This window comes from Podarcis pityusensis (assembly GCF_964106645.2).
Source record: "Podarcis pityusensis genome assembly, chromosome: 5".
NCBI classification, from domain to species: Eukaryota; Metazoa; Chordata; class Lepidosauria; order Squamata; family Lacertidae; genus Podarcis; species Podarcis pityusensis.
In genome coordinates this window covers 9,235,986-9,308,074 of record NC_138032.1, presented here as the reverse complement: position 1 = coordinate 9,308,074, position 72,089 = coordinate 9,235,986, and the positions used below count along the sequence as shown (strand labels likewise).

General features: G+C 44.7%; 1 long non-coding RNA gene across 1 annotated transcript; it reads right to left on the bottom strand.

The window, feature by feature from the left end:
• Positions 1-48,895: 48,895 nt before the first annotated feature.
• Positions 48,896-54,600, bottom strand: LOC308478552. The gene is made up of 3 exons (XR_013987145.1): positions 53,461-54,600; positions 52,242-52,431; positions 48,896-49,772 (listed from the first exon to the last, which is right to left on the bottom strand). It is a non-coding gene; the product is annotated as an uncharacterized lncRNA (long non-coding RNA).
• Positions 54,601-72,089: the final 17,489 nt, after the last annotated feature.

The window sequence follows — 72,089 nt, the reverse complement described above, 5'->3', positions numbered from 1 at the left end:
GGGGGCAGGGAAGCAGGCTTCTGAGATGTTACACAAGAGGGATGACCCACTTCTGCCATTCTGAGACCCTCTCTATTTTCTGGACCAGTGTGGTGGCCTCTGGACATTGTTCGACTCCATTAGCCATTAGCTCCATTAGCCCCAGCCCCATTGCCCTCAGCCAACATGGGCAATGTCAGGGACTGGCTGGACAATGTGGAATGGTTGGAGGTTCCAGCTGTAGAACCCCCTAAGGAAACTTCAGAAGAGGAAGACTCCGAGCCGGGGTGGATGGGACACGAATGACGGGTCAGAGGATGAAGGAGGAACAAAATGGTTGGATGATGAACAAGCAGCAGGCTTGGGTGAGAGAGAGGAAGAAGAGGCAGAATAGGCGGCAGACGCAGGACAGGCAGCTGAGGAAGAGGTGGGAGCTGGGGCTGGAACAGATTCACTAGAGCCTGCTGGTTCTATGGGGAAACAGCTGGATGGAGAGATTTAACGGGAAGTAAGGAGGCCCAATGTGTCAGTTCTGGCAACTGCTTTACCAGCGGCCAGTCTCTCCATGGGTTTCCCTGTTTGTATTCTGTTTCCTTGAATAAGGAATCGACTTTACTGCTGATCCAGCCCTGACAGACAATGGTCAGGGGTAATGGGAGCTGTCCTTCAGCAAACATCTGGAGGACTCTATATTGGCTATCCCTGCTCTCGACACTAGTCTCAGGAGCTGGAAGGACCCCAAAAGTTCACAAAAGCCATGGCTGTGCACAAGGCCAGGTTTTCTGTAAAGCTGGCCTCCCGGCACCCTGGGACTCCCCAAGAAATTAAAACAGTGGTGGCTGCCATGCAGGGCTTTTCGAAAGGAAAATTGACAATTGCCCGTCCCTGACTAGAATGTGTCCTTCAACACTGGTGATGCCCCTGGATGAAGGCTGGAGGGGTGTGTGTGTAGAAACTAGTCTACGGTGCAAAGGTAAAATTCACCTTTCTTGCTGCAGCAACTTTTGCCTCTGGACCCGCACATCACCAGCATTTGGCCCTCAGAAGCTTACTCAGAAGGGAATGTGGCGCTTGGGCTGTGGAATGGTCCATTTAGTGGTGGTGGAGAGCTAAAAATAATGCCAATATATTTCACATCTGGCAACCAATGTGCCCCTTTGGTTTCAGAAAGAACATGGGTAGACGAGTTTTAAAAGTCTGGGACACAAATTTTCATGGCCCTCTAGTGACTAAGGTTCTATTTACATTTACCAGAAGTAATGTATTTAGTGTTAACTCTGGAAGAGTGTACTCGATTCTGACCAAACTAGAGCACAATATACATCAGGAGGTTTAGTTTGGTCAGAATCTAATATGCACTCTCAGAATTAACAATAAATACATTACTTATGGTAAATGACCCACCATAGCCGCTAGAGGGCTGTGAAAATTTGTGTCCCAGGCTTTTTAGACTTGTCTACCCATGTATTATCTGAAACCCAAGAGGCACATTGGTTGCCAGATGTGAAATTACTTTCAGCTCTCCAACCCCACTACTTGCTCCTGCTATAGATCCTTCTCGGGGTTTTGGCCACTATCACAAACTCCCAAACTTCAAAACGGACTTTCCCAGCCCAGTAGCACCAAATCCTTCTTAATGGGCTGTCCTTTGTTGAACCCAAGACCTCCTATGGGCACGTGTTGCATCCAGTTCAGCTCTGGCCCCTCCAGCTTGGCCCTTTTCTCCAGGTATCCTTGCCCTGGCTCCGTGTTTTCTCAGGCTCCTTGCAGCTCCGTCCAGCGAGACAAAGAGGCAATTCAAGCCGCTGCGATGCTCATGTATATTGAGAACCAAAGCCACAAAGCAGAAGATAGCATCAAAACACAGTTCACTTGTGACCTTTGAGAGCCAATGAATTGGAAGGATTTTTCCCTTTATCGCGGATTGAATTTAAAACTACTTCCCAGGAGTGAAAGGTCATCGTGTGGAGTCATGATATCCAGTTTAAATACAGCTAAATAGAACTCTTTAGCATCACAATGAACCTGGTTATATATTACCTGCTCTGGAAAGCTATTGAGCTGGTTTAGAAGATGCCGAGGGTGCGGGGGGAGGGGGGAGGAAAGATCCTTCATCACCCACAGAAAAGGCACTGTAATAGCTCCAAGAAAGAACAAAGGGGAAATATTTTTGTTAAGTCTTCCCTGAAATCTGTTCCTCTTTGCCAGCAACTGTTAAGTGGACAGAGCTGGGCGTACATTACTGTGTTGCCGAAAGGATACGTTGTCCTCTGGAGGTGTATGTGTTCAAGGAAAGTTATGCACGCATCAAAGGTAGAATATTCTATTTACCAACTTTCCAGGGGGCTTTGATCTCCAGATAGGGATACTGTATGTTCCGAGGCCAACAAAAAAGGAAAGTCGCCGGCCTTGTTGCATGAAACCCAATGCCCCCTCGGCAACAAATTGCACTCGGGAGGGATTAATCTAATTGGCAGATAAAGGGATACATACACCAAGGGATCTGTGACATCATATCTCCATCCAGGCCATCTCCTCCCCCTGCCTTGGGGTCATTTGTTCCATTGCAGGCATATCCCTCCCTCCCCAGCCCCATTTCAGCTTTTCGATTCTGAATTGGGGAGGGGGGGGAGAAATTCGGTCCAGCTCACATTTAAAGGAGAACCTGCCCAATCCACGCTTTCCAAAAGGACAGGCAAACCGAAACGCAGCTTCCTCTCGAAATCCTCCCTTCTCCGAATTTTGCAATGCAGTTCTCCGGTGAAAGCGATGCAGACAAAAGTGCGAATTTGCAGGTAAAGTGTGCATGTGTGTTGGTAAAAACAATGTGCAAAAATGGGTTCCGTTAAGGAAAATTGGAAACATAAATAAATGCATCAAGATACATTCTCAGGTGAATTTTCACAGGGATTTTTCTTCTTCTCATAACTGATTGGAAAGGGGAGAAACTGAAATCAACAGGTTTGTCCAGCTCAGCCAAGGGGGGAGAGGTCTCACTGTCATCTTTCTCTGATGCAAACAGGTAGAGGAACAGACACACATGGACTTTTTTTGTTTGTTATGGTACTGACACTTTCACATACCCTCCCTAATACAGGCCTGGCAACTGTACCTGGGCAAATGCCTGGCCCCATAGCTAACATTAGCCATATGTATGCGTTTGTGTCCTGAGCTGTAGAGAACTCCTCTGCTTAATGTGCAGTGGCATTCAGTATAGCCCTGGCTAATATAATAAAGCATTATGAAATCTACATTCCTGTTTGCAAAGAATTGTACACAATTCATACATACAACACACGGTAGGGCAATATCTGAATCTACAGCCAATAAATCATGGCCAATATGCATCTGAATCTACATCCTCAAAATTGCTGTGCAATTTCCAGCCTTCACTGGAAGAACAATGTATGTTGTTGTCCTTTAGTTAAAAAAAAAAAAAAACTTGAAAGGAAATCCCTTAATACAGATAAAGTTCTGCTGCTGTAAAATACAAATTGCTGCAGTTAAAAACCCCATAGAACCATACCTTTGTCTGATAGGAGTTGAACAGGGGCTTGATTGCTTTATCATGAATCTCAACTTCTGCCTCGTTGCTGGCTGCAATCATTTTAAAGACCATTATCGTAAAAGTATTGATAAGGAAGAAGCTTAATGGGTCTCTAGTAAGATGTCTCGTTTGCCCTTCTTAGGATTCTTTACTTTTAAAACAGAAGAGCTGTCCAGTCTAAAACTAAGAGAAGACTTTGAATGACAGCCTCTGTTAGTAATTTATTTATTTTTTAATAGGCAAATGACAGGTCTTTGGAAGCATTTCTTTGTCTGGGCAGGATTTGCGATGTTAGAGAGAGCATCCCTACAAGAAGGCAGCTGAAAGTCAGCATCTTGATGATAACAAGCTGAACTTGAGCAGAAATCGGCAGCACCCAGAGCTCAGGAAGGAGAAATTTGTGTTTAAAGCATTGGTTTTCACATCTCCTCCAAGAGCCACAGATGCCTGAGCTTAGACTTTTCTCATCCCAGTCCCTTCCATCTGAATCTTGTTATGGTTTCAAGAGTTGGGAGAGCCTTAAATGACTTCTGAGAGCGTTGTTCTCGACATGCAGCCAACGGGGCTTTTCAGATAAGACTAGCAGGAAGGAGAAGATTGGGCCTCCCAAAGAAAGGGCAACAATGTGGGCTTCTAAAGGGAAGTGACTGACAGATTTAGAGGTGACTGCTGCACAGCTATCTTGGGAGAAAAGCAATGACAAACCTAGACAGCATCTTAAAAAGCAGAGACATCACCTTGCCGACAAAGGTCCGTATAGTTAAAGTTATGGTTTTCCCAGTAGTGATGTATGGAAGTGAGAGCTGGACCATCAAGAAGGCTGATTGCTGAAGAATGGATGCTTTTGAATTATGGTGCTGGAGGAGACTCTTGAGAGTCCCATGGACTGCAAGAAGATCAAACCTCTCCATTCTGAAGGAAATCAGCCCTGAGTGCTCACTGGAAGGACAGTTCCTGAAGCTGAGGCTCCAATACTTTGGCCACCTCATGAGAAGAGAAGACTCCCTGGAAAAGACCCTGATGTTGGGAAAGATGGAGGACACAAGGAGAAGGGGACGACAGAGGACGAGATGGTTGGACAGTGTTCTCGAAGCTACCAGCATGAGTTTGACCAAACTGCAGGAGGCAGTGGAAGACAGGAGAGCCTGGCGTGCTCTGGTCCATGGGGTCAAGAAGAGTCGGACATGACTAAACGACTAAACAACAACAACACTGCACAGCTAAACCTGCCCCCCCCAAAAAAATCCTGTATATTTCACAGATATGTATTTCTATCTTTCACGCACACATGCTCCCATAGACTGGCTGGATGCAGAGGAATGGCGGGAGGAACCAGCTGAGGGAAGGGAAGAAGGTTCAGAGCCTGGGGAGTGGTGGTGAGCGATGATGAGTGGTCAGAGGGAGAAGACTGGGAGGAGGAGGTGTCAGGAGCTAACAGGGCTTAGTGAGCTGGGAGAGTCTGTGGCAGAGAGGAGTCCAGAATCAGAGGCAGAAGCTGGAGCAGGAGGGTGGGAGGAGAGAGGCCAAGAGACAGAGATGAGTCAGGCTGGTGAAGAAGCTCAGGTGTCTCCCCTTCCTGTTGTGACAAGCTCCCTTTCCCACTTGTCTTCCAGAACCAGAAGAGGCATGAAAACAGTCTCCAATTGCTTGGGGGGGGACCATGGAGAAGAGGGGACTTAGGCAGCTGTGGGGAGGTAGGGACCTTCAGTCCCAGCAACCAGTGGTGAAGGAACGCTCTCCGGCACCTGGGGCGGGGCATCCTGTATGGAGTGCACATGTGTGGCATCCCGTATGGAGTGTGCACGCGCGGCAGCCCGTACAGTCGCCGTGCAAGAGGCAGCCCGTACGGACGCCAGTATGGACATAGTATGCAATAGTATGTATGGACATGGCATGCAAGAGCTCAACAGCTGGGGGAGGCAGGGGTCATCTTGCCGCCACCCCCCGAGTGGCACCCGGGGCGACCCGCCCCCTCTGCCCCCCACTTTGTACGCCCCTGCCAGCAACTGCTTCATGGGGAGAAGATCTGCTGGAGATGAGTTTCTGTGCTCCTAAAGCCTGACACTCCTGTGCAGATTCCGTTTTTGCTAACGAAGAGTTGCACTTGTCCCAATTTTTTTCCAGGGGTGGGGAAGCACAAGCCTAAGCCTGTGGCCACGCCCCTATTGAGGCCACGCCCCTCACTCATCCTGCTCTGTACCCTCCTTTAGTGACTTTGCATAGCTGGGAAAAACTGAATGCGTGGGAATCAATGGCAATTCTTTTTGCTGCTTACAGTGGAGTAGCAATTATTTTGAGAGTTAGGAGCCACCTGTCTGGAAGCAGCCAGGATCAATATGCAATACAACAGAGTACTCAGCCTTAGGTAGGATAGCAAGCCTTGCTTTGAGGGCCTTGTTTTTAAAGAGAGTCCAAGGTAAAATGGAGAGGGGAGGCCGTTGCGTCAACCCTTCGAAAGCAATTTTGCATTTAAGATATGCCATTATGTTGGTGGTTGAATTAGTCCATTTTGTACAGCGGTTATATAAAGCTGTCTGTGGGAGAAACAAAATTCATACCGTTAACCTTTGGGGTTTTTTTTATTTTGTGGGGTTTTTTAATTTAAAAAAATGAGTAATTGTCGAAAATCTGCTTCACTTCTTTGTGACTCTAAAACTAATTACAAAGATGTGCTGTGGTATTTGAAGCACATCATCTCCTTTACAGAGAACTACAAAGCTCTGCCATGCTTACTTGAAAATTCTAAATTCCTAAGCAGCACTCGTTTCAAACAGATTGAGTGCCACAGTTCCGCCCTCCCCACCAGCACAAGAGGATATTTAGGTCATCATTTCCCCTTCACTGCGATACACTGAGACGAAACAATAACCTTGCCTGGTTTGTTTTAAAAAAGGATAATGCAATGAATTTTTTATTTCTGTACCAACAGCCCACTCCAACATCTATAATGTAATTAAATGGAGGGGGAAAGAGAGAGGGAAGAAGGAACCCTGTATGTCCATTGCAAATACATTGTTGTTGTTGTTTAGTCATGTCCGACTCTTCGTGACTCCATGGACCAGAGCACGCAAGGCACTCCTGTCTTCCACTGCCTCCCGCAGTTTGGTTAAACTCATGCTGGTAGCTTCGAGAACACTGTCCAAGTTTGGGGGGCCCCAGCCCTTTGATTTGAAATTTTGGGGGTGCCCTGGTCCCCCACTTGGTGCTCCTGGTCCCAGCAATGGGGAAATGCAGGCCCACAGATATATGTAGCCCATAGAACCTTCCTATGTGACCTACAGTGTCCATTCTCCTATGCTGAATTGTGGACCCTCAGTGCTGGGAAGTGTTCTCTGGGCAGTGGTAGTTCACAGACCACAGGTTTGGAAATCCCTGGTCTCATTTTCGAGTTTCGAGTTCAGCTCTCCACATTTCTTCACCAGTCTGTGATTCAAGAAAATTCACTAGCATTTTAGTGCAATTTTTCCTAATACAGTGGTACCTCTGGATGCGAACGGGATCCATTCCGGAGCCCCGTTCGGATCCTGAAGTGAATGTAAGACGCGACTGTGCGTCTGCGTGTGCGCGGGTCGTGTTTCGCCGCTTCCGTGCACGCGCATGATGTCATTTTGAGTGTCTGCACACGCGCGAGCGGCGAAACCCGGAAGTAATGCGTTCCGTTACTTCCAGGTCGCCGCGGAGCGCAACCCGAAAACGCTCAACCTGAAGGGTATTCATCCCGAGGTATAACTGTATACATATTTTTGTATGCCCCCCCCCGATAAACAGTTTTGCCAACAAGTTTCCATTACAATGCATTTTTAGGTTATGCTCTCTAATATATGCATTTGTATGTACACATTCCCCTAACACACACACATTTGTGCAAATTATTTGCTTGGAGAACTGCATCACAAAATTCAGAGACGTGCGAATTATGAAGCGTAGCTGTGTTTCGGTTTGCGCATTGTTTTGAGGAAGTTCAACTTAGGTTGGTTCACACTGAAATCTGAATAAAGCCAGATTTCTCTTCCATCCCAAGGAATTAATTATCAGTTTCCCAACACCGTATTTTACATGTAAATGAAAAGATGTCACTAGAGAAACATTGTGTCACCCCGTTCCCCAACCAATAACACTGAGGAAGCAAGCCTGGTCCTGTTTGTTAGAATAACTTGGGTCCAGCAGGGCTTACTCCCAAGTAGCGTGTCCAGTTCTGGGCACCACATTTTAAGATGGATATTGACAAGCTGGAAGGTGTGCAGAGGAGGGCAACTAAGATGATCAAGAGTCTGGAAACAATGCCTTATGAGGAATGGTGGAAGAAGCTTGGAATGTTTAGCCGGGAAAAGAGGAGACTGAGAGTCATTAAATATCTCAAGGACTGTCACATGGAAGAGGGAACAAGCTTGTTTTCTCCTGCTCTGGAGGGTAGGACTCGAACCCATGGCTTCAAGTTACAAGGAAGGAGAATCTGCCAGAGCATCAGGAAGAATTTTCTGACAGTGAGAGCTGTTTGACGGTAGAACAGACTCCTTCCTTGGATATTTTAAAGCAGAGATTGGATGGCCATCTTGCATGGATGCTTTAGTTGAAATTCCTCCATTGCAGGGGGTTGGACTAGATGCCCCTTCCAACTCTACCATTCTACTATTATAAGTATGTTTAGAATTGCAGCCAGCAGCCTAAGGCACCCAAAGTTTAGATGCTGAATCCACAATTTCACGAAACTAGAAAATTTAACGAATGTCAAATATTTGTGAATATTCTACTTTGCGGAAATCAGCATGTCAGTCAGGTACCACCTCTCTTTTGTCCGGTGCCTGTTGGAAATGTTCCTCTTTCAACAAGCCTTCCAAGTTGGTATTTGAAATTATTTGTACATATGTGAATGTTCCACGTGTACAATTGGTTGATATCTATTATTTTATCATTATATAGAAATATATACCATACTGTGATATATAGCTCTGAGACTCTATGTTGCATTATGTCACGTCAATGGTTTTTGACCAATATACATGCCTGTCACACTTAATTTCACCAGAGGGTGGGATTTGACACAAACCATCAGACAACATAGGGACGCGGGTGGCGCTGTGGGTTAAACCACAGAGCCTAGGACTTGCTGATCAGAAGGTTGGGGGTTTGAATCCCCGCGACGGGGTGAGCTCCCATTGCTCGGTCCCTGCTCCTGCCAACCTAGCAGTTCGAAAGCACATCAAAGTGCAAGTAGATAAATAGGTACCGCTCCAGCGGGAAGGTAAATGGCGTTTCCGTGCGCTGCTCTGGTTCGCCAGAAGCGGCTTAGTCATGCTGGCCACATGACCCAGAAGCTGTACGCCGGCTCCCTCAGCCAATAAAGCGAGATGAGCGCCGCAACCCCAGAGTTGGTCACGACTGGACCTAATGGTCAGGGGTCCCTTTACCTTTACCTATCAGACAACGTTGTTGCTCCCATACCCTTCCCGCGGCTTGTGTGCTTCTGTTCCCCCAAGATTCATCCATGAAAACGGCAGGAAAGAACCATATGTCAGTAAATCACCCCAAATTTCGTCACTTTGCCAGGTTAATGGGGTTGCAGAAGGATTTTTTTTTTCCTGGAAGCCATTAGCAGGGAAATAAGCATTAAATTTCCACCATATCCCACTAAATTTCCAGAAGTGACTTTGACTTGGTGCAAAAACCCAAGTATAATGCAGAAATTGATGGTTAGGGAAATGTCAGGGAAATGGCCATGGGTAAGAAGCATGTCTCTTCTCCTCTGTACACACACACACACACACACACACACACAGGCACAGCGAAAGCAGCCTCCATCAAGTCAGTAAGGTATGTTGAATCTACATCTGTCAAAAGAAGAATGCAAAAATGTTTTGCAAATGGATTTATGGGCTTTGTTGCTAGGCAATCACTTGGAAACTTTGCTATTCCTGCAGATAACTTGTTGTGTGTGTTTTTTTAAAGTATATTAAAGGTAAAGGTAAAGGTACCCCTGCCCGTACGGGCCAGTCGTGTCTGACTCTAGGGTTGTGCGCCCGTCTCACTTAAGAGGCTGGGGGCCAGCGCTGTCCAGAGACACTTCCAGGTCACGTGGCCAGCGTGACGAAGCTGCTCTGGTGAGCCAGGACCAGCGCAGCACACGGAAACGCCGTTTACCTTCCCGCTATAAAGCGGTACCTATTTATCTACTTGCACTTAGGGGTGCTTTCGAACTGCTAGGTGGGCAGGAGCTGGGACCGAAAGACGGGAGCTCACCCCGCCGCGGGGATTTGAACCGCCGACCATGCGATCGGCAAGTCCTAGGCACTGAGGTTTTACCCACAGCGCCACCCGCGTCCCTATTTAAAATATTAAATTTAAATTATATATTAATTTATATATTAAATTAAATAAAATTAAATATATTAAATTAAATATTTAATATTTAAAACATTAAATTATTTTATATATATATGTGTAAAATAAAAAAAATGGAAGGGTATCCTCAAGTCATCTGCGTTCCAGCTCTCCAGAGAGCAGATCAAGAAAGATTGTGAGCGACACATGAGGCAAAGGGTCCCATGTTATCAGAAAGGCATATTGCAACACATCCAGCAATCTACTGTGGTCCCTAGCTGAGTCCTTAGAGGGGAAAGGAGGAGGAGAAGGAGGTGGCTTGTAGAATTCCTGCTGCGATTCTTCCAGAAGAAGTTCCAAAGCAATGGAAATAGCTTCCCCTCTTAGTTAATCCCCAACATCTGCCAGTCACAGGGTGTGATCTGAAGACATATGAGGTCACCATGTTGCTGAGGCTGAGGAGGTCTAGGTCTAGACGGGCATCGTCTGGGAACATGAAAACCAGGCACCTTCTGCTGTTGCACATATGCTATGGAAGGTCCTTCCCTCTGCTATACATAGAGCCGGCGTGGCATAATGGTTAGAGTGTTGGGCTAGGAACTGGGAGAGCAGGGTTCGAATCCCCACTCAGCCATGAAGCTCACTGGGTGACCTGGGGCCAGTCACCATCTCTTAGCCTAACCTACCTCACAGGGTTGTTGGGAGGATGAAATGGGGAGGAGGAGAACCATGTTCACCACTTGGAGATCCTTGGAAGATAAAGGTGGTATATAAATGTAAATAATAATGATGGTGCTGATGATGATGATGATGATGATGATGATGATAATAATTTATTATTTGTACCCCACCCATGTGGCTGGGTTTCCCCAGCCACTCTGGGCGGCTTCCACAGAGACCAAAAATGCACTAAAATGTCACACATTAAAAACTTCCCTGAACAGGGCTGCCTTAAGATGTCTTCTGAATGTCAGGTAGTTGTTTAACAGGTAGTTGATCATCAACAGGTAGTTAATGATGATGATGGTGATAATGATGCAGCAACCACCATTTGCTTCAGATGTCTTCAAAAGACATATCTTGCTCAGGTTTTGCCTAACTCATAAGATTGGACGCTGTTTTAAGCACTTGAAACTGCTGGAGCTTTGTTCTTTTGTCTTTGATATGCGTTTACATATTTCTATGCAGCTGTTTCACTGGGTTTAGGTTGTATATTTGTTTTAATTTGGGGTGGGTTTTTTTGTATTGTTTAGAGATTTTTAAAAATATTTAGCGGTTTATAAATGCTGATAAATAAATGTATGCCGATAGATGAAAGATGGGATATAAATGTGAATGGGAAATGATAAAAATGCAAGAGCAAGCGACAGACACGAGTTGCTGGCCATATGGACCCAGCTCAGGAAGCCATAGGCGGAAAGCTCATGGGGACGGCTCCTTGGTCTACAACAGACCTTGCACCTGAGGACGTTGCTGCAGCAGCCCTTGGCGGTGGCTTCTTCACCTGCCAAACGGCAGGACCTCCTGGGGAAAAGCCCTCAGATCCCCCGTCTGAGGCCTGTTATGTCCGTGATTCATGAGAAACCCTTCTAGAGGTGAAGCGCTGTGAAATCGGATGGAAGCTTTGTTGTTGTTTAGTCATTTAGTCATGTCCGACTCTTCGTGAACCCATGGACCAGAGCACGCCAGGCACTCTGTCTTCCACTGCCTCCCACAGTTTGGTCAAACTCGTGCTGGTAGCTTCGAGAACACTATCCAACCATCTAGTCATCCGTCGTCTCCTTCTCCTTGTGCCCTCCATCTTTCCCAACATCAGGGTCTTTTCCAGGGAGTCTTCTCTTCTCATGAGGTGGCCAAAGTATTGGAGCCTCAGCTTCACAATCTGTCCTTCTAGTGAGCACTCAGGGCTGATTTCCATCAGAATGGATAGGTTTGATCTTCTTACAGTCCATGGGACTCTCAGGAGTCTCCTCCAGCACCATAATTCAAAAGCATCCATTCTTCAGTGATCAGCCTTCTTGATGGTCCAGCTCCCACTTCCATATATCACTACTGGGAAAACCATAGCTTTAACTGTACAGACCTTTGTTGGCAAGGTGATGTCTCTGCTTTTAAAGATGCTGTCTAGGTTTGTCATTGCTTTTCTCCCAAGAAGCAGGCGTCTTTTAATTTCATGGATGGAAGCACAAATGAGTTAATTCCTGGTCTGTTTCCAAACTTAGGCCAAGGGGGTGGGACACTGATGTCATCCCATGGTTAGGTTTGATATCGGGGGGGCGGGGGAGAGACATATTTCAGCCTAGGTGCCAGCATGGAATGGGAATGTTGGTGGGTAGTTTATACAACAAAGCAACAACACCACAAACTGGCTTATAAATATAAAACCAAATTTACTAGAATAATAGCTAGAATAGAGATAGACTTATAACCATTCAAACAACAAACATACCAAGGTGCCATGTGCAAGACAAAGCCTGGAGATACTGTAAACATGGAGTGGATAAATGTACAACTCCTATCTTAACAAGTTACGTGTACAGTAAACGTTATACAGACTGGATAAATGAACCTTTCAACAAGTAGTGTCAGTCCAATCATGGAACGGCAACCCCGTGCCGCCACAACGGCAAGGGTAGCACACTGGAGAATATGGAAAAGTTTTTCAAAGCTGTTTTTCAAAGATTGAACTGGATGAGATGTTCTTCAATGGGTCTTGAGTTGGAAACACAAAGCCGTATGCATGGATCGATCATGGGAAGGCAAATCAAAGCCACCACCCTGGTGAGAATAACACAAGCGGGCAAAAGGAGACCTGTTCTCCGGATATATTACAGGTTTCGCTACACGCTTCATCAGTCCGAAAAGCTGCATGATACAAAACAGCACGCCAATTACAATGTGTGGTAAACCATAAAAATTAGAAAATATCAGTCTCATACTATACCTTACTCAATCATACAGAATAGTTTGCTCAGGATAAAGAAGGTATTCACAGGCACAGCTAGTGTTCAGACTAGTTTATGTCATCTGCAGTGGGACATGATCCTGACCCACCCAGAAATGCAGGAAATACACAAGCATTGATATTGGGGGGGGGTGCTGCTGCTGCTGCTAATGGTGGCCAAAAACACACCATATATTAAAAACATATCGCTCCCCCATCCCCAAATCCAGCCAACTATAGTTACCTTCACAGAACTACAGTTTCCAGCATCCTTAACAAACTTTATTTGGGGGAAATCGTGTGCTTTGAGTGTATTTAAAATGCATGGAGTTTAAGAGACCTGTACGTAAACACATTTTAATACTGCAAAATCATGGGGCTGGTCCACATGACCAATTGGGTGTGCTGAGCTCCTCCCCTACTTAGAAGCCGCCGCCCCCATCCCACATGTCATTTTTAACCTTTTGTAGATGTGATTTACCAACAACTAGACGTGCCATAGGGCGTTACCATAAGGGTGTATTTAGCAAGTTCCCTTTGTAAAATGGTTTCTAATCTTTAAATCGTGCACAGTTAAGACCCATCATTGCTTCTAAAGTTTGAGTTGCAGAGATTTGCAGGAGGTTTATAAAGGGCAAATATATAGCAGAACAAGAGATGAAATAATGCATCCACCGTTCAGAAATACTCTGAAAAAATTATTGAAACTGACAAGAAAGTAGCCATTTTTACCTCAAATGAAAAGGGACGTGGGTGGCACTGTGGGTTAAACCACAGAGCCTAGGACTTGCCAATCAGAAGGTTGGCAGTTCGAATCCCCACAAAGGAGTGAGCTCCCATTGCTCAGTCCCTGCTCCTGCCAACCTAGCAGTTCGAAAGCACGTCAAAGTGCAAGTAGCTAAATAGGTACTGCTCCAGTGGGAAGGTAAATGGCATTTCCGTGTGCTGCTCTGGTTCGCCAGAAGCGGCTTAGTCATGCTGGCCACATGACTCGGAAGCTGTATGCTGGCTCCCTCGTCCAATAAAGCGAGATATGCGCCGCAACCCTAGAGTCGGTCACGACTGGACCTAATGGTCAGGGGTCTCTTTACTTTTAACTTTACCTCAAATGAACACAAATCCCTGTGGCTGTGTTTTGTTGTTGTTGTTGTTTTTAATGCTGACATCAGATTCAGTTCTCAACACATTACAGTGGCTCCTAAGACCAAGAGAGCAGTGCAAGAAATTTCAAATATTCTTGGCATAAGGAACAGAATAAATATATGTATATGTGCAACAGGTAAGGATGGATATGGGACTTTCTGTGCAGTCTAATGTTCAACTGGAAATGTGTTACAGAAGTATTATATATACACTCTATTCCCTGAAGTGGTTAAATTATGTCTGTCCAGTTCCACTTCAGATCGTAGGTGAGGCCTCACATGATTAGATGTTCCTCTTAGAGCCAGTGTGGTGTAGTGGTTAAGAGCGGTGGACTCGTAATCTGGTGAACCGGGTTCGCGTCTCCGCTCCTCCACATGCAGCTGCTGGGTGACCTTGGGCTAGTCACACTTCTCTGAAGTCTCTCAGCCCCACTCACCTCACAGAGTGTTTGTTGTGGGGAGGAAGGGAAAGGAGAATGTTAGCTGCTTTGAGAATCCATAGGGTAGTGCTAAAGCGGGATATCAAATCCAAACTCTTCTTCTTCTTCCATATAAAACAACAGCAATGAACCCTCCCAACCTGTAGAAAGTTAGCATGTCAGGGCTCCACATCCCTTGATGATGCTTGGTTTCCATGTGGAAGGAATGTTTTCATGTGCAGGAGCATCAGTGAGCTCCCACATTGAGGTCTAAAATGACCCAGCCCAGACATGGATTCAAGGTCCTCAATGACAACCATAGTCTAGTCCTCTTTGTCTATCATTACAAGCCTGGGCTGACCCTCACAGCTGGGGGAAAATGCTGTAGGCAGAGGAATACTTTTTCCTCAAAGATGTTCTTCTCACCTTTCACAGGAGCCACCATGTTTAGTGGGACCACCTCCCTACAAAGTTCAGGTGTGTTTTGGACCCTTCTCGTTGTCACACTCGCTGTGAAAGCTACCTGCTTCCACAAAATAATGAAGTAGCAAAGCTGGAACGCTTTGAAGTCAGGTGTTTGTGTTGGGAATTGGAACGAACAGCCTGCTTAAAACAACAACCCACCTTTCTCTTTTCTCTAGGCCTTGCGGGGCAAAAGAGAGGCTTGTCAGAAGACTTTGTTGTAAAATTTCCGCCCCTGAGTGCAGAGGGATTATGTGGGTTCTGCTTTTGTTTCTGTGCCCGTTCGTGAGACCAAACAAGAAAGGGAAGGTTCCCTCTAACTGTAAAGAGAGAGAGAAAAGCCAAGCAAGGAATTTTCGCACACAAAACCAACTGGGTGTGCTGGGCCTTTTCGTGGGCTCATCCAACAAGCCTCCTTAACCACACAGCTCAGTTTTTAGAGTACATCACTCTACACCGGTGATTGTTCCTTGTACACCTGCTTTGGTAGTTCACCTACCTCAAGCAACTGATTTTTTTTATTATTATTTTTTTATCTTTTTAAGTTCAGGGGCCAAAATGGGGGAGAGGGGAATGGTTTGGTGTGGTGGGTTACTTTTTTTTTTTAACTTTCAGGAGAAGGGATTTCCTAGTTCACAAATAAAAAATGTGCAGCGGAGCGCTCGCTAAATAAACAGAAAACATGGGCAGCTGAGAGAAATCAATTTAGCTGAACAAACAATGTCCCATGTAATGAACTACTAATTATCCTTTTATGGCATGTCAGTCTGAGTGATTACAGAGCTGTGCAGTTTAATTTGACGTTTGAGCATTGCCTTGCTCCATTAGCCGCATATAAAGCTACAACACAAGAGGGGGAGACGGAAGGATGTGTGTGTGTGTGTGAGAGAGAGAGAGAGAGAGAGAGAGCATGTACTAGTGAGTCAGCTGCGTTCATCTAGAACTAAGTGAACAGCTGTAAATAAAGGATGCATGTATTGGGGGGAGTTAGAGTGTCTGTCTTAGATTGGTGTGTGTGTGTGTGTTGTTAAATGTTCCTCAGCAACCAAATAAATATGCCTGATCAGCCCCGTGTCACATTGCACGGGCTTCTCATTCACATCAGTTTCCCCACTGTGATTGATTATTCTTATCTTCAATATCTTGATCTTATTATTAAATATTCAAAGTAAGCTAGAACAAAAGAGAGCCGGGGAGAGAGGGGGGGGGAGCCAAAACTATGAACATCAGACATTGTTTGAAAGACTCACATTCCCCATTGTTTTTCACATAATTGTTTTACCACCCCCCTCCCCAAAAAAAAAGAGGTTTGGTTGACTGCAGTGGATTGGGCTCAAATTTTTTCAGGCAACTTTAGTGCTTTGCATAAATTTGGAAGTTGTAAAAAAGAGGTTTTTTACTAAACGGCCCTTTGGGCTGAAGTGGGGCAAACTGGCTTCATACCATTTTAATTATCGTGCCATCAGCACCACCACTTCAAGAATTCTGGGCTATGTAGCTTCCTGAGATGCTGTGCATTTTCTCCATTAGATCTTAGTTCACCTTGATGGGTGAATGGTTGGTCAACTGATAAATGCATGGCTTTTGGGGGATGATAAGAAGAAGAAGAAGAAGAAGAAGAAGAAGAAGAAGAAGAAGAAGAAGAAGAAGAAGAGGAGGAGGAGGAGTTTGGATCCGATATCCCGCTTTATCACTACCCGAAGGAGTCTCAAAGCGGCTAACATTCTCCTTTCCCTTCCTCCCCACAACAAACACTCTGTGAGGTGAGTAAGGCTGAGAGACTTCAAAGAAGTGTGACTAGCCCAAGGTCACCCAGCAGCTGCATGTGGAGGAGCGGGGAAGCAAACCCGGTTCACCAGATTACGAGTCTACTGCTCTTAACCACTACACCGCACTGGTGTAGTGTGGGTGTCAATAAGGTTTAAAAAAAAGGCATTTGATTGGCCACTGTGGGAATAGGATGCTGGACTAGATGGGCCACCGATCTGATATAGCCAGTGTGAGAGGCAGTGTGGCCCCCTGGTTAGAGCGCTGGACTAGGACCTGGGAGGCCAGGATTCAAATCCCCACTTAGCCGTGAGGCTCACTGGTTGACCTTGGGTGAGTCATGCCTCCTAGCCAAACCTGCATCACAGGGTTTTTGTGGGGATTAAATGAGGACAGTGAGAGCCATGTGCCCCACTCTGAGTTCCTAGGAGAAAAAAAAAAAAATGGTGGGATATAGAATCGTAGAAAGTGAGGAGGAATTAAAGAACTTTTTAATGAGGGTGAAAGAGGAGAGCACAAAATATGGTCTGAAGCTCAACGTCATAAAAACTAAGATCATGGCCACTGGCCCCATCACCTCCTGGCAAATAGAAGGGGAAGAAAGGAAGGCAATGAGAGGTTTTACTTTCTTGGGCTCCATGATCACTGCAGATGGTGACAGCAGTCACAAAATTAAAAGACGCCTGCATCTTGGGAGAAAAGCAATGACAAACCTAGACAGCATCTTAAAAAGCAGAGACATCACCTTGCCAACAAAGGTCCGTATAGTTAAAGCTATGGTTTTCCCAGTAGTGATGTATGGAAGTGATAGCTGGACCATAAAGAAGGCTGATCACCAAAGAATTGATGCTTTTGAATTATGGTGCTGGAGGAGACTCTTGAGAGTCCCATGGACTGCAAGAAGATCAAACCTATCCATTCTGAAGGAAATCAGCCCTGAGTGCTCACTGGAAGGACAGATTGTGAAGCTGAGGCTCCAATACTTTGGCCACCTCATGAGAAGAGAAGACTCCCTGGGAAAGACCCTGATGTTGGGAAAGATGGAGGGCACAAGGAGAAGGAGACAACAGAGGACGAGATGGTTGGAAAGTGTTCTCGAAGCTACCAGCATGAGTTTGACCAAACTGCGGGAGGCAGTGGAAGACAGGAGTGCCTGGCGTGTTCTGGTCCATGGGGTCACAAAGAGTCGGACACAACGAAACGACTAAACAAAGAATCATAGAACTGTAGAGTTGGAAGGGAACCCAGTGGTGATCTAGTCCAACCCTCTGCAATGCAGGAATCTCAACTGAAGCATCCAGGGCAGCCCCGTCCTGCACAAATGTGAACTTTCTGAAGGCTTCTTTGCCAATTCAATTCCAGTTTACTTTGGAGTGACCACCATCAGGTTAGCACAATCTTTCCCCGCGTTCTGGAATGGGCCACAGGTTATTTTCCTGCCACGTTGGACAGAGGCCAGTTAAGAAAAAAGAACGAAGGAGCAAGGTTAATTTTACAAAGCCCTGCATGTGCTGATCATGCACCTAGCAGTGCCTTATGAAACAATAGTCTGGACCAATAAATCGCAATGGGTCTAGTTTATCTTAAAAGATTGTTTGGCATAGGAATAGAGCAGACTACAATTACTTGCTAGCTAACTGGCCCTCCGCTCCTCTTCTTCCTGTCTCTGCCAGTCTTTCCCTCTACGCTCTGTGCCAGGGCACATACTTGACTCCCACTGATACTAATGGCTATGACATCCATGTACCGAGAAGAGAAAGAAGCCCTTTGACCATGGGCTTCGGGGATGCTGGAGGCTCAAATAATTAAGCTAAATGGAAGAGACAAGTTTAAGCATCAAAGGGGGGGGGGTGATTAGTTGTCCTGTCCGCAGGGGGAAACAATCTTCTTTTAAAACACAAACCTGAAGAATTTATACTGAATGGGTTCCAAATATATACAGTGATACCTCAGGTTAAGAACTTAATTCGTTCTGGAGGTCTGTTCTTAACCTGAAACTGTTCTTAACCTGAAGCACCACTTTAGCTAATGAGGTCTCCTGCTGCTGCCGCGCAGACGGAGCACGATTTCTGTTCTCATCCTGGGGCAAAGTTCTTAACCCGAGGTACTATTTCTGGGTTAGCAGAGTCTGTAACCTGAAGCATATGTAACCTGAAGCTTCTGTAACCCAAGCTACCACTGTACACAGGATAGATATTATTCCCCCTCACTGACGTACGAAACGGAATCCCAGCAAAATGTGCTCAGCACTGTGTGCATTGATTGAAGGTATATAAAATGAGACTGAGAGAGATGAAGGACCCCATCTGCATTATATCATCCTACAGAATCACAGAATTGTAGAGTTGGGAGGGGAGCCCAGTGGTCATCTAGTCCAACCCCCTGCAATTCAGGAATTTCCACTAGATGAGATTCCAGCGATTGTACCTAGGACCTTCTGCTTGCAAGGCAGAGACACTCTGCTACTGGCCCTTCCTCGGTTATTGCTGCTGCTGCTGTTGTTGCTGCTGCCGCTGCTAACCTTTCCCAAGCCACTCCAGCTTCCTGCTTCTTTCGAACTATTTAAGTAAAGAGCTGCTAAGAATAAAATTAACAGTGGGAGAAAGACATCAGTTTGATGTCTAAATTTAGAGAACTTGATGAATAAATCTATTAAGTTGGTTGCGGGGAAACAAAAGAGGGAGGGGGGAAATCTTGTTTAAACGGTGAGAAACAACTATGGAATAGGAGTGCATGTCTCCATATTGCTACGTGGTACGACGCATTTGAAAAAAGCTTTTTTCATGGGGCAGGTGAGGTCTCTGGCTGCAGCTGCATATTAAGCAGCAGGTACACATTCCCAAATTCATTTTTTTAAAAAAAATAATATTTATTACTTTTCAAACACAAAAAATAAGAAGAAAAAAGAACAACACAACACAATACAAAAACACTAAACAATACACTAAACTAACAGAACAAAAACAATTTTAAAAAAACATCGAACAATTTCCGTATCTTATCTTTCATTCACTTATTTCAGTGACCTCCTCACACCTCCCTTTTTGTATTCCACTTCTGTTAATTGTTTCAGCAATTCCTTTCCATCTTCCTCTGCTTTCTATCTTTTAATTATCTTCACAGATTCTAACCTTATTTTTCCCTTTAGTACTCTATTAATCTATTTATACTTAATTCCTTATAACATTTCTACTAAAGCCATATAACTTCATTCCAACATTTTCCTAACATTCATTAATTATACAGTATTTCTGTAAGTAGTCTTTAAACTTTTTCCAGTCTTCTTCCACTGACTCTTCTCCCTGGTCTCGGATTCTGCCAGTCATCTCCGCCAGTTCCATATAGTCCATCAACTTCATCTGCCATTCTTCCCGGGTGGGTAAATCTTGTGTCTTCCAATACTTCGCGATAAGTATTCTTGCTGCTGTTGTTGCATACATAAAAAAAGTTCTATCCTTCTTTGGCACCAATTGGCCGACCATGCCCAGGAGAAAGGCCTCTGGTTTCTTCAAGAAGGTATATTTGAATACCTTTTTCATTTCATTATAAATCATCTCCCAGAATGTCTTAATCCTTGGGCATGTCCACCAAAGGTGAAAGAATGTACCTTCAGTCTCATTACATTTCCAACATTTATTGTCGGGCAAATGGTAAATTTTTGCAAGCTTGACTGGTGTCATGTACCACCTATAAATCATTTTCATTAAATTTTCTCTTAAGGCATTACATGCTGTGAATTTCATACCTGTGGTCCATAACTGTTCCCAGTCAGCCATCATTATGTTATGTCCAACATCTTGTGCCCATTTAATCATAACTGATTTCACCATTTCATCCTGAGTGTTCCATTTCAACAGCAAGTTATACATTCTTGACAAGTTCTTGGTTTTTGGATCTAACAATTCTGTTTCCAATTTTGATTTTTCCACCTGGAAGCCAACTTTTTTGTCCAGATTGTATGCCCCCATTATTTGATAATAATGGAGCCAATCTCGCACTCTGTTTTTCAATTTTTCAAAGCTCTGCAATTTTAATCTGTCTCCATCTTGTTCCAAAATTTCCCAATATTTCGGCCATTTGGCCTCCATATTGAGTTTTTTCTGTGCCTTCGCTTCCATTGGTGACAGCCATCTTGGGGTTTTCTTTTCTAACAAATCCTTATATCTTATCCAGACATTAAACAATGCTTTTCTAACAATATGGTTTTTAAACGCTTTATGTACTTTTACCTTTCCCAAATTCATACTTGCCAAGTAATGGTAACATGAGAGCTTTCCTAAGAGGTGAGAGGTGGGGTGCTTAACCCTTCTCTTGCCAGCTAAGGATTTTTCTGCACAAGCCCCGCCTCTTAAGTGGATTATTTTTGACCTTGGAGATCACCTGGGAAGAAATGTCGAGGGGACATATAATTTTCTATAAAATTTCTATATAATCATTATTTGCATACGCTGTTCCTTATTTCTCCTTTCCTCAAGAGTCATTCGTGTATAAAGTGCTGTTGACTTCCGTTTGTTATTACAGTGGTACCTCGGGTTACATACGCTTCAGGTTACATACGCTTCAGGTTACATACGCTTCAGGTTACAGACTCCGCTAACCCAGAAATTTTACCTCAGGTTAAGAACTTTGCTTCAGGATAAGAACAGAAATCGGGCTCCAGCGGCGCAGCAGCAGCGGGAGGCCCCATTACCTAAAGTGGTGCTTCAGGTTAAGAACAGTTTCAGGTTAAGAACGGACCTCTGGAACGAATTAAGTACTTAACCCGAGGTACCACTGTATTATGCTCATATCTTTCATGATCTGAAAGGCATTCATTGGCCTTCTGCTGATGTTTCTATAAAATAAAAGTTGGATTTTTTTTGCCTCTCAGGTCCTGCCTGGTCAGCACACTGTGGGGAGGAGATATGTAGGGAGAAGTTTAGCACCCCAAAACATTGTGTTGCCTGAGGCACACAAGATGGCATCTCCCTTCCCTCTCATTCCTCATACCGAAGCCAACAGGACTGACAGCTGAATCTCACTTGGCAGCTGGTGACTAGGGCAGCATATTCTGCCACACCAACTCTCATTTATAAAATATTTATTAAAATTTCAGAAATAAAAAAAAAGAAGTTACACTAGTAATAATAAGAAAAGGGGAAAAAAATAAAAGAATAAAAAAGGAAAAAAGAAAATACAAAATACAAAGAAAAAATACAAACAATTAAAAACAAATCAATCTTTCCATATCTTGTCTTTCATTCACTTGTTTCCCTGACCTCCTCACACCTCCCCTTTTTTGTATTCCAGTTCAGTAAGTTAATTCAGCAAATCCTTTCCCTCTTTGTTTTTATCTTAAACCTTTGTCTTGATATGTAATAACTGTATATTCTCATCTGTTAACAGTCCTTTTTTACATACTCCTTATAACATTGCTGCTAAAAACCCCTTAGCTTCATTCCAACGTCATTCTAGCATTCATTAATTTTACAGTATTTCTGTAGATAGTCTTTAAATTTCTTCCAGTCTTCTTCCACCGACTCTTCTCCCTGGTCTCGGATTCTGCCAGTCATTTCCGCCAGTTCCATATAGTCCACTGCCACACCAACTCTCTCTCTGCAAGGTTCTTGTCTTTGTGATCTGTGATGCATCAATTCTAGCATGTTTCAGAACAGGAGCAGGGAACCTCAGGTCCAGAAATCAAATATGGGCCCTCAAAACTCTCTGTGTGGCTCTCGTGACTCTCCCCAGGTAAAAAGGCAAGATCCCCTCACTTCAGCTAGAATACACCCTTTATCAAAGTCTTCTATTGTCACAGAGCAAACCGGCAGCAAATCACACCATTCAAAGTTTGAGTTAACTATTGGGAAAAACCACTGGTGCCAACTATAGGGGGCCCTGGGGTCCTGAGCACCCAAAAAATATTGTTTCAGGTGCTCAGTACCCATACCGTGAAGAAGAAGAAGAAGAAGAAGAAGAAGAAGAAGAAGAAGAAGAAGAAGAAGAAGAATTTTTTATACCCTGCCCATCTGGGCCGGGTTTCCCCAGCCACACTGGGTGGCTTCCAACTCAATATTAAAATACAGTAATGCGTCAAACATTAAAAGTTTCCCTAAACAGGGCTCCCTTCAGATGTCTTCTAAAAGTCTGGATGTTGTTGTTCTATTTGACATCTGGTGGGAGGGTGTTCCACAGGGTGGGTGCCACTACCGAGAAGGCCCTCTGCCTGGTTCCCTGTAACTTGACTTCTCGCAGTGAGGGAACCGCCAGAAGGCCCTCGGTTCTGGATCTCACTGTCTGGGTAGAACGATGAGGGTGGAGACGCTCCTTCAGGTATACTGGGCCGAGGCCGTTTAGGGCTTTAAAGGTCAGCACAACACTTTGAATTGTGCTCAGAAACGTACTGGAAGCCAATGTAGGTCTTTCAAGACTGGTGTTATGTTGTTTCGGTGGCCGCTCCCAGTCACCAGTCTAGTTGCCGCATTCTGGATTAGTTGTAGATTCCAGGTCACCTTCAAAGGTAGCCCAACATAGAGCGCATTGCAGTAGTCCAAGCGAGAGAGAACCAGAGCATGCACCACTCTGGCAAGACAGTCCGCGGGCAGGTAGGGTCTCAGCCTGTGTACCAGATGGAGCTGGTAAACAGCTGCCCTGGACACAGAATTGGCCTGTGCCTCCATGGACAGCTGTGAGTCCAAAATGACTCCCAGGCTGCGCACCTGGTCCTTCAGGGGCACAGTTACCCAGTTCAGGACCAGGGAGTCCTCCACACCTGCCCGCCTCCTGTCCCCCAAAACAGTACTTCTGTCTTGTCAGGATTCAACCTCCAACACGTTTTTCTGGTGCCTCAAGAAGGAGTGAAAGTCACGTCCGAGGCCTCGCAAGGCTTCTTGCACAATTTCCCGTGTCTCACAAACCACAGAAAGTCACGTCTGAGACCTTGAGGGGAATTGAAGGTGGAGGCTGAAGCCTTGGAAGGCCTCAGAGGGGGTTGTCTGAGGCACTGTGAGACAGAACTCAAGTCTGAGGCATTGTGTGGTGTTGCACACCACTGGGAACCCACAATCTGGGGCCCAAGTCAGCGCCCCTGGCTAAAACACAATCTGCACATGTAGGTCTTCCCCCGTGGATCAGTTGCCGAGACTGAAAGTCCCCACAACCGTCTAAGTCCGTTCCTCTCCAGGGCCTTTTTCAAGTAATCGGAGACTGTGCCTGCGTGTGGCCTGGTGCTGCTCCGCCCTTTTCAGCCCTCTTCTGGGTCTAGGGAGGGGAACTTGTCACAGTAGGAAGGAGAGACCCCTGTGACTCGTCCCCTGACTTATCTCTGCCTCCTCCCACTTGCCTGCTTCAGCTTCTGCACCCGATTCTGCACTTCTCTCTGCCACAGACTCCCCCTGCTCACTGAGCCCTGATACCTCTTCTCTTAATTTCCAACCGGTGACACATTTGGTTGTTTGTTAGACTTTGTGGGGGTTTTATTATTATTTGAATGGCATGCTCTCAGTCATCTCAATGTGTCGTGAGTAATGACATCACCGGGGTCGGTCCCCTGTGACATCACTAGGCCTTGCCCCCCTCCCCCGGACATCACCTGGAGAGACCAGGCAATTTGACATCCCTCCCAGCCATGGAAGGTCACTCCAGTGACTCCCACAAAGACCTCCGTGGTTTGGCAAGGATATAAGAAACGAGGAATAAGGAACACAAAAGGAATTTACACCACACTTTACAATATGCAGAGGAAGCGGAGGGTGGAGATGAAAGCCTCTCCCCAAAAGAGCTTTGGCAGGGTAACATTTTCTGTGTTCAGTGTGCTGTGCTGGAGCTTCCTTCTTTAAAGGAAGAAAAGAGGGGGGGAAGTGGGAAAGAGAGAGCGAGAGAGAGAAATAAGGCCCTGAAATCTTTGTCTTTAAAAAAAAGAAAGAGAAACCCGTGGCGTCATCGCAGCAGGACATAATGGGCTGCTACAACAGTAGCTTTCCTGAAAGGCTGTAGATTAATGTAATGAGAAATACTGTTTTCGTGAAGAACGGTGTTAGCCCTTTAAAAAAAAACAAAAAACCAACAAGTCATTTTATTGCTAATAATATGTCTGGATATTTCTTCTTCTTCTTCTTCTTCAAGAATCTAGAATAAGTTTACTAAGATAAAAGAAAATAGATAGGATTTCAGACACCATAATCTCTACACACACACACACACACACACACACACACACTTGCTTTGCTTGAAGGTTGGCAAACAACACACTTCATAAATAATTTCCCCAGAGCTCAGGTCAGGAGGACAGTATAATAAATATATATTATATAAATAATTATAGTGACGCAGAGGGCAAGCAGGGGGAGATATGTGGACATTTTGTCAGCTAACAATCTCTCTGCCTCAGTTTCTTTCCCCACCTGCAGTTTGGGCATAATGATGCTCTCCCGCCTTACAGGGTTGTTGTACAAACCGCTGACATAATGCATATGGAACACTTTCCATAGTCAAAGTCCAAAGTATCAACATTAACTAAACTAAGTCCAAATTGGACATTTAATTTTTTTTCATCCAAAATGCTGGGGGGCGGTGTAGAGAAATTTAAAATATCCCACCTCATGCAGGTGTGTGCTAAGTTAACCTTGGCTTAAATCTGGAGGAAGTTTCTTCCGCAATCTGAAGGGAAATCTGGTAATCTATGAACACTGCTCCTCAGTTAAGCATCTTAAGCGAAAGTCAAGATTTTTTTATATAATAAATTTTTTTATTAATTTTAACATATAAATTATAATACGTACCGCAAAACTTTATCACTTATTGTCAGGGAACTGACATCGGAGCTAGAGGCGGAGGGAAGGCTCTCAAATGATGCTGGAGAAGGGCCCAGCAGGGAGAGAGGCAGCTCCGCAGATGGGGAAGCAAATCAGCGCAACACCAGGGATAAAGAGGGGCTGATGGGGGAATCGGCGAGAGGGCTCCAGGACTCTTCACCGGACACCAGCGGGGAGAGCACGGGTCCTCCGCTACCCATGCCCACCCTGCGCAGAAGAGTAGGAGGAGACTGGGTGTCAAACAACTTTTATGTTGGAAAAGATTTAAGAAACGCCCACTGACGGATTCTGCTAGCGACTGAGGCAGCCACGAAGTGAAGGGCTGCCCAGACTGAAAGGTTTAGCAAGGCAACAAAGCCTGGAGAGGCGGCAACTTACGCACGAGCAACCCATACACATTACACTTATACAATCTTTTTGACTTCCATCAGCACCTCTGATGATCCACCATTTTAACCACTTCTTATGCATTTCTTAAATTTATATTACCTTTAAATATCTTAACTTATCATCCTCCCCCTATCCATTTTAGCAATAATTCCAATAATACTCCTCACAAAACGTCTTGCAAACCTACAAACGTCGTCTGATCTTCATAAATACTTTTCAAATAATCTGTAAATTTACTCCAGCCTTCTGTGAATTTCTGGTCCCGCCGATTTCGAATCCTTCCTGTTAGTTTATCCAGTTCTGCATAGTCCATTAGTTTCGTCCTCCATTCTTCTTTTGTCGGTAATTCTTCTTGCTCCCATTTTTGGGCCAGTAATATTCTTGCTGCCTTTGTTGCATATAAAAAGAGCTTACATTCCTTTCTATTTATATCACTCCCAAAAATGCCCAGTAAAAATCCTTCTGGTTTCTTTATAAATGTATATTTCAACATTTTTTTCATCTCATTATATATCATCTCCCAGAAGTTTTTCACCTTTTTGCATTCCCACCACATATGATAAAATGTTCCTTCTTTTTCTTTACATGAAAGTCAAGATTTCTACCCTATTAGGCTGGGAGATGGTAACTGGCCCAAGGTCATCCCAGTGAGCTTCCTGGCTGAGTGGGGATTCGAACCCTGGTCTCCCAGGTCTTAGTCCAACAATCTAACCGCGAAGTCACACTGTCTCTTCGGTTCTTCTTTGCCTTGTGACCACCAGCTCTGACTGCCACATACCGTATAGTATTGCAGTTCTCAGACAAAATGTTCCAGATACGGCAGAGTGATTCATTCTGAAGCTGAATTTGATCTAATGCTGCAATTATTACATTCATTTCAGTTAGATATTGGTCGACAGCAGGTTTGTCATTTTAATTCATGGCTGCGGTTTAAACACCATTCAGTACTTTGCTACAAGACCAGTTATTGATAACCACCCCTTTTTCATATAGGGGTGGGTTCATGGTATATCCCACACTTCAGAGGCAGAACCCAAATCCATCTTACAGAAGTACCACATTAAACACACTGTCCACCCAACCATTTAAAACTATGCCAGGAACAACTGTTAAGTATGAGGGGGGAAATGGGGGGAAAATAATAATTATACATTTAAAAAGAAAATCCTGCAAAAGTTTGCAGTGTCTCCTGGGTTCTTGCAAAACTGCTATTATCTTGTCCAACCTCCCAAAGCTTTTCATGCAATTATCAATTATGCCGTGTGGATTTTTTTTTTTAAAAAAAAAAAGCGCAACCCACAGAATGTGAAACACAGAGAGGCCACATTTCAAAGAAGAATGCTCAATATTGAATAATACGTCTGCTGGTAGTCATTCATTCCTTTATTACTTAAAACAAAACTGGGCCTTGAGGAAAATATGGTGGAAACATCTGCAGGGATGGGGAGAGGAGGTGTGGTTCGTGCTTCCGCTGATAATTAGATTACCCAGTGGTCTCCTGATAAGAGGTAGTTCTCTCTGCAGGGATGGTCCCTGGCACGTTTTACTTCAGAAATGGCGTGACGTAGCCAACATGTGGAGCTACCTTTGCTCTCTGCAGCTCAACATTGTCTGCAAAGACTGGTACCAGCTCTCCAGAATGCCAGACAACAGCCTTTCCCAATTGGGAGGACTGAGGTTTGCTGCCTGAAAAGTATGTGCTCTGCCACTGAAACTTAAGGGCTCTTGTAAGCCTAGGACAACGATGGCCAAAGAGTGACCTGGAAAGGCCCCTTCCCCCTATTTAGTGGCCCCAGGGGCGGTGATTGGCTGTACCACTCACTCTACCACCTCTGCCGTCGGGGGGGGGGAGTGCTGCTGGCATTGGCGCCGATTTTGGGCGAGATCGTGCCGATTTCAGGTGAGATAGCGCCAAAATCGCATGAGATCTCACGTGCTGTGGCAGTAGCTTGCACCGTTTCGGTAAGACCACGCCCTGAACCAGCACAGTCTCGCCCCAAATCAGCGCCGATGCTGGCAGTGGAGGTGGCAGTGCAGGCGGGGTGCTTGTGTGGGTGCTGCCAGGGGGTGAAACCACCTGAGGATATGGCCTCACTCTGTCTAATGACTGTGCCAGCCCTGAGTGATCCCCAGTTGGTGGGATTCCGGCAGCCACCCATAAAAGGTGCTAAAGGCAGGAATCCCAGTCATTTGAAACGAAATGCACTGGCAGATCTTATTTATTTATCTATCTTTTAATTTATCTATTAAACTTATACAGTATTCTTCCCTTTCTGCCAAAGGAGCCCAGGGAGGGCAATCTTGCAGGAGGTCTGCCCAGGACTAGGAAAGCAGGGAGGCAGGCAGAGAGAGGATGGCCAAAAAAGGGCAGGGACTTGCATACGTGGCTGGATTTCATACTTCTCCAGTAAGATCTTTAGGAAGAAACCACAGGAGCAAGGCTGGCATTAGCAACCCCTGCTGATGCCGTGTGCTGGGGAGCCCAGACTGTAAACACCCAGCACCACCTTCTGGGTTTGTCCCCCCAAGAAGGAACAGAGCCTCAGTAAAACAGTGCCTCAAAGTCCCATCCCAGGAAGACAGCCCAGAAGGGATACCGTGGTGGACAGTAGTGAAAGCTGCCGAGACATCCAGCAGAACCAACAGGGACACACTTCCCCTGTCCAATTCCTGGTGTAAGTCATCCCCCCCAAGGTGAACAAAACTGCTTCTGTCTAATAATAAATAATAATAATAAATAATAATAATAATATTATTATTATTATTATTATTATTATTATTATTATTATTATTAATTTATTTCTACCCCGCCCTCCCTGGCTAAAGCCTGTTGGCTATTTGCAGTATAGTAACGCTGCAGAGAGCTTGCTGGGGAGACCATGCATTAAAAAGGGACTCAAAAATAACTTAAACAAGGTTTTAATTACAAAAACAAAAACTCCTTATACACTAAATACATCAACAAACAAACATGACCCAACCACCAACCCATCCCCCAGGGTAATGGGAGAGCTAGGTGCTGCTCCTTATATACTACACCCAATTGCTGACACAGCTTAATCAGTACAACTCAGCAGCACCTGCTATGTTTCACAGCTGAAAAGCTGGGTCCCGTTATTTTGCTCTGGCCCTTGCTCTGGCCCCTTAAAGCCATACACATCGGGTGGAACAATGATGAACCTTTACCTTTAAAGTAACCATTCAACAGAGCCGGGCTCAAGGCAGCTAACACCAGTAAAAGTACAATAAAAACATAATGGGGGGACCCCAATTTAAAATACAGGTTAAAATACAATTTAAAATGCAGCCTCATTTTAATAGTAGCCCATAGATCAAAACCATAAGGGGAAGGAAACATAAGGGTCAGACTGAGTCCAAACCAAAGGCCAGGCGGAACAGCTCTGTCTTGCAGCCCTGCGGAAAGATGTCAAGTCCCGCAGGGCCCTAGTCTCTTGTGACAGAGCGTTCCACCAAGTTGGGGCCAGTACTGAAAAGCCCCTGGCCCTAGTTGAGACCAATCTAACCACCTTGTGATTTGGGACCTCCAAAATGTTGTCATTTGTGGACCTTAAGGTCCTCCGTGGGGCATACTAGGAGAGGCAGTCCTGTAGGTACGTGGGTCCTAGGCCGCATAGGGCTTTAAAGGTCAAAGCCAGCACCTTAAACCTGATCCTGTACTTCACTGGGAGCCAGTGCAGTTGGTAAAGCACTGGATGAATGTGATCCCGTGGCAAGGACCCCTAAAGGAGCCTTGCTGCAGCACTCTGCACCCGCTGGAGTATCTGGGTCAGCTTCAAGGGCAGCCCCGCGTAGAGCGAGTTACAATAATCAAGCCTGGAGGTGACAGTCACGTGGATCACTGTGGCCAGGCCTGAAACCAGATTGAAATGGGTCTAGATAATTCCTTGCTTGTTCATGCTTTGCTGGTAGGTAGCAGACATTTTCAGGCACAAACCATGCAGAAACCAAGTGAGATCGGACAAATCAGGGAGCGAGAAAGATTGGACAAATAAGTTTGCCGTGTCTCTCTTTTGCTGGTTGGCTGCAGTCATTTCAGGAACAACCCATTGGGGAAAAAGGAGGGAGAGACTGGGAAAATCCTGGATTAGAAAGGTTTCCATAGAAATCAATGGAAATCGTGGGCTCATTATGCGAATACTCGCCTAACAAACCATTTCCAGAGAAAGCATTGTGTATATTTTTAAATATTTAATGCAGGGGCACCAACTTGGGCCCCAGATTGTGGGTGCCCAACAGCACCCGCAACGTAATGTGACATGATGTCACGTTACATTGCATGGCCTGGGAGCACTGGAAGTGCCCACAAGGCCTCAGATGTGCCTTCCGAGGTTGTGTGCGAGGTCTCGCAGGGCCTCAGACACCGCATTGGAGGCCTCCAAGTGACCTTCAAGGCCCTACAAGGCCTCAGATTCAACTTCCAGGGCCTCACGAAGCACCGGAAGTCGCATCAGAAGCACTGGGGGGGCAGGTGCCAAACACCCACAAAAATTCCTGTATTTTGCAAGACACCGGGAGTCGTGTCAGAAGCCTTGCGGGGCCTCAGGCGTTACTTCTGCTGCTTCTCGAGGCACCAGACATCGCGTCAGAGGCCTCATGGTGTGGGTACTGAACACCCACAACAATTTTGGTGGGTGCCCAGGCCCCCCGGGCCCTCTAGAGTTGGCGCCAGTGATTAAATGTGTCCACTGACTCCTTAGGCTTATTGGCATGTGACACTGAACACAGTCACAAGCTATCTCTATAACACGTACAAGTGTTTGTATATCCTTATCTATTTGTACAGCTCAGCTATTGTGTACACAGGTATGTGGACTGTGCATTTGTCAAACATTACCTGTGAATAACTGTACAAGTGTAAGCCTCAAATCTTTGAGGAACATCAACAGCATAATGTACTTGTTCAATGAAAGTGCACTGGCTGTGAGTTAATTTCTAGGCTCAATTCAAAGTGCTGGTTTGACCTAGAAAGCGTTATGAGGCAGCTTCCGGTTCCAGAGGCAGCTCCCATGACAGCGGGAGATCATTGGCAAAGGAAAAACAAGGATGTTTGAGGGTAATGTATCCTTGCAAAGTCCCCCCAGGGACAGGGGGGAATGGGATTCACTCGCAGTTCATCTCGGTACCTGGGTCTCGCTCCGGCATGGATTGCAGGAGGCAGGGAGGCACTGAGTGCAAAAGCACTTTGCCTGACGAAAACCCTCCAACACCGCCATTAAGAAGCAGAGGTTCTCCTGTTAATTAGAGTTTAATTGGACTAAAGTGCAGATGTGTGCTAGAAAATATGAGATCACAAACTGTGGAACAATAACATCTGCAAGGACTTTAAGGTTTGAAGTTGAGATAAGACTTCATTCACTGCAAAGGACGGTGTGGGGGGAGGGGAGCCTACGGTTTCTTTATTTAAAGTTTTCTTCTCTACATTTGTGTTTCGGCAACCCTCCTCTGAATGATAGTTCAAAGTAATTATATTTTTACAAGCAAGGACAGAAGAAATTGGATTATAGATATGGAATATAAGATTAAATGGAACTGTGTCTGTGTAAAAAAAAAGGGGGGAAATCAGAGGGAAGCTCTGTTTTGCAAAAGGTTTATGATGGAAACTTAGAGCTGACTTTCCCCCATCCTTTATTATTTACAGAGTGAACGGAATAACACTAAGAGGACTTGGAATTTAATTTAATTGGAAGTATAATTGCTTATTTATTTTCTGTTGGATGGAAGGATGAAAGGAGTCTATGAACTTGCCAAGGAACTGATAAGGTTCATTACTGAGTCATCTGCAGTTCGACAGACCACTCTTCTTCCCAGGATGAGAGGAAAAATTGTGAAAACAGGTTATTTATTGGGACAAAGTGATTTTTGCAGCTGTTGTTAAAGTTGCAAAATAACAAAGCACGGGACAGAGCAATGGAGAAGTTTCTGGAACAACAATGGGATATCAGCTACACCCAAGGCATCATGGATAACAGCAACAACCAGGGGAAAGAAAGACATAACATCTTACAAGGACAGAAAGAAACACCACAGACAGAATAATTGCCACACACAGGAAGAACAAGGATATAGTTTGAGTGCCTCACTTGTAGTTTTATAAATCATTTAATGTGTCAACATGAATAGAAGTTATTAATATTGCAGCTGTTGTATAAGGGACTATTATTATTATGACCAGAATGCAATGGAAATTAATAAGATTTTGGAACGCAGAAATAAAGCAAATAATGAAGCCATCAATTCTAGCATTTGGGGGGCCCACCTTATCTAAATTATATAATTTGGTATTTGAACGCTTGGTATTAATAACTGTATTATAAATTGGTATTAATCTAATGAGGCTATTATTAGATTGTAATTGAAAACTAATAAAAATTATTATCAAAAGAAAGCATTATGAGGCTGAGGAACTCAATACCTCAAGGGTCTTTTCCCACATGAACCAACCAACATCCTGTAATCATCACCTGAGGCCCTTCTCCATGTGTTCTCCATGAGAGGTTTGGAAAGTAGCATGAGACAGGGCCTTTTCAGTGTTGGCTCCCTACTTGTGGGATGATCTCCCCAAGGAGGCATGCCCAGCCCCATCCTTATCTATTTTTAGGTGCCAGGCAAACACTTCTTTTTTTTACCCAGGCTTTTGGTCCTTAATTTGAAGAGTTTCAGTCGTTTGTGGCCTCTTTTAGTGGGGTAGGATCTGTAAGGCCTGTATTTTCTCTATGCAGACGTGATGTGGATTTTATTGGTTTCGTTTGATATAACTCATATTATTTTTGTAAGCCATTTGTGAGGAAATTGCCAAATCCATACAGTAAAACAATAATATTATAATAGTGTATGAAACTCCCTCATGCTTCTGTTTAGAACAGCTGATACTGAGCATTCAGGTCCTCTTGGTACTTGGACTTTTCCAGATGACAAAATTAAAAACCCAGTTTTGTTTTATACAGCTTTACTGATGCTTGCCCCGATCTAATGCAATTCTTCACCCGGCATGCAATTTAAAACCATGTAATTGTGATGGCCTGGGAGTCTGATTCAGAAGCTGAACCTGAGGAGTCCCAGCCTGCACAGGAGTCCCCGCCTCCAGGGCTGGCTGAGCCGGGGCAGGGGCTTGAATCTGAAGGGCCTGCACCTGTGCTGGATCCTCAGGAGCAGACACCAGATGTATCCACTCTGGCTCCGGAGGTGATTGAGGGCCCATTGTCTACAGGTGCGCCTCTCCCAGCCCTGTCAGGGGAAGGTGAGCATCCCCCTGGGTCCAGTAACCCTCCAGCCTCTCCTGAGCTGCAGAGGCTCAGGGCAGAGAGGCAGAGGGAACTAAGTTCTCTCATGAGGAGTGCTCGCCTTAAGGCCAGGAGAGGCGGGTCACCTGTGGGCCAGGACCTCCCCTGGCCTCAGAGGAAATAAAGGCCAGTCAGCCCAGTCCCAGGTTGCAGGAGCAACGTCGTTGGAAACCTGTTTCTGCCAGCACCCAGACCTGTTCTTCCAGAGTTCCTAACCACGCCCGGCTTCTTGCTTTGGACCCCGCTTCACCCTTGGTGGACAGTCTCCAGACCCTTGACCCAGGACCGAACTCTGACCACGCCTCACGGTAACCTTCCCCCAGGACCAGCACAGTAATCATAGAATTATAGGGACGCGGGTGGCGCTGTGGGTTAAGCCACGGAGCCTAGGGCTTCCCGATCAGAAGGTCAGCGGTTCGAATCCCCATGACAGGGTGAGCTCCCATTGCTCAGTCCCTGCTCCTGCCAACCTAGCAGTTTGAAAGCACGTCAAAGTGCAAGCAGATAAATAGGTACCGCTCCGGTGGGAAGGTAAACTGTGTTTCCGTGCGCTGCTCTGGTTCACCAGAAGCAGCTTAGTCATGCTGGCCACATGACCCGGAAGCTGTCTGCGGACAAACGCCGGCTCCCTCGGCCTATAGAGCGAGATGAGCTCGCAACCCCAGAGTCATCTGTGACTGGACTTAACAGTCAGGGGTCCCTTTGCCTTTTTAATCATAGAATTATAGGACTGGAAGGGAGCTTCGAGGGTCATCTAGTCCAACCCCCTGCAAAACAGGAACCACCGCAAAAGTCAGGTGGTATGGGGTAGTTTTGTGGAGACTGCTTGCAATTTTTAAAAATATATATCATCAGATATTTTATCCAACCATAGAGATGGGGAGTGCACAGCCTTGGAAGCTGTTTGATGCAATTAAACTGATTTCTATGTAGGCCCAATTAATTTTCCCACTGAGCTCAAGGGGACTTGGATTTGCTTACCTTTGACTGGATCATGCCCCAATAAAATGACATCATTTTAATAAACAAAAAAGCAGAGCCACCAAATGATTCAAGAATTCTTATTCAATTAACCCATCTGCCTTTCAACCAACCAATCATTGAATTACAATGTGCATTTGATAAAGCAATATTTATGAAGCACTGGTGGAAGTTATGGATGAATTCTAATTCAATGAACAAAATCTACCGTTCATTAACAGATCAGCACCAAATCAGTCTTAAAAAGATTAAGGTGGGTTGTTAAGTTCAGGCCCCGTCATGAAAAACTAGGGATTTTCAAGATGCATGCACCCTTTGAGAAACCTCTTTAGTCTTCTCAAAATCCTTTGGCTTCACTCTGTGACCAACCCCCCCCCCCCCCAATTGCTTCAAATTTTGCTTTAGGCAACCAGCAGCCAAACGAAATTGGCGGATTTCACCACACTTATCCGAAGTGCCTTTTTGGCTTCCCTCAAAATGCCTCAAAAGTTTCAGCTGAAGAGATCATTATCAAATGTGGCTTCACAGTGCAATCCTAACCATGTCTACTCAGAAGTCAGTTCGAGTGAATTCAGTGGGGCTTACTCTCACATAAATGGGATTAAGATTCCAGCCTCAAGCAAGATTGCTGCAGCAACTCATATTAAAATGGACCCTCAGTGACTATGGGGAAGAAAACCAAGAATATTATCTTGAATTAACATAGAACGTGGCTGAATACAAGCATATAAAAAAAAAACAACCCAGTGAAAATACTTGTTAAAAAAGTTTTAAAATATATATTGAATTTGCCATTAGCTCACCATTGCCATCTAGTGCCATATTTGTATAATGCACTTAAAACTCGCTTAAAATTTTATATTTGCAGCTGTATGGCTGAGTCCATGTTTATGTAGAATGCCAGTGTGATTTTTAGTTTCTCACTTAAAAAAAAATGTTTGAAGTAGGTTTTTAGCTGTTTTTCGTGATAATTTTGTTGTATTCTTTTTGTAAACCACTTTGAAGGTTTTTTAAAATAATAATAATCAAGTGGCGTATACATTTTATGCAATAAATTATTTAAAGCTTTAGTCTATTGGCCTACCAAATAAGCCTGCACTTACTGGGGAAATAAGTCCTACTGATTGAAATCAATGGGATTTATTTCTGAAGAAACATCCAGACATTTGCACTGCAAAGCTTGGGTTCTCGTTGCCTGCTGAATCTTCACTTTGGCGTTCAGGTTCTGCATAGGTGCTGCTAATTTTGTCGGTTTATCAACTAGGGTCACATACAGCGCTGTTAACACAAGTCTGGACAGAGTTTTGCCCAGGCCAAGGGAAGAGAGGAAAGTGGAGGGGAGAGAAGGCTAGAGATTGGATCAGCACAGTTAATTCACTGTATCTAAGTGTAGGACACGGGGGGCTTTAAAAACACACAACCATATAGACTTAACATATAGAATAAGAGAATAAGAACATACGTTTAAAGAAGATTGGAAAACTTTTATTGAATATATGGGAAATAATTGTGTACAGCTGAAAACGCTGGCAGCATTCAGATAAATTCAACAGTGTGAATAAGTTTTGATGGATGCAATAATGGAATACTGAATGGTACAGTTTTTTGTAAAATATGCAGGGATTTATGATATGTAAAATGAACCATGGAAAGAGAAGAAGGGAAGTCGTTGATTTCTTAAGGATGTAAAATGAGTATTTTAAATTGCAAAACAGAAAATTTAATAAAATAATAATATATATAAAATAAAAACACACAAAATGTCAGAGCAGAAAAGGCACATTGCCCATCACTAGTGGACACAGTCTGCTACAACTGGCTGCCCATTCATTTCCAGGCCAAATTAAGGTAAAGGTAAAAGGACCCGTGACCGTTAAGTCCAGTCACAGATGACTCTGGGGTTGTGGCGCTCACCTCGCTTTACTGGCTGAGGGAGCCGGCGTTTGTCCGCAGACAGTTTTTCCGGGTCATGTGGCCAGCATGACTAAGCTGCTTCTGGCGAACCAGAGCAGCGCATGGAAACGCCGTTTACCATCCCGCTGGAGTGGTACCTATCTATCTACAGTGGTACCTCGGATTAAGAACGTAATTCGTTCTGGAGGTCCATTCTTAACCTGAAACTGTTCTTAACCTGAGATACCACTTTAGCTAATGGGGCCTCCTGCTGCTGCCGCGCCGCCAGAGCACGATTTCTGTTCTCATCCTGAAGCAAAGTTCTTAACCTGAGGTACTATTTCTGGGTTAGCAGAGTCTGTAACCTGAAGTGTCTGTAACCCGCAGTACCACTGTTCTTGCATTTTGACGTGCTTTCAAACTGTTAGGTTGGCAGGAGCTGGGACCAGGCAACGGGATCTCACCCCGTCGCGGGGATTCGAACCGCTGACCTTCTGATCGACAAGCCCTAGGCTCTGTGGTTTAGACCACAGCACCACCCTAAACAACCTGGGTCTCAAATACCTGTAAGACTGCCTCCTTCCTTACAGATCCTCTTGGGTGTTGGTTATTCCACCACACAGGGTGGCCTAGGAGTGGGCATTCTCTGTGCCTCTCCCTCCTGCTTAGATGTGCATCTGACACCTTCATTAGGGCTATCCATGCCTACTAGACATGATGGCTACACTCCGCCAACTGCTTCAAGTAACAAGAAAGGGGATTCCTCTCCCTCAGGAGGTGGTGAGCTCTCCTTCCTTGGAGGTTTTCAAGCAGAGGTTGGATGGCCGTCTGTCATGGATGCTTTAGCTGAGATTCCATCAATGCAGGGGGTTGGACTAGATTACCCTCAGGGATCCCTTCCAACTCTACATTTCTATGATTCATATTATACATATTATATTTCGGCAAATATAGGAGATGTACCTCTTTATCCTGGCTTTCGACATTTGTACTCTTTTAGGACCCAACTTATTTCTAAGGTTCTACGCCATTTAAAACTGCTTTTAATACTCTGCTTTTAATACTATGCCCACCCAGGGACTTTAGGGTGAAGGCCAGGTAAATAATAGTAATACTAAGGGCTTTTGGAGAATTCTGATGGAAATGGGAGCAGAAGCTGCCGGTGCCCACATATCCGTTCCATGACTAGAACGGAAATCAATCCAGCAAATACAGTGGGTCTGCCCTGTTGCTATTCTCTGTCCGCAGACAATACGTAATTGATTACTTCCCACCCACCATTGTGTTTCCTTTGCACTGAAATGAATGGTGTGGAGTAATGTAATTAATCTTGTAAAATTCCACCAGAGCAGACAGCGAGGCAAGTACTGCTTTTCGTGGGAAGCCAATCTGCAGCGGAACAGAAATAGCTCTGCATGCAAAGAGTTCTGTGCCTTCTTACATTCATAGACGCACACATATCCAGTAACTCTCGCGCTTGTACATTCCACGCTGGACTCAAAATTGCAGTGGATTTCTAGCTGGGGGGCCAGAGCAGAGAATTGCTTTCCCCTGCAAATGAATATTGCTGTTTGAGGGTCAAGAAGATGTTCAATTGTTATCTTCTTTGCACACAAAGTTAGGATGCTCCAGAGAGGCCCTAGGTGACAAATTTATCCTTAGCTGAACCTCAAAGCTTTGCCAATTGCAATTCAGTTCAAACTCACAGCTTCTCTGTTTCTGGCTCTTTTGTAAGTGTCAAACAGAACGGCTCAAGCCTCCAAAATCCAGTCAATACATAAGTAAACAGCGGCACCAGGTGGCCAACATTTTACTTCATGGGGGGGGGGCTGGAAATATAGGCCAATCCTTATCCACATCTTTTAGTTGTTGTTGTTGTTGCTGATTTACCCCATACCCTAGGAGGGGGGAGTTCTAAGGGTGTGTGTGAATATTTTATTTTAAAGCATTTTGCATTCTTCCTTAAATAGCCACTTCTCTGTTTAAGGACAGCAGGCCTGAGGAACAAAGAGGGCACTCTGAAATACAACGGCCGCGGGCCAGGCTACAAAGGAGAAAGAAATCGGAAGTGTTGGTTTTTTAAAAAAGAAATGCCCAGCTCCCAAGATGCAAGGCTTTACCTGCTCTTTGGGGAAAGGAGATCTTGCAAAGGGGAGGCTGAGGCTGCAAACCAAATCACGTTGCCTTGGTAGTAAATTTTAGGGTTGCTGACTACCAGCAGATTAAGCATTAAAACAGCCCTTTGTAAGCTGTTGAATTATGAACAAGCTCAACCATTCAGCACTGGTGGAGCAAAATTAATACAGCACCAAAGGGCTTCTTGCAACACCACAGGTTGTAACAGATCGCTAATGGTGTAATGGTTATTGTAGGCCCTTATCAAGCCACACATTGCCATGCACCGAGGCTGCAGTCCTATGCACGCTATTGAACACAAGGAATTTTGTTTGTGATGGTGACAAAGCACCTGACAAGGGGTAGCTTTGCTGCCTGAGGTGCTCTATGCGGCCAGGAAGTCCTCTAGACATCAGCGGCTTAGCAGTCCTCAAACTAAATGTCTCCTCCAGCCATGGGGCTGAGCAGCTGAAATCCTTGCAAGGGCCACGCAGACGGTTACAGTATGAAGAATGAGGGGAAGGCCAAAGTCGGGAGCCATTGGGCCTGGAGTCATGATGTTAAGAATAGTAACTTAATTTCAATAGGGCTTCTCTAAACATGGTTTTAGAGGGACGCAGGTGGTGCTGTGGGTTAAACCACAGAGCCCAGGACTTGCCGATCAGAAAGTCGGCGGTTTGAATCCCTGCAACGGGGTGAGATCCCATTGCTCGGTCCCTGCTCCTGCCAACCTAGCAGTTTGAAAGCACGTCAAAGGGCAAGTAGATAAATAGGTACTGCTCCGGCGGGAAAGTAAACGGCATTTCCGTGCGCTGCTCTGGTTCGCCAGAAGCGGCTTAGTCATGCTGGCCACATGACCCGGAAGCTGTACGCCGGCTCCCTCGGCCAATAAAGCGAGATGAGCGCCACAAACCCAGAGTCGGTCACAACTGGACCTAATGGTCAGGGGTCCCTTTACCTTTTTAAACATGGCTTCAGTCTCATTTCCACCCCTTGTCAGGACTTTGCCCCCAAATGCCTGCTTTGTGGACTTTACAAAAGTCCCAAAATAAACTAGGATTTCCAGTTCTCTCCACTTGACTACTTGCCCCCGCCCCGTATGAGGTAAATATCAAAATGCATGCGGAAATAAGCCTTGGCAGAAAGCAGGGGGAGATGCCCATCACCTGGCACCTGATTGTGGTTGTACAGAGGATTAAGGAGAACAAACACAGCTGGTCGGTCGCTTCAGTTTTGGCCCTCAACTCAACCCAGGAATGTCTGACAGGAGTGAACAGGCAGGCAGGGCTGAGAAACATGCTTCCCAGTTCAAGAAAACCTGATGTTGGAGAAATTCTCGTCCTCAGCAGAGTTTGGGTACCAAAGATGTACCTTTGTTCTATGCTGTTGTTAGATTTATATCTCACGCTTCCTATGAGGAGCTCAAGTAGGATACATAGCTCCACCTCATTTTATCCTCGCAACAGCCCTGTGAGGTAAACCGAGGCAATGACTGGCCCAAGGTCACCCACCGATGGGGATTTGAACCCTGGTCTCTCAGTTCAACATCCCAAGGCCTGTTCTGAGCACAGAGGGTCCATTTTTCACATTTAGGCTTCAGGAGACGGTGTAAGGACTGGAAACTCTGGGCCAGGTTATACAACCAGCAGGGAAGTGGTAAACTTTTCCTCAGTCTATATCACTACAGGCTGCACAAGGAGGGTGTTTTGTTTTGTTTTGTTTTGTTTTGTTTTGTTTTGTTTTGTTTTGTTTTGTTTTGTTTTGTTTTGTTTTTTGTTTAATGCACAGAAAAATCCCCTTGCATGTAGAAAAACAACACAACAGGGCAAAGGCTAGGTCAGTGGTTCTCAAGGACTGCTTAATGTGTGTGTTTTCTGCCACTTGTCGCTATTGTAAAGTGCTATCCTAGATGCTGCCTCATTTTTAATTCTGTTTTTACAGACCACCTTCATGAACATCCAGGTTCACGGATGGTCTGTGGACCGCAGTTTCGGATTCGTTCTCTCTGGCATGCTTGTTTTCTATATATTTCAACTGGCGAGCATTTCAAGGGAGTCGACATCTCCTACATGCCGTCTGTGCAGACTTTAACATGAGATTCTGCTGTGCACTGCAAGCCAATGCATCACCTAAGCAGGCATGCCGCCTTGCCACTTGCCAGAGTTATGAGAAAATGACTTATTCCCCACCACCACCACCAAAACCACACACACCCAATGTCTACTGAGTTTTGTCCATAAACGCCACTCACCCGACCAGGAACCATAACAGTTTTCCACATCAAGTGATGGGAGTGCTAGAGATATTATGCTTCTCATGATCTGGACACCATGCTTCTATTAATTTGCGCAAAGATTCCTGCATTTATACCTGCATCTAGTCCAACCCCCAGCAATGCAACGAAAGCAGCCATGACAGATGGCCATCCAACCTCTGCTTAAAAAATCCAAGGGTCCACCACCTCCTGAGGGATTCCTTTCCACTGTTAAGCAGCTCTTGCTCTCAGAAAGTTCTTCCTGATGTTTAGTTGGAATCTCCTTTCTTGTAACTTGAAGCCATTGGTTTGAGTCCTACCCTCCAGAGCAGGAGAAAGCAAGCTTGCTCCATCTTCTTTTCTTTTTAAAAAAATATTTTTATTAAGCAATTTCAACATAACAAATTATCAAACCGTATAATCACATACATTATTTTCCCCCTTTTTCCCCACCCCCCTTCCCCTCACTTCAAACCCTCCCCCCCGAGACTTCCCTCAGCTCCTCTCTCTGATTTCTCTGTACATATTATTCTCTGCATGTTATAGAATTATACATGTCCTTTCATTGTCTATCTATGTTGTCAACCAATAAATTTGTGTATGTTTATTTAAAACCTGCCAAGGAGTCCAGTTCATTTTGTTGTCTTTTTAGATAATTTGTAAAAAGCTCCCATTCTTCCTTAAAGTCACAGTTGTCCTTGTCCCACAGTTTGTATGTCAATTTAACCAGTTCTGCATAACTCATGAAATTTTCTTGCCACTGTTCTTTCGTTGGGATTTCCTCATTCTTCCATCCTTGTGCTATCAAGACTCTTGCTGCTGTTGTAGCATACGTAAATAAGTTCTTTGTTTTTCTTGGCAGGTCTTGTCCTACAATCCCTAATAAAATGCTTGTTTTTTTTACAAATGTCATTTTAAACATTTTTTTCAATTCATTGTATATCTTTTCCCCAAAAAATTTAATTTCTCTACATTCCCACCACATATGAAAAAAGTCCCTTCTTTTTCTTTACATTTCCAATATATGTTTGACCCGGTTTTATACATTTTTGCTATCTGTACTGGTTTAATATACCATCTATACATCATTTTCATATAATTTTCTTTCAAAAGAGAACAGTCTGTAAATTTCAAATTTACTTTCCACAATTTTCCCCAGTCCTCAAATTGTATATTATGTCCTATATCTTGTGCCCATTTGATCATGACCGATAAGGTTGCTCCATCTTCTATGTGACAGGCCCAAGGTCACCCGTTGAAGTGGGAATTTGAACCTTGGTCTGCTTGGTCCTAGTCCTATGCTATTCCCCTACTGCACATTAGCTGACTTTGTGAAATAACATGCACATTGATGAACAGCAGCAGTAGCAGCAGTAGCAGCAGCAGAAGCAGCTTCCTATATGTGCAACAGAAATAACATGCACATTGCTTGGGGATTATGGGAGTTGTCACCCCAACATCTGGAGGATAGCAGGTGAGCAACTAACCGATAAGTTGGCTAAATGTTGCATGCAGCTCCCATTGGAGCTAAGGCAGAAAGGTTGCTAGTCCAGGCTATCGCAGCAAGAGCTCAAGCTGCCCTCCAACATTTTGTCCTCAGAGACATGCTGAAGGCCCTTTCTGCCCACAGCAGAGATCAACAAAGACTCTGAGTGAAGCCTGTGCAATTTTTTCCCCTCCCTCCTCATCTCGCGACTCACTGGGCATGTGGAAATTAATTTCACTGTGGTTTGTTTCTAATGTCCATCTCATTGTACAGAGCAAAAACAAAAGACTTTTTAAATGTGGGTTAGAGGTGGTTTTAATTAATTCCCCAGTAGCTCAAGCTGCAGGGATGTATTAATCTCCCTCCTACGCACACACTCTCAAAAGTAAACAACCTGAAGGCCATATTTGTTAATGGAAACGTCCCTGTTATGTACTGAGTTGAATAGGATGCAAAATGCAGCAGTCTGATTGGTTCTAGAACAATAGGATTCAGAATGCAGCAGTCTGATTGGACCTAGAACAATAGGATTCAGAATGCAGCAGTCTGATTGGTCCTAGAACAATAGGATCCAGAATGCAGCAGTCTGATTGGTCCACGGGAGCCACCCAATCCAGCTCCAGGTGGAAGTGAATCCGCAACCTGATTGGCCTACAGGAGAATCCCAGAATTAGCCAATCACGTGGGGCCCATTGTGTAAATAATGTATATAAAGCATGCATTCTGGAGGAACTTTCATTCCTCCTCACCACTATGAGCTGAATAAAGAGCATGAAATCCACTCTCGACTCCGAGTATATTTCAGTCCCATTCAGGTGGAGGAGTTCCACCAAGTATTCATTTTACTTGGAATCACTCTTTTTCCTGTACTGTGAAAAAATCTCTTACTTTCTCTCCTTTTCTCCGTCCCCTCAGTCATTACACCTGTTTAGACGGGAGAATGTCTACCTGTGTGGCCTTGGCAAGTCTTTTCCTGAATCATCCACCATCTCTAAGGGATACGATGACAATCCTTTTTGTTGTGGCTGCTGCTTCTGGCCTTAAAACTGTTGGCTTAATAAACGCTCTTTGCAAAATATGCAAACAAAAAATAATGAGTAAGACAAGAGCTTGAGGCCTGACAAAAAGGAAGTCCTTTCCTCTCTACACACTTTGTGCACTTATCCTTTGGAACTCATTGCTACCAGATGTGGTGGTGGCTGCAGGATTAGGCCCAGGTTAAAACTAAGACATGTGGGGGTATAGCCAAAGCACACAATGGAACTTTCTGCCTCTCCTCCCCTGCACCTCCCTAAATCTGTTTTAGGGTTTTCCCTAAGCCTCAGGAGCAGATTTGGGGAGAGTGTACCTACGGGACTGCCTCTCCTGGTATGCCCCGTGGATGACCTTAAGGTCCACAAATAACAACATTTTGGAGGTCCCAAGCCGCAATGTGGTTACATTGGTCTCAACTAGGGCCAGGGCCTTTTCAGTACTGGCCCCAACTTGGTGGAACGCTCTGTCACAAGAGACTAGGGCCCTGCAGGATTTGACATCTTTCTGCAGGGCCTGCAAGACAGAGCTGTTCCACCTGGCCTTTGGTTTGGACTCAGTCTGACCCTTATGTTTCCCTCCCCTTATGGTTTTGATTTATGGGCTGCTATGAAAATGAGGCTGCATTTTAAATTGTATTTTAACCCGTATTTTAATAAACTGGTTTTGTTTTTGTTTGTTTGTTTGTTTCCCCTGTTATGTTTTATTGTAATTTTATTGGTGTTTGCCGCCCTGAGCCTGGCTCTGGCTGGGGAGGGCGGGGTATAAATAAATTATTATTATTATTATTATTATTATTATTATTATTATTTTGGCAGAACGATAGATTCCTAACCTCATGGGAAGTGTGCAGTTCAAGCTCTAAGCTGCCTGGTTCACCAGGCGTCTACCTCCTCCCACCCCAACATGCAGTTTAATGTAGCCCTGATCCCCTGGAGAACTTTGATTTACATGGAATGATTCTCGCCCCATGTGTACAAAATAATTCAGAACCCAGCTCATTTGTTCCCCTTCTTGCTTATTTGCCAGTGCGATTAGGCTCCTTGTTTATAACAATAACACAAAAGGGAGGGGGGGGGAGAAGCCTGCCAGATATTTCTTCCTTTCCTGCCACATAGTGTTTTCTGCTTTTGCAGGGCATTGGCAGAGCCATCGTGTATGTGGAGCTCTACAGGAATGCAGAAAAGCCATCTGTGGGAGAAAATTACTAATCACTAGCAATTGCTAATCATTCTCTCGCACTAAGCAAATCCCGCGGGGAGGATTTCTCTTACATACAGGGACTTGCAGCACCCCGGCAGATGCTAATGCCACAGAAAGCACACAAGCAGCCTCATATGCACTTGGCTCCCCCTACCCCCCTTTAAGGTTATATGATCAAGGTGTGTGGGCAGAACAAACATGCAAGAGATTAGAAAGTTTCTGGCGTCCTTTCAAGCAGAAAAGGGAAGGGATCTCCAAAGCAATATTTATTAATTAGTATTTACATCCCACCTACTAGTTATTGAGGCTGCTTACAATATACTTGCAATGAAATAGATAAGAGTTACTGGGAAGGAGGGATGTAAGAAGGCATCGTTCCATCCCGCCATCTACTAGTTGCATACAGCGTTGTTTCTATTCCACTGCATCTCTCCTTCCATCCAAAATTACATTATTTGCCTCACTGGCTGCTGTAGAGAAATTATGTCAGTAAGTTACATGGTTGTTATGTTATTCTGATCCATTCGTTTCAAGGCATAGGAAACACAATGCAAATCCAGGGGAAATGTATCATTTATAGACCAAAAGCAACAACTGCAAATGCTAATCCACTGGATTGAGTTCTGTTCCAAACTTGAGATGAATAAACAAACTTGCTAAAGGGCAGGAAACTACAAGAAGGAAGCAGCTGGATGAAATGGCTCGTGGTTTCAGCTGTCTCTATACTAATGCACAGAGTATGGGAAACAAGCAAAACGAATTGGAGCTTTTAATACAGGATGGCAAATAAGACCTATTAGGCATTACTGAAACCTGGTGGGTTGAGAAGAAGAACACGCAAATAGTAGGTTCTCTATGTGGAGAAGATGGAGAAATGCTATTGGGTGCAGAGGGAAGGTGGAACTGTTCAACACCTACTTTGTCACTGTCTTCACCCAAAGGAATGCATTGCCCAACCTAGCTACTTTAAATGAATTCAAATCTTCAGGGCCTGATTAGCTGCACCCAAGGGTACTAAAGGAGCTTGCAGGTGTGATCTCAGAGCCTCTGTCTATAATCTTTGAGAATTCTTGAAGAACAGGTGAGGTCCCTGCAGACTGGAGGAGGGCAAATGTTGTCTTCATCTTCAAAGGTGGAGGGGAGATCCAGATGTCAGGGACTCGGACTAACATTGGCTATGTCAAGATTTGATGGTGGGGTGTGCATTCATATAAGATGAACTTTCAGGAGGATGCCAGCATTATCAGTAGGGGTAGTACCTCCAGGTGAAATGTCTTGGGGGCACATTACTCTCATTAGGGAGAGCCAGAGTGTTGTAGTGCTTAGAATGTCAAACGTTGACCTGGGAGACTTGGGTTCAAATCTGCAAACTAGTCATGAGACACACAGAATAGGTGGCAGAGCTTAGATTATTCCATCTTTGAGCATGTGAAGGGCTTATCTGAATCTTGCCATGATTACAGCCATAAATTGTTGCTGTTGTTGTTGTTCAATTTATAACCCGTCCTTCCTCACAAGGGTGTCCAGGGCTGCACTCTTCACTTTTCAAAGTCAAGATATTCTAGTTCCTGAAGAAATGAAGTCTGGATTTTATTTTATTTTTAAACGGCGGGCCAGAAGCAGAAGGGGCAACTGCAAATGGGTGTGCTGTGGCTTTGGTTCGTGATGCTATTTTTATTGTGAAACTCGCATCCCGAAGCACATATTTATTTTTTCCAATCTTAGTAACTCTGAGATCTGTTTTCGTAAAGTAGAATTGGAGAGCCCCTTCCTTGCCTGTAATGTTCGGCAAATCATTGCCCAATTTGGGATTTTCCTGTTGCCATGGCATCGAATGCTGTGTGGCAAATCAAGTTGTCAAAGTGAGTGACAGTTCTGATGGGACCCTCTTCTGTCTTCCAGGCTGGAGCCACAGGCCTAACCAGACCTACTGGGCTGGTACCCCTTTGCCGTGTGAATTAACGTGCATGGAGAGAAGCCAAGACCACTTCAACGGAGCGAACGTTTAAAAATAGCTTCTCTTATTAAGCTAATTACACTATGCGCAAGCATGACAAAAACTATTTCCTCAGCTAAATTTACCCTTTCTTCAGTTGCTCAAGCTGAATAGCAGGGTTTTGAAATCTGCGTGAGAAAGGGTGAGCTTTACATGTTGTTTGTCCCCCCCCCCCCCGTGTGTGTTTTTCGCAGGTTTTCGAAACTATGAGGTCAGAAAAACCTGCTAGTCTTCCATCGTTAATGGTTGTGCAAGTGCGCCCCCAAGTGGTGAAAGAAAGGTGCAACCATCCTTTTTAACACCTTTATCATTTTCAGTGCCTGTAATTCAGAGTTTCGCCATGTGAGAATACAGTCATCCCACTCTAATAATAATAATAATAATAATAATAATAATAATAATAATAATAATTTATTTATACCCCGCCCATCTGGCTGGGTCCCCCCAGCCACTCTGGGCGGCTTCCAACAAAACACTAAAATGCAATAACCTATTAAACATTAAAAGCTTCCCTAAACAGGGCTGCAGGGATGCGGGTGGCGCTGTGGGTTAAACCACAGAGCCTAGGACTTGCCAATCAGAAGGTCAGCAGTTCGAATAGCCACAACGGGGTGAGCTCCCGCTGCTCGGTCCCTGCTCCTGCCAACCTAGCAGTTCGAAAGCACGTCAAAGTGCAAGTAGATAAATAGGTACTGCTCCAGCGGAAAGGTAAACAGCATTTCCATGCACTGCTCTGGTTCGCCAGAAGCAGCTTTGTCATGCTGGCCACATGACTCGGAAGCTGTACGCCGGCTCCCTCGGCCAATAAAACAAGATGAGCTCCGCAACCCCAGAGTCGGTCACGACTGGACCTAATGGTCAGGGGTGCCTTTACCTTTACCTTTAAACAGGGCTGCCTTTAGATGTCTTCTAAAAGTTTGGTAGTTATTTTTCTCTTTGACATCTGGTGGGAGGGCGTTCCACAGGGTGGGCGCCACTACCGAAGAAGAAGAGTTTGGATTTGATATCCCGCCTTTCACTCCCTTTCAGGAGTCTCAAAGCGGCTAACATTCTCCTTTCCCTTCCTCCCCCACAACAAACACTCTGTGAGGTGAGTGGGGCTGAGAGACTTCAAAGAAGTGTGACTGGCCCAAGGTCACCTAGCAGTTGCATGTGGAGGAGCGGAGACTCGAACCCGGTTCCCCAGATTACGAGACTACCGCTCTTAACCACTACACCACACTGGCTCTCATTAGAGAGAAGGCCCTCTGCCTGGTTCCCTGTAACTTGGCTTCTCGCAGCGAGGGAACCGCCAGAAGGCCCTCAGCGCTGGACCTCAGTGTCCGGGCAGAACGATGGAGGTGGAGACGCTCCTTCAAGTATACCGGATTGATGCCGTTTAGGGCTTTAAAGGTCAGCACCAACACTTTGAGTTGTGCTCAGAAACGTACTGGCAGCCAGTGTAGGTCTTTCAAGACCGGTGTTATATGGTCTGGGTGGCCGCTCCCAGTCACCAGTCTAGCTGGCACATTCTGGATTAGTTGTAGTTTCTGGGTCACCTTCAAACGTAGCCCCACGTAGAGCGCATTGCAGTAATCCAAGCGAGAGATAACCAGAGCATGCGCCACTCTGGCGAGACAGTCTGCGGGCAGGTAGGGTCTCAGCCTGCGTACCAGATGGAGCTGATAAACAGCTGCCCCGGACACAGAATTGACCTGTGCCTCCATGGACCGCTGTGAGTCCAGAATGACTCCCAGGCTGCGCACCTTAGGTCGAATGTTCTCTGAGAACTTCCAGCCGAGAGTAAAACTATACACCCCTTTTCACACTTTCCTTGGCAATGTTACCTGCTTCATTGAGCCTAGTGACGGTGGTCCTCTGGTTGCTGAGAGCTTCCTTCCTACAGAAACTCCCCCTGTATGGTGCTGCGTCAAGACACAATAACGCTTGGAAGAGGCTTCGACTGTTCTAGCCGTAGGTTGCAACAACTGCGAACCACTATTGTTACTGCTGTCCACGACATCCAGCTCTGCTGCATCCCCTTCCAACTGTCAGTCAGCCGATCTGGCCCTGAACTACATTGTCTTCTAACCTGCCTGGGCCACCTCCACCTAGGGAAAGGCGTTTCTCTTTTTCTAATCTGAATTCCAGTTTCCCACATTTGCACATCCGTTTGTGGTTTTTATGCACCCTTTAGCCGAATATATGCATTTTTGCAAACATTACTTGTCTGGAGAACCGCTTTGCAAAATTTGGAGAAGCAATTATTTCAAACACTGGCTGTGTTTCATTTAATTGTTTTTTCCCCAGGAAGTGCAAATTAGATAGGTTCTCCTTTAAATGAATCAAATTCCTCCCGCATCTCTACCTCCAGCCTTTAAATCTTGCTCCCATCTTAATTTATGTCAACGTCCTCCTCCCAGTTATCTCCAGCACCATCAGTTTCCCCAGCTGACGCAACTAACCTACTAACCAACCATCTAACCACCCTCTGCTTCTCTCTCTATTTCCAGTCTTTGCCCCCTTGGTCTTGCCTAGGTAAAGGTAAAGGGACCCCTGACCATTGGGTCCAGTCATGACCGACTCTGGGGTTGCGGCACTCATCTCGCTTTATTGGCCGAGGGAGCCAGCGTACAGCTTCCGGGTCATGTGGCCAGCATGACTAAGCCGCTTCTGGTGAACCAGAGCAGCGCATGGAGATGCCGTTTACCTTCCTGCCGGAGTGGTACCTATTTATCTACTTGCACTTTGATGTGCTTTCCAACTGCTAGGTTGGCAGGAGCAGGGACCGAGCAACGGGAGCTCACCCCATTGCAGGGATTCGAACCGCCAACCTTCTGATCGGCAAGTCCTAGGCTCTGTGGTTTAACCCACAGCGCCACCCTAGTACTCCATTAATTTCATTCCGCTCTTCCTTTGTCCTAATCTTCTTAAGACATCCGATTGCCCAAAGCAAATCACCTTCCTTTGCAGTCGCAAAGAATTTTGTGACCTAGCAAAATGGCGGTACTTGGCAAACAGGTTTGGCACGCAGCAGAAAGGGAGGGACATTGAGGGGAAGGGCAAGCAAGAATGAAGGATCTCAGCAGCTAAATTTCTGACACGCTGTCCAGGGTTATTTATTTAAGGCATTAGGTGTGACATTCTTCAATCTAAGTGCTGTTCCACATCACGAGATTAGGAGGGATCCTGATAATCCACACAAAAAAATGTCTAAAGGCGTCTGAGAAGTGTCCATCATAAAAGCAGGAACCAAGTGACAGGGAGGATGCTATAGGAATGAGAACCTGAGTGTCCTGCTGGATCAGGCCAAAGGCCCATCAAATCCAGCATATCTGTTCTCACAGTAACCAACCAGGTGTCCATAGGGTGCCTGCAAGTAAGACCTGGGTCCAACAGCCCTCTTCCCACTTGCAATTCCCTGCAATTGCTATTCAGAGGCAACTGCCTTCTTCCTGATGCAAAAAGTAAGTTTGCTATCCTAGACCCACAACTGTTCTTCTCTCACCATCATCGGTAGTCAGAAGACGACCGACCAGTATCCAGTGTGTGCTGATACTTAAGTCTCAGTCGAGCCCTGGCTCTTGTGGGAATAGCATCTGTATTCTTTGGGAGATTTCCTAGGCCCTGCAGACTCTGCGTTTGACTCATGAGCACCCATTTCCTGTTGCCTGCTGCTCCCAGTTCATTACTCAACGCATTGGCAGGCTTCCGTGGGGAAGAATGTTGAAACTATTCCAGTTCTGCTCTTGACATTTGACTTGGATGGATCCTTAAAAAAAAGAAGCAGCAAGCAGCACTCTAAATCTTGTCCTCTTGATGAATTTGAAGGCAATAACATTAGGTATTAAAAACTGGAGTTGAAATTGACATTATATTGAGTGAATATTGTTTGTTCGTTACAATAACTATTGAGTCAGATGAATTAAATGGAGTTAGATAAATTAAATTTCACCTCAAGGCTTTTCAGCCTTTCCCGTGAGGACTAGAAACCTTCTCAATATATGGAAGAGTTAAGTAAACTCTGGTCTGACCCTACATTGTTCAATGATATCGGCTGTTTTTCTTCTTTCAGTCCTGCCATTTTGCTTTTCCTGTTATTGTGATTGTAGTAATTAATAGGTTTTGGCTTTAGAGTCATTGATATCAAGTATGTACTGTTGTTGTTGTTTTAAAAAAATGCATTTTTTTATATTGCTTTTAACTGTTTTATATGTGTTGTTCTACTGTAAAATGCTTTTGGGTGCAGTATTTATTATTACGTTCATGTCCCACCTTCCACCCAAGAAGCTCAAGGTGTTGGACTCCCTGCCTCTCCACATTACTGTCACAACATTCCTGGGAGGTAGGATGGCCTCAAAGTTGGTGACTGGCCCAAGGTCACCCAGTGAGTTTCATGGCCAAGTGGGAATTTGAACCTGGTCTCCCAGGTCCTAGTTTGATATGCTAACCCAGTGTTTCTCAAACATGGGTCTGAAGCTGTTGTTGGACTACAACTCCCATCATCCCTAGCTGGTATGGTCAAGGATGATGGGAGTTGTAGTCCAACAACAGCTGCAGACCCACGTTTGAGAAACACTGCTCTAACCACTATCCCACAGTGTCAGCGTGCCAGTGAATATCAGTTGTTAGAAAGGATCACAGCATAAGGAACAACTGCACATTCACAGCCCAGAGGCATCAGATTGGGAGAAGCAAGAATGCAGAATGCTAGACGGACCTTTGGACTGATCACCAGAATTCTTTTTCAGTAACTTAACTCTGAAAAAAAACAACCTCTGCAAACTGTGTCTCAGCTTGTACAAAAGGGTCTGGCTCACAATGTTTTTGTGCGTTTCAAAGTTGCTTAATACTGCTCAGTGTGAAAGACTGAACTGGTAGGAAGTATGGCCCCACCTGGGTGGCAGACAAGGAGGGCGTGGTGGGTCTGTATTGCCCTAGATGGAGCTGGGTGAATGAGCTGGCTGCAAATTATGCTCAAAGCTGCCAGGTATTTTTTTGTAGTCCAGACTTTAGCCTTGTAACAAGCGGTTGGCTGGGGATTATCTGTGTTATCTGTGTGGCTGGTGGGAATGCTAAAGAGAGAATTTTGTATGAGGAAGATTGGTAGGAATGTATCTGGGACAGGTTGCTATGGGGGGAAGTGGGAGTGAAGCTTCTATCTCAGCTAATGATGCTGTTTTGTGAAGTTTTGCTATATTTTTGCATTTGATTTTTCTCTGAGATGTCTTCAGGTTCAAGAGAATATTCTATTTTCCAAACATGTGTGTGTGTGTGTGTGCTTTGCATTTGACCTTTGTTTGTCATTATTTTGCACACAGAGCCAGTGTGGTGTAGTGGTTAAGAGCGGTAGACTTGTAATCTGGGGAACTGGGTTTGTGTCTCCACTCCTCCACATGCAGCTGCTGGGTGACCTTGGGCCAGTCACACTTCTCTGAAGTCTCTCAGCCCCACTCACCTCACAGAGTGTTTGTTGTGGGGGAGGAAGGGAAAGGAGAATGTTAGCCGCTTTGAGACTCCTTCGGGTAGTGATAAAGCGGGATATCAAATCCAAACTCTTCTTCTTCTTCTATTTTGTCGTGTTTTTTTATTCTCTAAGTTCAGTTGTGAGCTGCTTTGAAACTTAGTTATCTTTTAAATAGGCATTTACATTATATTAATTAATTAATTAATTAATTAATTAATACCAAGCAGCTGAGGGGCATCTTTAGGATGGTCCTGTTGGAGACAGAGTGTGTGTGTCAATCTTGGTTGCTAAATTGAGTCTCCAACCCCCTAATTGTCAGCCCTACAAAAGAAGTCTCAGTGCACAAGATTATCATTTCATATCTTTAAAATGTATCATCTCAAGTGCCTTAGGACTGAGAGTGAAACGGATAAATGTTATAAACAAGTAAACTGTAAAAAAAATAAAAAATAGAAGGTCTCCCTTGTTTTTACACAACTGTGTCATGAATTCCTTTTTCTGTGCATCTGAGACATACAATCAACCTGGAGATATCAAATTACTTTAGACAGTCTGAAGGGGGCAGTGGAGTGAGGGGCAGCTCTTAAGTCAGTTGCCAAAAGTTTTTATTAGTTTAGCTAGACCCTGCTGTAAGGTGGCAACTTAGGCATCATAAAAAAGAGGAGAAAAAAGGATACAGGTTTGTGTGAAATTTGCCTGTGCTAATTTCTGTATGAACGTGGGCACATTTATTATTAATGACAACTATTTAAACAGAACAACAATACATCTCACCATAGCAGGAAAGGCTGTGGCCAGGTGTGTGTCTGCTCCATCTGCTTACCGAGGTGCCAACTGCTGGTGGGCAACCGGAAGACTCCTGCTGCTTTCCCTTCTTGACTTGGACCAGGCACCCCTTTTCATAAGGGGACTCCTGCAAAGAAAGGGCTGTCCTTTGACGGCGTTTCAAATAGACTGTTGAGCTCTGCGAAGGAAAACATGCAAGTACCCCGCCCTGAAGTTATGTTATAAATAAATATACATGTGCAAACACACAATTTTCACAAATATTGTATTGCATACGTACACATACACGTGCGTGCACACACACACACACGTACAGAGAGAGAGAGTGTGTGTCACTGAACACTTCAGATTGCAACAAATTGGCAACACCAAACCCTACTACAGTGGACCCTCTGGATACGAACTTGATTCGTTCCGGGGGTCCGTACATTCCCCGAAAAATCTGCATCTAGAGGAGCTGCTTCTGCGCACACACGCAGCGCGATAGAGCACTTCTGCGCATGCACGCGTGGTGAAACCCGGAAGTATACACTTCCGGGTTTCCTGCGTTCGCAACCCGAAAGTTATGTTACCCGAAGGTAACGTTACCCGAGGGTCCAGTGTATAACTATTAGGGCAATTTAGGACCAGGCTGGCCTGACATCTGCACTCAGCAGCCTCAGGAAGCTATCAGGATCCCAGCATGCTCTCAGAGACCAGCAGAGATACCTGCAATTACCTGCCCAACACCCAATCCACGAAATGGTTGTTGCTGTTGTTTTTGCCTAGCCACCATTTCTTAGGATGCCCATAATATGGAGTTGCACTGAGGCATTGTGGGAAATTTAAATGGCAGTTTCCACTAGGGGCTGCCCAACACTAATGAGATCGCAAGATCTTACCCCCCAAAACACACACACGAGAGCACAGCGCCCAAAATGGCTGCCATGCTCTCACAGGTATGACATAGCGCACATTTCCAAGGAGCGATTGTGTGAACCAGGCTCTCCATTCCTCTCAGGCTGCTTCCCTCTGCTCCGTCAGGCCTTGAGAGTAGGCTGAGGGGAAGCCCTTGTTGCAGCCATTATCTCTGCAAAGGAGGCCGCACGGCAGATAACTAGAAGCCCTCGCGGCTGCCGTCGGCCGCTATTAAACCGCGGCCTTTTCATGAGCCGTGAGCTGAATTCCTCCTCACCCAAACCAAAAAAAATAAAATAAAAAAGTGAACCTTTTATTCATTTCATCATTATCAAGGGCTGCCACATTCAAATGATTCCTCTGGCAGTCCCTTCATTTCCAGAGGACGTGCCTCAAGAAGGGATTGGAAGCCTTTTGATTAAGAATAAGAGGTGAATGACACTCGCAACCCGAGCACGGCTGCTATCATTACAATGTACTCTCACTTCCACAGAGCCACCCTGCGCTCGCTCTGTCTCTAGGCCGCCTTTCATATAAAGCCACTGTACGGTGTGGCCTAATTGAACAGAAATATCTTACAAAAACACACACTCACTAAATTCCCCACAGATTTCGACGAAGGGTGGGTGGGGCGTTTTTTATTTATAGACGCGTCTCGCCTCGAGCTCTGTGTGTGTAACAGAGTTAGCACACAAACGTGCGTTTTCTGGACTACGTTGTTTATCTGAGGCCTGCTTTCCATACACGAGAAAACGAAGTCTTTTGCATTTATTCCCTGTCTTCAGCTGAAACGAATGATCTTCCTTCCAGTTGCGACCCCATGGTTTTCTACATGTTCTGTTTCTAATCCTGGATTATTAGGACCACCGTCTCTTCTTTAAGCCATCATAAATTCACATAAGAAGCCTGACTCAAAACCATTTGCTCCATTTCAGGGACATGTTAGTACCTAGATTCATCATGGCGATATATGTGACGACAACAGATGGAGAAGCTGGAAGTAGCAATGGACTGAGGCCTCCTTGCTGCTAAACAACAGATGGTGGGGTCTTCTTTCCCTGTGTTCATAAAGTGCTTCCATTACAGGTTTCTAGGTCCGTCTCTTTTCAGGCAGTACCTTCCCTAGAACGTTGTTCCCTAGAGGTTTATTGGGAAAAGGGTGTCCTCATTGAAAGGATTGGTGAAACAAGCTTCCCTGAATGACAGTTCGTCCATCACCACCAATCTTCTTCTGCAATGTGCCTCAGCAATGTGCAGCCATAGCAGCCTGTGGGATATGTTCCAAGTCATGCCCTCAATAGGCATGGCTGATGCCTGGCCCTTGATCATCTGCAATAATCATCTGCAACACATTCAAGTCATCATGGAAAGTTTTTCTGGAGGATGGAAAATGCATTACACATTGTTGTACGCCAACCCAATATTCAAGCAGTGCAAGATTCCAGGAGTTCACCCAGGGTTCGTGTTTCCTTTACTCTGGGCAGCTTCCAATAAAGATTAAAAGTACATTAAAATGTCACACATTAAAAACTTCCCTGAACAGGGCTGCCTTCAGATGTCTTCTAAATGTCAGGTAGTTGTTTATTTCCTTGACATCTGGTGGGAGGGCGTTCCACAGGGCGGGTGCCACTACCGAGAAGGTCCTCTGCCTGGTTCCCTGTAGCTTTGCTTCTCGCAGTGAGGGAACCACCAGAAGGCTCTCAGAGCTGGACCTTAGTGTCCGGGCTGAACGATGGGGATGGAGACGCTGTTTCAGGTATACTGGGCCGAGGCCATTTAGGACTTTGAAGGTCAGCACCAACACTTTGAATTGTGCTTGGAAACGTACTGGGAGCCAATGTAGGTCTTTCAATGTAGGCTGTGCACCTGGTCCTTCAGGGGCACAGTTACCCAGTTCAGGACCAGGGAGTCCTCCACACCCGCCCACCTCCTGTCCCCCCAAAACAGTACTTCTGTCTTGTCAGGATTCAGCCTGTGTTTACTTACACAGATATACAATCTGAACCTTACGATGAAGGGATTCACAGCATAAACACCCCAAGAGGGTCTTGCTTCCCCCATAGTTATGGCTTTGGATTCTGCAGTCACAGCAGGCGGCGTGAGCTCCAGCAGTTTGACTTCACCTCTGGAGGCGCACTCCATTGCCTCTTGAGAGAGATGGATGCCAACATGCTGGCTCTCAAAATCTAAAAGCCACTGTTCTAAGAACAGCAATAGCTTTGCAGGGCTCTCACCAGAAGCATGGCCGGGAGAGCTGCAGCAGATGCGTGTGAGTTTGTTTTGGTGAGGCAGTCATTTCCTTGTTTGTTTTAAGTACATACCCTTTATTTCAAGAAATTTTCATTTATATAACAATTACTTAGAACAATACAGTGCCCCATAAAGAACAAAAGGGATATTCATGTGTAATAGGTAATTAAACAACTAAAAACAAACAGAACAGACAAAGGGGATTTGGATGATAAAGAGCTAGAAGCAGACACACATCAAGTGATTAAATATAGATGCAACTGTTTTGGATGTTCTGTTTTATTAAGCATTCCTATGCCATCCTATAAGCAAGTTCTCAGGGCAGCTTACAGCTATAAAAACCAACTGAAATACAGTCATAGGCACATTAGATAGCTCCCACGCTGCATTTCATAGAGTTTGCAATCTTGCTCCAGGTGAGAGATGAGGGTTATAGTTCCCATCACAGAACTGTAGAGTTGGAAGGGATCCAGAGGATGATCTAGTCCAGCCTGCTGCAATGTAGAGTTGGAAGGGATCCCGAGGATGATCTAGTCCAGCCTGCTCAACTAAAGTATCCATGGCAGATGGCCACCCAACTCTTCTTAAAAACCTCCAAGGAAGAAGAGTCCACCACCTCCCGAGGGAGTCCGTTCCACTATCAAGTAGCTCTCGCCATAAGAAAGTTCTTCCTGATGTTTAGTCAATATCATACCTAACCAAGGCTGAGCAGTGATGGGCCTGAAGCTGGCTGGGATTGATGGATGCTGGAGTCAAACAATACCTGAAAAGCCATCCTCACTTTAGATTTTAGAACGGGGCTGAGGAAACTGTGGCTCTCTAGATGGACAGTGTCCTTCATCTTCCTTGACCACTAGCCATGCTGGCCAGGGTTGGCAGTCATTGGAAGTTTCATAACCTCTGGAGAGTAACAGGTTCTGCATTCCTAGAGGCTTTCTAGATATATGAAGAGCAGGGGACCTCTCTCGAGTGATCTAGGCATCCTTCTAGAAAAAGGGCTCCCAAGGGAACTCTCACTGAGAAAAGAAAGAAGAACAACAGGCTCCTTTGTCATTGAGAAAGGTTGCATTTAGCATGCGTTTGGGGTTGATATGACTTTATTTTATTTGCATGACTAAACCTTTCAGCACGGTACCAATCTCTCTGTTTGCTTTTTTCCATTTTGGGGGGCTGCCTCCATGTTGCCACAGATTGAAAGTTAGCAATGTTATGCTGTCCTAATGGGAATTCCTGCGTCACTCCTAAAGTAAAAACAACGGTGTCTTCTACTTGCATACTTAACCGAATCTAGATATTCTAGGGAAGCAGAACAGCAAAACAAAGGTATTGGGGGGGGGGGAGATGCGTTCTGTTGCACACACTCACTCTCTTTCAGGAAGAAACCCTTTGTCTCCTCTCCCCTTGGCATGGGTCCTGTCATTCAGCCTCCACGTCTACTGCCATCAGCTGGCTATTATTATGAACCCCTCCCTGCAAAAATAAAGCCAACTTGTCACATTAAGAAGCCAGACCCCATACCAAATGTATTTTCTTAAGTGATGCAAAAATGGACAAATGGATAGGAAAGGGAGATAACGTTGTGTGTTCTGCCTTCCCTGTTATTCTTTCAAGATAGAACTTGATTGCTGGCTGGGTGGGAACTTGCGAAGGCATTCTTGTCATGATCCAAGCCTCTCTTTGTTTGACAATACCTGCAGACCCTAGCAGGTCACCCCTTTCCTCCAAAAGCGCTTGGACAAATGGCTAGCCATAATTGCTAGCTGATACCCCGCCTGAAAGCAAGAGCATACAAGGTGTTGCATGCTGCTCTTTCGCTTGGGTCACTGGGAATGATGGATGCCAAAAGGATGGCTAGATTAGTTTGTGTTGAAATCCAAGATGCTGCCTGCACAGGTAAATGTCACTCGGTACTCAACAGATGCATTCAGCCAAAATCAACAAGCATTTGGGTTTCAGGACTAGGAACCCGCTGGCATTTCCAACTATGAGATCAGCTTTCTCTGAGCACACTTCAGCCGTACAACCTTTCTCCCTCCTCCTTCCTTTCTTCGCAGTGCCCTTGCATTTTTCTCTTAAAACTATAAAGCATCTGTGGAGTGGGGACTGAGATATTATTAGTGCAAATGATTTTTATTTTTTAACACGGTAGTTTTAAGTGTGGACGTCGTCTGAAATGAGGGTCATTGTAAAAATTATGTAAGGAAAGGCAGACACGCATGAAAAAACATGGATCATTCCTATGAATGACATTTGGAATGCAAAGCAGGGCTTTTTCAGTGTTGGCACCCATGTATGGAACTCCTGTCCAAGTGATGTCTGCTCTATATATTTAAAAGATGGCTCAGTCTAAATATATTCTGGGGTACAGAAATCCAGGTGCTCAGTAATGCCTAGAGCCTAAAAACTGTACCCCCTGGGTTGCCGAATAATTTAAAAAAAAAAAAGACAAGACATTTGGCTCAGAAAAAAAAAATCTGGCACCTAGATAGCTAGATAATGAAGGGATGATTCGCCTAATTTTAAAAAGGCATCTTTTGTGCAGTGAAGGAGCTGAATTGCACATACAATGCAGAGATGGCTGGACCCCAAAATCCAAAGTCCAGGACCCTGCAACCCAGCCCTGCCCCCATGATCAACCAGACACCAGCAGATTATGGGGGCAGATCCAAACAGAGGCTCATCTGTCACTTTTTGTTTCTCTAGGCCGTTTTCCCAATATTAAGTTCAGTTCTCCACATTCCCACACGTTTGCAATTTAAGTCCTCCTGAAAATTCATCTAATGCAAGCTTCTTGTTCGAAAAGCAATTTCCCCTAATGCAATGCAGTTTTGTATTGTATTTTCAGTAATATTTTACACTTTAACCTAGTGAATGCATTTCTGTGCACATTACTTGGGCTGGAGGACTCCCTCACAGAATCTGGAAAAGTGTGCATTTGGAAGGATGGCTGTGTCTTGGTTGAAGTAGTTTTGGAATGCTCAGACTAGGTAGGCAAACTGAATTGAGGCCTGCTTAAACCCATACGACTCTCGGGCTTGGAAAGGCATATCACTATTCATCATTTTAATTGAAACCATGAAATGGAAACCTCCCATTGTGATTTCAGTGCCATCAATACCACAACAAAACAAAAAAATAAAAATAATACAAAGCCCATCTCATGGTTTAAAAAATTGAAAGCATGTAGCCTATTATTGCAGATGTGGTTATCTCTAGCCATGGTTGAAAAGCCTGAATGAAGGGATTTTTGCCGGCTCTGAAATGGTTGGCACATTTGTAGCAGTTTTGCCCAACCTCGGTCTTAAGGTATTTGTCTGTCAGCGATGGCTGGTTAACTGATAAGCTGACACAGCTCCTCTATGGGTCACTGGTAGAACAGACAGGTTCAGAGAACAGAGGACATTAGCACCAGACCCTCCTGTGTGTCTCCTCTTTTCTTCGTTAAGCTTTAAACTCTGTTGTCTTGAGCAGGCAAGAAATAACTCTAGTTGATTGGCACTTAAAAATAAAAACAAGCTGGTTAGAATTAGCAAGCTGACCCATGCGGAGGAAGGTGAGTCTCTTGTTCTCCTCCTGTGTCTAGGAGAGAGAATAATGTATGAAGGGAGAGAAATATAAGTGTCCTGAGGTCGTCTTTCCTTCCTTCTTCATTTGAGCCTCCAGGGTTTATGTTTGGGGAAATCCATCTTTGTGGGTTCCAGTGCTGACTGACCTGATCCGCACCTCCAAGATTAACATGTGGGTTGAAATGTAGCCACCGATTGAACATTGAGTTTCCAGCTCAAGATAAGTGGCAAATGCTATTTCGAGAGAAAGTGAGAGCTATCCAACAGTCATAGAGCAGACCCATTGAAAGCGATGGACTTAAGTGACTTAAATCCAAGACTTCTAATGGGCCTCTAATATGACCCAGCTGAATATCACCCAGTATGTTTAGAAATGCGTATTTTGAAAGAAAAGACGTTCAGAAATATGGGTTGTCTCCAAGGTTGCAGCTGCGCTGGTGCAGCCAACTACAGTGTGTGCAACAGAGCTTCCTCTTCCACTCCTGTCCGCTCCAGCTCCCACAATCAGATGGGACTCTCCAGAGCAGACCCTCTAGAGTCCTTCTAGAGGGTCTAGCGCTCTTCTCAGGCTTCCCCCCATTTCTCAGGCTGCCCCCCATCAGACGTGAGGCAGGAGGAGATGGAAGAAAGGGCTTTATTTTTCTTCAGAATGTGGACAAAATGTAGAAACTTTGTGAATATTCACATTTCATCCCTACACCGGTATGAGTCAACCCTTCCCTTCTCCAGTTCCGTTCAATCAATAATTGAACAGAATAATGCAACATTGAATGGAATGGCATGTAACATGGACAATCATTTTCAAGACAACCTTTTAAGGTTCCACCCTCTCAAATATCATGTTCATACACTGATCTAGTGAAAATATGCATCACTTTCATTCTATATAGCATTGGTCTACAGCTGGGGGCACAAGTGGGTCACAACCTAACCTCATGGGTCTTACTAGTAGAATCAGCATCTTTTTTATTTTCAGTGCAACTTAGCTTAAAAAAAATAAAAACAAGAGAAAGAGAAAGAAACTTGCCAGATTTAAACAAAGGAGGATGTGGATTCCTGTGACTCCAATAATTGTGTGGCATAGGTGATTCCAGGATGTGTCCCTTTTCTCAACTCTCCATGTGAAACTGCACTGCTAAAATTCCTTCTTCTGTGCAAGTATTAATAGTGCAAGAGCCCTGCCATCATCTGTCACATCTGGCCATCCTAAAGAGGGAAACGGACAAAGATGGACAATTTAAATTGGGTTCCCATGCTGCCACCTTGGATTAAAGGTAGGCCTTGGGTCTGATAAGGTTGCTGCCAGAAAACAGGTTTGCAGAAGGAGAAGAAAGATCAGAGGACACTTGGGAGAAAGAGAGAGAAATAATGTGATTGGGATAAGAAAAGGTTAAAATGCCAAGCATTCCCCCCAAAAATAATTCAAAATACTGACGACGATATCCGAAAGAAAGAAGAATGGCAATCATTGTTCATCTTACCCACTAAGGGTGCAGACATTCCACCAATATACATTATGTGAGATGTGAGCAATGGAAACAAATGCTTCACGTTTTGTTCAGACATAACAAATCTCCTCTTAAGGACTGATCATGTAGGTTTTTAAAAAATTTAAAGTCACAAGGTGTGTGTGAGAGAGAGAGAGGGAAGAGGGCTTCACAGGGTGAGGAGATGTACGCCTTCCACAGCTGCAAACTCAGTAAAAATACACTCCAGCAACACCCTCCAAGTGCTCCTATTTTCCAGGGGTGTCCCTTATTCCAGGGATGTTCCAGGGAAGCCATCCCTGTTTCTGATTTGATCCTGGAATGTCCCACTTTCCCTTAGAATGCCCCTATTTCCAGTGGAGAAATGTTGGAGGATATGGAGTTATCTGCTCCATCTGAAAGCAATCCTGTATAAGGAAGGGTTTTTTTTTTTAATGTTTAATGTTTTGTTATGTTTTTATATGTGTTGGAAGCTGCCCAGAGTGTCTGGGGCAACCCAGTAAGATGTGTGGGGTATAAACAGTAAAATTATTGTTATGGAACAGGGCGTCCCTATTTTCATTGGAGAGATGTTGGAGGGTATGTTACTGGTGGAGACTATCGTTGGAGCTAAGGGGAAGTTTATTTCTAATGCTGAACTCCCCATACACTGCAGGGTCATCGGGGCACAAGACAAGAGCAGATGCTACCTATCACCTCTGACGCTAGGCGCCCCAGCCATCTTTGACAGGATCCCAAGTATGTGTGTACACGTGAGTGTGCATACATGCACCATGGGAGTCCTTGCAGTGAACGCCTTCCCTCTGCAAACATCTCACATGTCAAAATGATGCCCTTATGGCTTGTGCTTTAAATGAATACCAACGTTTGTACATAGGCACCAACACATCCGCTGCAGTTAGATGTTTGGGGAGCATGTGAGCTAAAGGGCAAAGTAAGTTTCTGTGAAAGAGCTCTTTCATCACACACACACACACACACACACACACACACACCTCAAGCAAAATTGAAAGTCAGGGGATAATATTTCGAAGGAACAGGATCATCGCCTAGGGCCTAGTTTCCATGGTGTCAAAGTCTTAGCTAAATCCCTACATATATATGTGTATATATTGGGGTGGTGGTGGTGGGGAAATAGATGGAAACATTTTCCTTTAAATTTCGATTATGCGTCCGTGGGGCAGTAGGATTTGAAGATCTTGTCAACAGACAAAACAGAACAGTATTATCCTTTGTGTACGATTCAGTACAGGAAAGATACAATTCCGCTGACCACAAATAGGAAATGCTGAGAGACATGAAGGAAAGAATAAATTGTACAGTGAGAAGAAAGGGCTTTAAATAACTTAACTGTGCTTAAAGCACATAAAAAAAACCCGTGTATGTTTGGCGAACATGATATGGGTCTTTGCTCTAGCCGTCAAGAGGAAAGCAGGATGGCAATGGCGTTTTTTAACTGTGCCACCCTATCATGGTGTGTATGCATATAATCTCTGTTGTATAAGAGCAGCATCTCACCACCCAAGAAGAAATGCTATTTTGTCCCAATATAGCTGGGCTATGTAGACTCAGTTCCAGGAGTCAAATGCTGCCCTTTGGGACCCACCTCAGCAGCCCTAATTCCTACCCTCTGTGCATTTTGAGTGAGATTGTGGCCCCAGAAAAAGCATTTTGGGGGGGGGGGGATCTCAGTGCAAAATTGTGCAAGATCACAGTGTCCAAAAGAACCGCTGTTCTATGACGAGAAAAAACAGAATGCCCCGTTTTTTCTAGGACACTTGCGTGGTATGGAATAGTATTGTTACCTTCAGTCTACAGATGGGGAGAATGGAGTAGAGTGACTTGGATTAGGCCAATAAGACCTGCACCAGCAGCTGGTACTTCCAGGAGGCTGTGGAAGAGTCTTGCCATCATCGCTTTCCCTGACATTTGCATTTTGCCACTGTCCGTCTTCTCTGGAGGAGAGATGTGAGCACCAGCTGAACATCATCTGAAATGTATCTAAGCCAGGCTTCTAGATCCTAGATTTGTTTGTTGGTTGGTTAACATGATGATAAAGGGTCTGGAAACCAAACCTTATGAGGAATGGTTGAGAGAGTTGGCTATGTTTATCCTGGAAAAGACGAGACCAAGAGGAGATATGACAGCCATCTTCAAACATCTAAAGTGCTGATACATGGAAGATGGAGCAAGCTTGTTTTCTCCTGCTAGGCTAGGATGCGAACCAATGGATTCAAGTTACAAGATTCCTTGGAGGTTTTTAAGCAGAGGTTGGGGGGTCATTTGTCATTGATGCTTTAGTTGAGATCCCTGCATTGCAGGGGGTTGGACTAGATGACCCCCAGAGTCCCTTCCAATTCTATGATTGAGCTCATTCTGTGTTTGCTAAATTGTTAGCTTTTGTTATTTTGAACTTGCTTACACGTTCTGCATTTTGTATATTTTTACTTCCAGTGTTCTCTGTTTTGATGTTTTGAATGTTTGTTGTAATTTGCTTTGGGCCCAGCTCATTGAGGAAAGGCAGCATAAAAGTAAAAAAAACAAGCAAGCAAGCACATAATAAATTATAGCAGGTGCAAAATTCAAGCCAGGAACATCTTCCTGATTCTTAACTCGGGGATATTCTACACTTGCAATAACAGCAAACTTTAAATGGAGCAACTCGTGTTTCTAAACCAGCTTAGATGCAGGAGGCAAAGAAACTCACCTGAGCTCCTGGGGCTGAGGAGTCAGGAACTTGACTCCTAGCCATGAGAGTGAAGAACAAAGAAAATCAGGCAAAAATGCTTGTTTATGGAGGACAGAAAACTCTCCATTCCTTCACAAGGGCTCCAATAGGGTAGCAGAAAGCAAATGTGCATCTTTCAGGAGTTTCCTGCAAGTACCTCAGTTAGCATTTTGGTGAGCCATGCAGTTGGGAGGGCAGGATGAAGCAGGGAAATTATCTTTAGATGTGGAACAATGCAGATTTTAGTGCCCACAGATAGCTGGGCAAGACTTTGTCCAGAGAGGTCTCACGGAAGGTGTTATCAAAGGGCACCCCCATGCAGTCAGCATTTTGCAGGATGAATTCAAGCCACGCACTAGGCAATTTGCATTTGCACAGTTCAAATAGATAAAGCAGTAGCACAACGAAGCCACCTTTTTATTTTATTTATTTTTTAAATGGAATAGTTGGGAGTTAAGAAAGTAATATGCGTGGAATGGACAAATGATTGATGGGAGGATGCATAAACACCCCACACCCACATCCAGATGCAGTGTGGATGCTTGTTGTCATATAACTTTCCCACAAAAATAGCAACAACAGAACGAATTCTCAATAAAGCTAATCTAACCTTGGTGGAAGCTTTGTGGAAGCAAATCAAATAGGTTGCAGAAGCCCAAAGAGAGGAAGGAAGCTGATATATTTTTTCACACCACTGTACTGCATTGCTTCTCACATGAAACATCAGGGAATCAAGGGCACCCTTTCTCCTTCCTTCCCTAAATGGTGTCCTAGCCATTGTCCGTCTGAGGCACATCACCTGGTCTTCCTTACAGGGCTGTTGTGAGAGGTCCCAGCACGGTCAGGAGACGTTGTACACACACTTCTGCCACTTCTTCAGTCCAGACTCAGCAGGAGCAAAGGGGTTAAGCTATGCAGCTCAATAGGCAGAGCTAGTTATTTAATCTGCGATAAGTCATGGCAAACCCAATTTCGTTTTAATTGAAAATAAAAATAACACTGATAAAACCCAACTTTCTGGCAGCTAAATCCTTTGCATGCCAAGTTTTAGGGTTGAGTACTTTTTTTGCATTTAATTTTTCTCCCCTGCGTGCGAGTTTATAAACCTCTGAAGAAATATATATAAAATCAAAATGCTGACAGACCTTTAAGTACAGCCGTGCTTGCGGACACCACTATAATAAAGATATTCCGTGTTATCAATAATCCTCTTTCTGGCCAAATCCCTGGTCTTTCTAAAGAGAATGGGGCTTCCTGAGTGGGCAAGATTATTTATAAATTTATTCCTGGTGAAAAGGAGAAGTATGTGGGCAACGCATCATAGATCTGGAAAGGCCCCCATGTAGCCAGATAACAGGAAATTCTGTGTCAAAGTGCTTATATTTTATCTTTCTTCTCTCCCCCCCCCCACACCCACAACTCTAAGTAGTTAAAAATATTACTTTGAAGACTGGGTCAGAGTTATTTAAAAAAACACACAAACTCTGCAATACCACTTTGAAAGCAGAGCTTTGAAACTGGGGCGGGACAGGATACCTACCAAGAGCATTTCAGGTAAGAAGTGGGGCTCAGGGCAGCTAATTCAATGGTCCTGCCTCTCTGCCTGCAACCCCATCAACTTTACAGGTCTTTCTTTCTGCCCCTATAATGGTCCACCTACCAAACAGCAAGTAGAAGAGGAGAAGAAGAAGAGTTTGGATTTGATATCCTGCTTTATCACTACCCGAAGGAGTCTCAAAGCGGCTAACATTCTCCTTTCCCTTCCTCCCCCACAACAAACACGCTGTGAGGTGAGTGGGGCTGAGAGACGTCAAAGAAGTGTGACTGGCCCAAGGTCACCCAGCAGCTGCATGTGGAGGAGCGGAGACGCGAACCCGGTTCACCAGATTACGAGTCTACCGCTCTTAACCACTACGCTACACCACGCTCTCTTCTCACACAAAGATGTAGGGAGTTTTTATAGCCATCTTTCTGAGAGACACTTGGAGAGTTAGGAGGTGGAACTTCTCTAAGCATGGAGGAGGGGGGACTTGCGTAGAGGAACCCTATGCACACAGAGATGTTTGGATGCTCCCCTATGTAAACAACAACATTTGCAAATATAAAACTTGTGCATCAGTAAAAAAAACGGGGGGGGGGAACCGTGCTGAAACTTTGTTCCACTGAGCTAGTTTTCTATTTGCAGGGAGTCCTGTTATTCAAGGGGGTGGGATTCATGAGCGGTCCAAAGAAATTCATGCTACCACCTCTCTCAAGTTGCCTTTTTACTCAGAGGTAAATCCTACTGTTTTCAGTGGGGTTTACGCCAATGTAAATAGGATTGCGGAAGTGCGTGTAGGATTGAGGAATTTGGATACTTCCAAAGGCGCTGCTCACGCATGCAAGTTGTGTTCTTCTTTTCAGTGTCCACATGACATCACTAGCATGAAAATGCCAGCCAGTATTTTCCCCCATTTAATTCTGTGGAGATCTGATAAAATAAAAATATAGCTGCTACCAATGACCCATTTTGCAACATCTCAATGACCTGTTGCCATTTGAAAGCACCCTTAAATCATCTTCACAAGGATCCCAAGAGGTTAAAAACTGGCTGCGACTCCCTGGTCTTCCAGTAGACCATGTTAGCTAAGGTAGGTTATATCAGTGGCACTAGGACCATCTTTTAAAAAGAGTCACCAAAGCCAGACTAAACGTCTTTCCTTCTGCAGTGTTGGATGGCAGGTTGAGAGGAGTTCCCTACCCGGACAGACTTTGCTCATGCGCTCAAGACATCGATTCCATAAAACATATTTTGTTGCACTGTGCAAAATATGAGCCAGTCAGGGCTGAACTGATATTAACCTTGCTGGTACCTTTCCCAGGAAAATCAGAGGCTCACTATGTCAGGTTCCTATTGGAAGATCAGACAAACGCTAGAACATTAGCAGTGGCAAAGTTTTTATCGGTGGTTGTAAGAACCAATGATCCCTATATTCTGAACAAAATTCTTGTTTAACCTGGAGGTAGGCTGTATGAATTGTGTATTGCTTTGTAACGATTTGTTGGGTCTCTGGACCGTAATAAAGATGATGATTGATGATGATGATGATGAAAAGAGAGGGGAGGTAGGGACAAAGAGAAAGGAGAGGAAGAGACAGGAGCTAAGTAAGTAGATGATACTTGCTGGAACGGGTCACACTGACACGTTCTTGGGTTAAGGCAGAAAAGATATCTAAATAGCAAAACAGCGGTGAAGTTTAGAAACAAATCCAACACGTACGTCTTATGAGTAGAGAACGAGGAAGCTCATAAAAGGTTGGGGAAGTGAATATGTAAAGTAGATGGAGAGCTCAACGTTCAAGCGCTTGAAGGATGCTCCTAGCCCCTTTGAGCTTGAACCATCTGCCTCCTCCAAGGGTTAAAAGGCTTCAAGAGCAATGAAATATTCATCATTGACAGTTTTAAGAAGAAGGTAGAGGCATGTCCCAGGGGGGCATCTGGTGGTGCTCAGAACCTCACCTTCTGTAAGGGTCCCCTACCTCTCACTTCCTTCCTCATTAGGGTGGTGTTGGCATAAAAGGGAGGAGGGGGTCAGAAGGTCCCATTCCAAGTAATTAGAGAGTTGGCTTCTTTTATCTAAGTGTACCTTGTTAAAGTATATCAGTATCAGCCAGGTTAATTGGAACTTTAATACATAATTGATGTTAATTTATGGCCCTTTTTGTTCCAGTATGCTCATGCAGGCCCTCAAGTCAGGATACAGTTTTCTTGTTATTAATTATATACAGAAAACTAATATCCCCTGGAGATGAGGCCAGCATCACCCACAACTTCTGAAAGAGTCAGAATATCTGATGTAGTTGGGCAAATCCGTTGCCGCTAAACTGGAACAGCTCGGCTTTCTTGCAAATCCATTTCTCAGTTTCGTTTCCAGGGTTTCAAAGGTCAGATCATCTACGCTGGTCGCAAGAATTCAATACAACCACCCAAAACATGTGCACATTTTGTACGGAAGCCTATCTCAGAATCTATATATTTAAAGTACAAAACAATGAAAGAGAAAATGAAACAGGAGCTGTATAATAAGGTAAACCCTGTTCTAGGGAAATGGCATGTAAGCTCAAGGCACACTAATATTCAAAATGGGATCTGTAGAAAATATACAAATAGTCTCAAACAGAAATTTTCCCAAATAGTTTGAAAATAGTCCAAAAAACTGATGGCTCCAAATACAAGGATTGTAAATGAGTCTCTCTACTTGTAGAGCAGCTATTCTGGTTTTGCAATTACATTTTAAAAGAATTCATTTTTTTTCTCTCCCCATGTCTGCATAACTCTAAGAAAGATTATCACCTATGATTATCAATAATTTATATGACACTTCTAAAATTTGTGAAATGCCTAAAATTCTTTGTCTTAGTTGTCTTCACAGCAATTGCCTTCCCTGGAACTGACTCTCTTAGCCAAAGCAAAAATACCGTATTGATATCTGCAATACAGTCAGCAGAAAGGTTCAAAAGATTCTGAAGGTCCCCATGACTGCCAAACGAGTTAGTGACAAGACTTGAGATTTTTTAAACTGGAGTCTCCCGGATTCACAGCTCAGTCTCTTAGCTACTATCTTGCCAGCAGGAGAGCAGAGTTTGATGTGTCTTTTTAGCACCTTAGCTCCAAAAAGATTCAATTTTGCCTTGCAAAAATCAAAAAGCCGAACAAAAACCTTGGCTGCACAGAACAAAACCTCAGTGCTGACACGGTGAGTTGAGGTTTGTGGTCTCCACCTATATTCAGCTGATATGGGCTGGAAGTGCAAATGTCCATCCCATCCGTAGTTCCACTCTAACCATGCCACTCTGTAAACGTTGATTGGTTGGCTTCCTGGAGCAACTGTTTCCCATGTGGTGCACTTCAGATGTTTTGCACTGCTAATCCTATCAGCCCCAGTTAGCATGGCCAATGGTCAAGAGTGATGGGAGCTGCAAGCTAAGCAGTTGACTCCTTACCTCTCTCGCCCTGACCTAGCCACTGTGATCCATGCGACGGTCACCTCCAAACTGGATTATTGTAACTCACTCTACATGGGGCTGCCCTTGAGACTGACCCAGAAACTCCAGCGGGTGCAGAATGCCGCAGGGAGACTCCTTACGGGGTCCTCGCTGCGAGATCACATTCACCCGGTGCTATACCAGCTGCACTGGCTCCCAGTGGAGTACAGGATCAGGTTTAAGGTGCTGGTTTTAACCTTTAAAGCCCTATACGGTCTAGGACCCTCGTACCCACGGGACCGCCTCTCCTGGTATGTCACACAGAGGACCTTACGGTCTTCAAACAAAAACATCTTGGAGGTCCCGGGCCACAGGGAGGTTAGGCTGGCCTCAACCAGAGCTAGGGCTTTTTCGGTTGTGGCTCCGATCTGGTGGTACACAAGAAACTAGGGCCCTGCGGGTCTTTGCAGGGCCTGCAAGACAGAGCTGTTCCACCAGGCCTTTGGCCGGGGCACAGCCTGACCCCCTCCTTTGGCAATTCTCACAGAACTCTAGCCCAATGGTTGCCATTAATCTGATTTGAATTGATTCTATAATGAAATGATTTTAGAATGTTGTATCATTTTAATGTTGTTAGCCGCCCTGAGCCCGGCTTCGGCTGGGGAGGGCGGGATATTAAAAAAAAATATATTATTGTTATTATTAAGCCAAAAAATATCTTCAGGGCACCTGCTTGGGGAAGACTGTTGTATTCTATCAACACATGACAGCACATTACCGGGATTTCAAAGACGGAATTGACGCCCGGGGGGGGCATTTCCAAAAGGCGGTGTTTTGGGGTTTGTCTAAAAGAAAGCTCATCAACTTTCGGGGTTTTTTTTAAAAAAAAACCACCCAACAACTTTAGGGGTGTCCTGGTTTTTACTCTTTGAAATATGGCAACCCTAAGCACATATCACCTGGGGAGCTGAGATTTACAATGCTCTGAACCAAGCATAGGCAAACTCGGCCCTCCAGATGTTTTGGGACTACAACTCCCATCATCCCTAGCTAACAGGACCAGTGGTCAGGGATGATGGGAGTTGTAGTCCCAAAACATCTGGAGGGCCGAGATTGCTTATGCCTGGTCTGAACCAACCTCAAGCAGGTTGCATTAGAACCATATGGAAGGAGCCCAGATAAAGGGTTAAAATGTGTAGGTGATGTGAATTAGAAGTTAGCCCCTTATCGGTCAAAGTCGAAGGTGGATCTGGGAAGGCTGAAGACTATTAGCCTAAGTCAACAGCAGAAATGCTAGCCTGTGAGCCTAATAAGCCTGGGGTTGCCTTTCCATTTGGCCCACAACCCACCTCTGATATCATATTTGACGTCAGGCTCAGGGCAGGTAAATATGTGGCTGGGCATCACCTGTGGCTCTCGCAAACACCTATATGATGCTCCCTCTCCACCTTTGCAAGCGCCAACAATCTGCAACTTCCACTTGCCCCATTGAAACACCACCTATGGTGGCTGTAGTCCATAACAGTGGCTTAGCTAATTTAACTGGCATGCAAAATCTACTTTACCTACAATGGTACAATAGCCGTAGCATAACAAACACTCTCAGCCGTTACCATCCCACGCTTTGTGCACGGATGCTCTTGGGAGTTTCCTGATGTATGCGTTCTGCCAGGTAGAAGGACCAGTTACACTGTTTCTAATCCCGTGCAGCTGTGCCCTTCCTCCCCTGCCTCCTTTAATTTGTACCTTGGCTTGCTTTCCTTGTGGAAAACCAGATTTGACATAACACGATAACATGCCTGTAGGTCATGCTGGAACAGGACACAACACGATGTGTCAAGTTTCCTTTGAACCTCGCGCAGATCGGGTATCAGCCCAAAGGAGGTCATTTTAATTATCAGATGATTAATTAATTAGACAGTAATTGTCCGACACATGAATCCAAAGATTATGTAGCACTCAGCACGGATGTCTCAGCTACAAAATGAAAAAAATGATTTTGCTCTTCTTTCTCTCTCTTTTTTTTTTTTTTTTTTTTTTTTTTTTTGCCCCCATGAACAACAATATTTATCAAAGGTTTCTGGAATACCCAAGGCAGCAGATTTAAGTATTTAGAAAACGTCTCTTTTGCTTATCTAAAGGGTTTCTTACTGACACTCCTTACCTGCATTACTGACTGTATTTGTTCACCTGCTAAGAAGATGCCATTTTTTTATGAACTTTGGGAGTTGAGGCCGGATGAAGTTTATGTGCAGAACCAGAAGTAAAAGTATAGAAGGTTTTGCAAGGGCAGAAGCAACTCCCTATGCGATGCTCAGCAGAATTTTGGGTGTGTGGAAGCTCAGTGCAAACCAGGGGTGCCATTTCTTGTCTGTATCAGCAGAAGTCTCTGGATGGATTTCAGGGTTCTGTGCAACGTCCTGCAGGAATCTGTAGTTTGTGCCACGAATGCCAGGATGGTGCTGGAAGTAGGAAAGGAAGAAGCAGGAGGAGTTGTTGACAGGGTAGTTTGTCTAGAGATCCTTGACTATCCCTTCCCCAATCAAGTTACTTTTATGTGTTGTGAACATACCTGGAGATATTTTGGCCAAGCTAAACGAGGCCTTTGGTTTAACTCAACGGTTTGGCATTCTCGATTTGCAAATTTGTTTGTTTGAAATTTCTCTTTTGCAGTGAGGTATCAGAAGCATGGGATATGGTAGTTCCACTAAGTTTAAAAAAAGAAAAGGAAAGGTAGATGTTAATAAGTCCATGCAGACCATAAAATATATGTGTCTGGTGTTCCCTTTGTCCCCATCGCTTCTCTCTACATGGGTGCCCTTTTATACATTTTGTGTTTTGCCTTCATAGAGGTTTTCCTGTGTTTCTACATTTCTGAAATTTGATAAATTATTTTATTTTTAAAAAAGAAACATGGAATATGGTATGTTTGTGTGTATATTTAACACGCAATTCTATGTTTCATGTTTGAATCCAAGCAGATATCTTTCCCCAGGACCACAGTGACCTAGAGATGGAAATATGGCAATGAAAGCTGATGGGCACATTCTCAATTTCACCACACCTGTTTTCAGATGCTCCACCACTGAGCTACATCCTCTGTCAGGAGCCATCATATGTATTCCTGCTGCTGTATAAGAACATCTGCTGTTTGTCCCCAACTTAGAGTCCTATCACCTACTGTGACAGGGCAGGAGAAACTCTGGTCTGACTGGGCCTTTGGCACTGGAGTCTTCTAAGGCTAGATCTACACAGCTAGAAAAAAGACGCTTTAAAAACGTTCTGAGAAAAAACCGTTGTAAAGCTCACAATGGAAAATCATTGAGTTGCAATTTCAGCTCTACAGCGCAATCTGGTGCCACGGTATTATAACACACTTATAACTGACTGACTAATATAGCCGAGTACAAAATCTGAGGATTAAAAAATGCTGTACCATCAGGCTCAGGATACAAGCACTGATGGCTCCTCCGGTGGGCATGTTTCTGCTTCAGAGTCCTTGCTCCCATCCCCTGAAGATGAAGAATCTGACTCCAGGGTCATGATGCCTACAGCTCTGCAATATGTACTTCCCTAATGCTCCCCTCAATGACAAACCTAGAAAGCATCTTTAAAAGCAGAGACATCACCTTGCCAGCAAAGGTCCGTATAGTTAAAGCTATGGTTTTCCTAGTAGTGATGTATGGAAGTGAAAGCTGGACCATAAAGAAGGCTGATCGTCGAAGAATTAATGCTTTTGAATTATGGTGCTGGAGGAGACTCTTGAGAGTCCCATGGACTGCAAGAAGATCAAACCTCTCCATTCTGAAGGAAATCAGCCCTGAGTGCTCACTGGAAGGACAGATCCTGAAGCTGAGGCTGCAATACTTTGGCCACCTCATGAGAAGAGAAGACTCCCTGGAAAAGACCCTGATGTTGGGAAAGATTGAGGGCACAAGGAGAAA